The sequence below is a fragment of the Sciurus vulgaris genome (assembly GCF_902686455.1).
Source record: "Sciurus vulgaris genome assembly, chromosome: X".
NCBI classification, from domain to species: domain Eukaryota; kingdom Metazoa; phylum Chordata; class Mammalia; order Rodentia; family Sciuridae; genus Sciurus; species Sciurus vulgaris.
Window position 1 is genome coordinate 95,478,427 of NC_136471.1, and position 50,770 is coordinate 95,529,196.

At 44.5% G+C, this 50,770-nt stretch overlaps 2 protein-coding genes, 1 long non-coding RNA gene and 1 pseudogene across 13 annotated transcripts; 1 reads left to right on the forward strand and 3 right to left on the reverse strand.

Annotated features, from left to right (window-relative positions):
- Positions 1–219: 219 nt before the first annotated feature.
- On the reverse strand, positions 220–15,719 carry LOC306651375. Its single transcript, XR_013761140.1, has 3 exons — positions 8,840–15,719; positions 8,483–8,657; positions 220–913 (listed from the first exon to the last, which is right to left on the reverse strand). It is a non-coding gene; the product is annotated as an uncharacterized lncRNA (long non-coding RNA).
- Positions 15,720–17,411: 1,692 nt separating this feature from the next.
- On the reverse strand, positions 17,412–25,561 carry WDR13 (WD repeat domain 13). 7 transcript variants are annotated; one of them, XM_079124364.1, is made up of 11 exons: positions 25,423–25,561; positions 24,998–25,077; positions 24,446–24,550; positions 24,062–24,302; positions 23,066–23,175; positions 22,586–22,716; positions 21,676–21,983; positions 20,748–20,928; positions 20,505–20,646; positions 18,090–18,208; positions 17,412–17,682 (listed from the first exon to the last, which is right to left on the reverse strand). In XM_079124364.1, exons 2-11 carry the CDS (start codon positions 25,036–25,038, stop codon positions 17,498–17,500), a joined length of 1,563 nt encoding a protein of 520 aa, XP_078980490.1. In that variant the 5' UTR covers positions 25,039–25,077; positions 25,423–25,561; the 3' UTR covers positions 17,412–17,497. The 7 variants fall into 7 exon arrangements, with proteins under 7 accessions (XP_078980490.1, XP_078980493.1, XP_078980491.1 ...); XM_079124367.1 differs by lacking the exon at positions 24,446–24,550; XM_079124365.1 differs by lacking the exon at positions 25,423–25,561 and having other exon boundaries at positions 24,998–25,305.
- Positions 25,562–26,634: 1,073 nt separating this feature from the next.
- On the forward strand, positions 26,635–31,618 carry LOC306651676 (integral membrane protein DGCR2/IDD-like; annotated as a pseudogene). Its single transcript has one exon. The product of its transcript is annotated as an integral membrane protein DGCR2/IDD-like (transcript).
- A 13,904-nt stretch (positions 31,619–45,522) lies between these two features.
- Positions 45,523–49,131, reverse strand: RBM3 (RNA binding motif protein 3). 4 transcript variants are annotated; one of them, XM_079124441.1, is made up of 7 exons: positions 49,000–49,131; positions 48,296–48,415; positions 47,940–48,046; positions 47,186–47,291; positions 46,989–47,082; positions 46,404–46,482; positions 45,523–46,098 (listed from the first exon to the last, which is right to left on the reverse strand). In XM_079124441.1, the coding sequence occupies exons 2-6, from the start codon at positions 48,396–48,398 to the stop codon at positions 46,425–46,427; spliced, it is 468 nt and encodes a 155-aa protein (XP_078980567.1). In that variant the 5' UTR covers positions 48,399–48,415; positions 49,000–49,131; the 3' UTR covers positions 45,523–46,098; positions 46,404–46,424. The 4 variants fall into 4 exon arrangements, with proteins under 4 accessions (XP_078980567.1, XP_078980566.1, XP_078980565.1 ...); XM_079124440.1 differs by having other exon boundaries at positions 46,400–46,482; XM_079124439.1 differs by having other exon boundaries at positions 46,404–46,485.
- Positions 49,132–50,770: the final 1,639 nt, after the last annotated feature.

The window sequence follows — 50,770 nt, forward strand, 5'->3', positions numbered from 1 at the left end:
AGATCAGCCTCAAAAATTAGGCGAGGCCTTAAGCAATTCAGTGAGAGCCTGTCTCAAAATTAAAAAAGTAAAAAGGACTGAAGAGTATGTGGCTCAGGGGTAAAATGCCTCTGGGTTCAATCCCCAGTATATACAAAAAAAAAAAGATACCCTTGTGATTAGCAAATTTAGAATGTACAGTTGTCCCCTTTATTTGCATTTTCACTTTTTGTGGTTCCAGTTACCCATGATCAACCATGGTCTGAAAATATTAAGTGGAAAATTCCAACAATAAATAATTCATAAGTTTTAAACAACTACCACATATTGAATTGTTTTATTATTCATTATTGTTCATCTCTTACTAACCTAATTCCTAAGTTGAACTTTATCGCAAGTACATACACATAGTCAAAAGAATAGTATCTACAGAGTTCTCACTATTGAGGTTTTAGGCATCCAGTGGGGATCTTGGAACATATTCTCCATATATAAGGGGGACTACTGTACAAATAATGGCTGTTCACAAACTTAAATGTTAAGATCTTTCCACTGCAGAAAACCAAATATATCCCCCTCTCTACTGGCTGTTTTATGGCACCTGAATTTATAAAGTTTTATTGAATGATTTTAACCACTAGTGTCTGTGAATCATACAACAAATGATTCCCAAACTCAGTGACTGAAAATCTCTGGCACATTTTCTGAGGGCCATGAGTGCCTTATCTGGCTGTTTCTGGTGCTGGTTCTTCAAGAGGTTGGCAGTCAGGATGTGGCTGGGACTGTGGACTCATCTGAAGGCTTATTCCGGCAGGAGGATCTGCCAACATGACTGTTGACAGGAAGCTTGGGTTCATCACCACCTGGACCCATCCATAGGGCTGCCTGAAGTATCCTCAAAACACTACATCTGGCATCTCCCAGGGTGGGTGATCTGAGAAGGAGCAAGAAAGAAACAACAATGCTTTTTATCAAGTAGTTGCATAAGTTTGCACATTGTTTCTTTGTGAAATTCTAGTTGTTAGAATTGAGTTACTAAGTCTAGCTCACTCTCAAGGGGAGAGAAATGAAGCATCATCTTATGAATGAAGGATACTGTAGTTTGCATCTGGAAGGTCCCCCAAAGTTTCATGTGTTAAAACTTGGTCCTTAGCTTGGTGCTTTTGGAAGGTGGTAGAAACTTGAAGGGTGGGTGGGGTGGGTGGAACCTAATCTAGCACCATGGCACACACCTATAATCCAAGGCAGGAGAATCACAAGTTCAAGGTCAGCCTAAGTAACTTTGCAAGCCCCTCAGCAACTTAGTGAGACCTGGTCCCAAATAAAAAATAAAAAAGGGCTGGGGAATGTAGCTCAGTGATAGAGTATCCCTGGGTTTAACCCCCAGTACCCAAAAAAGAGGGGTGTCTACGGGGAGGTCTTTGGTTATTAGAGGCATGCCCTTGAAGGGACCCTGCAATTTCCTTCTCTTTTCTGTCTCTCTCTCTCTCTCTCTCTCTCTCTCTTTCTCTGTGTGTGTGTGTGTGTGTGTGTGTCTCGTGTCTCCCTGGTCCCAGCCATGAGGTGAATGGTTTTGCCACAGACTGCTGCCACAGGCCCAGAAGGAACAGAACCAATCAATCATAGACTAAAATCGCTAAACTGTGGGTCAGAATAAACCTTTTCAGTTGAAAAGCTAATTACCTCAAGTATTTTGTTGTAGTTATGGAAAGTTGACTAACATAAAGGAATATCAAAGAATTTGTAAGTGTATTATAAAAGCATCACACTAATACATTACAGGTTAACTTTCATGAACGATGATAGGGAACTGAATATGTTGGGTTTTTATTTTTTAGTGTTGTGATGGAACCCAGGGTATGTTTTTTTTTTTTTTGCGGTGCTGGGGATTGAACCCAGGGCCTTGTACTTGCAAGGTAAGCACTCTACCAACTGAGTTATATCTCCAGCCTCCCAGTATGTTTTATACATAAGGCATGGCAGTTAAAATTGAACCTCTGCTCTAGGTCCTAAACCTCAGAAGAACACATACTTTGGAGTATTTTTCTCAAAATGGTCTAAAACCCCCTTTGGTAACTGACTGACTGGAGCTACAAGTGCCACTTGAGTAAGATGCCCTGAATCTGAACTGGGACCCATTTGTCCCTGAGCCCCATTTATTCTTTCTGGAGGTGGTCTTGCCCTTTACCCTATGTGTAGGGTCAGATGCAAGCCTTGGGATCTCTGTTATTTATACTTATTAGGTTTTCCCAAGCTCCATGGCCAGTAGTGGGTGAGTGACCTGGCAAGTGGATCATTCCCACTGGCTGGTGTGGCATTTCTTTCACACATCCCATGAGATTGGACCTCATAATGGTGCTGACATGCTGATTTTGGGTGGCTCTTATTTAAGTCATTTACAGGACAAGTTCAAGACTCTAGGCTACCAACAATCACTGCAAACACTTGAACTTGAGTTGCATGTATAGGCCCATGTATCAGCTATCACCCATCAGCATTCCAACTGAGGAGCCAGCTCCAGTGTAGAGCATCCCAAGGTGTTAGGGATATTGGCAGATGCCTTTTTTCTCTGTCACTGGCATCCAGGACAGTCATTTCCTCCAGAGGTTCCACACATGATGTCAGGCAGTCCTCTGGGCCACACTTACGTTCTTCAACAACTTTCAAAACTATTGTTCCATAACTACTTAGAACAATGTCCTCTCAGCTCCCATCAGTGTAATGATATTGGGATTACCCAGGTCAGGCTGAAGTCATGCCAGATGAGAAATGAATATTCTTTGTACAGAGTGGGGATGGGCTCCGTGCCGATCCTTCCAATTGGTGGTGCTGTGTGTAAGGCAGGGGAATGGTCAGTCTTGAAAGAGATTTCATTCTAGGAATGCAGCAATTACTGTTTAAAGAGTTCAAGAGAAGCCATGGTTAGAAGATGTGTTGTTCAACCATTTTGTTATAAAATTTCAGATGGTAAATTTAACACAACCAGAGAATGAATTACTGTTCATATTTTTCTCCATACTCTGAAGCTTCCGTGGTCTTTATTAATGAAGCACAGTAACACATTATGAGTCACCAGTGGCCAACCCAATGGATGATGAGTCATGCATAATAATGTAATGAGCAGGAAATAATCTGAGGGGGTTGGGGATGTAGCTCAGTGGTAAAGTGCTTGCTTACCATGTACAAGGCTCTGGGTTCAATTTCCAGTACCTCAAAAAAAGTAAAACTAATTTGAACAAATCATATTTGAATCTACAGAGACAAGATTTATATTTCTCCAATACAAACATTGTGAGAAGCAACAGTGTTACTACCTTCTTGTGATAGGAGACATGAAGTTAGCCAGGAATAGCATATTTGACAATAAAGAACATAAATAAAGAACATGGAGTAGAACTTAGTGATTCACACCTGTAATCCCAACTATGTGAAGACTGAGGGGAGAGGTTCACACATTTGATGCCATCCTGGGCAACTCAGTAAGACCCTGTCTCAAAATTAAAAATAATAAAAAGGGCTGGGATATAAAGCTCAGTGGTAGAGCACTTGCCTAGTATGTGTGAGTCCCTGGGTTCCCTGTACCACACACACACAAAGAAGGAGAAGGAGAAGGAAAAGTGTGATGGGCTGACAGATCTGACTCCATGAGAATATTATAGGCCAGACTCTAAGGGAAATGACTAAACAGACTCCATTTTGCTCTGAGACCCCATGTTATGTAGGAAATAAGCTTCTCCCATGGGAACACCCCGCCTCTGTGCCCATCATCAGTTACTTAGTGTGACATGTTTAATATACAATGGCAACTCCTATGTAGTGAAGAATTGCTCTCTTTTGATTCCTATTGCTCCTAAACAATGTACCATGTGAACAGTGATTGTGTGGATGTTAGCAACCATTCTTTAGTTTGTACCTAGGTAAGGGTCATTCTGACCCACTTCCCCCTCTGTCGATGATCTCATGATGTTAATGTGTAATTTCGAATCATAGCAACAGACACTTATGATTAATGTGATTTTTGGTTTAAGAACCCCTACAACCCTATAGTCGGGGCTGTTCTCCCAATAGCCATTTTTTGGGGCATTGTGAGAGACAGTCAGCCAGCCGGCTTAATAAAGACTCTCAAATTTGGACTTCTCCGTGGTGATCGGTCTGTTCTTAAGTTGCACCCCATAACAAAAGGAGGAGAAGGAAGGAAGAAAAGAAAAAAAGGACACGGAAAATGGTTTTCCTAGACCTGAACAGGGAGAGATGGAGCCTGGAGACTGTGCAGGTTCCTCATGTGGATGGAGTGGATGATAAACATAAATACTTCTTCTCTATACATTCATCTAAATTGTCATCAATAAATCTTAATATCTAACATGAACCTATGATATTATAGTGTATTTTTATTCTAATTACTTATGTGGATGGAGGCCCTGCAAGAAATATTTGTCTGGGGCCCCGCACACTTTACAGGCAGCGTGGTATGCAGCTTCTAAGATGGTCCCTGTTGATCCCCATCTCCTGGTATGTGTACCCTTGCATAATCCCCTTCTTCTGAGTGTGGACTGGATTTAATGACTTGTTTCTAACAAACAGACTACGGCAGAAATAATGGGATATTGTATGGATTCAGTTTGACCTGACTCTAGTCATCTTTAGTCATAAACACCATGATGGCTTCTGAATAACCCTACTCGGTTGTCCCTAGAGGCTGAGAGCCACATGGAGAACTGAAGAGTTCCTGCCAACAACTAACACCAACCACATGTCATGTGAGTAGGCCTTCTTGGAGGCAGAACCCTCCAGCTCCAGTCAAGCCTTCAATGGACTACAGCCCCGGATGCAACCTGGTGAGAGACCCTGAGCCAAAGCTGCACCTAGTTTCCAGATCAAAAGAAAGAGTAAGATAATGATGTTTCTGGATTTAAGTGATTAAAAAAAATTTTTTAAGACAAAATGTCTCAAAGGATAATGATCAAGTTTATTTTCAAAGAAGTCAGTGAATGCCACCTCTAATTTATAAAAATGGATAAATGAAACTTTTATGTTGGAAAAATCCTGATATATAATATATAATAACTCTGAGACATAGTACACAAAATATGCCAAAAATATCAATTGGGCTGGGGTGTAGGTCAGTGGCAGAACACTTGTCTAGCATGATTTTCTAGGTGTCCTGGTGAAATCTCAAAGAGAGTTCTAGGTACAGAAAGAGATCATTAAACTTCAATCTAATTTAATTTTTCTCTATATTTATGTGTGATTTGGGTAAGGCAGAAATCAAAAACTTCATCCCAGGAGATTTGGACACTTCATTAAAACAGGTATCTGAGAGCTGGGAATATAGCTCAGTTGATAGAGAGCATGCCTTGCATGCAAAACGCCCTGGGTTCAATCCCCAGCACCACAAAAACCAAACAAAACAGGTACAATATCAGTAACTATTTAATCAAATGTCAATAAAACATATCAAAATAAACATAGAGGGGCTGGGGTTGTGGCTCAGTGGTAGAGCGCTTGCCTAGCATGTATGAGGCACTGGTTTCAATTCTTAGCACCACATATGAATAAATGAATAAAAATAAAGGTCCATCGACAACTAAAGTATATATAAATAATTTTAAAAATAAAAAAATAAACATAGAAAGTAACATGATTGGGACTGGGGGTGTGGCTGTAGAGTACTTGCCTAGCATGTGCAAAGCCTTGGGTTTCATCCATAGCATGCATGCATGTGTGGATGCACACATACACACACACACATCTCAAACACACACACACACACACACACACACATACACACACACAAAGAAAACAAAAGAAAAAGCAACAATTCTAAAAAAACTTAATTGAGCAAATTGTGTTCTTCCTATTTTTTCTCCAAAATTAAGGGCATTATAAAGCACAAAATGGGGGCTGAGGTATAGCTAAATGGTAGGGTACATGCTTAGCATGTATAAGGCCCTGGGTTTCATCCACAACACCAAAAATAATGACAACAAAGCACAAAAAAACTAACCCAGTAAGACACAGAGCCTTTGCTGTCTAGGCAGAGTAAACAGAAAGTAAGTAATAACCATTCATGTTTTTATTCTTTTTATGTGGGTGGGGTACTGGGGATTGAACCCGGGGTGGTTTGCCATGGATCTACATCCTCAGCCCTTTTAAAATTTTTAATTTAATTTAATTTAATTTTTGGTACTGGGGATTTAACCTAGGGGTGCCTTACCACTGAGCTACGTATCCTTTTTTATTTTTTATTTTGAGACAGGGTATCACTAAGTTGCTGAGTGCCTTGTTAAGTTAATGAGGCTGACCTTGAACTTGTGATCCTCCTGCCTCAGCTTCCCAAGCTGCTGGTTTACAGGCATACACCACTGTGTCCAACTAACCATTCATGATTTAAGCAAAGACAATAACAGTAAACCAAGAAGATAAGCAAATAGGTCCATTAAAAATCAGTAAACCTCTCTAAGATGTGAACACATTGTATAAGCTCCTCCAAGCCTTGGGTATCATAAACCAAGGCAAATAAAATTCACTTCTCAAAGCTTTATCCTTCATTGTTCTTTTTCATATTCTAGAATGGATTGACACTTTCCTTAAGAACAGATGTTAGGGGCACATACAATCAGCTAATTTCATAGGAATTCCCAACTAAGCCAGGTGTGGTAGCATGCACCTGTAGTCCTATTATTTGCAAGGTATTTTTGGGGGCAAGGTATTGGAGATTGAATTCAGGGGGCTCTACCACTGAGCTACATCCTCAACCTTTTTTATTTATTTATATATTTATTTATTTATTTATTTCTGCGGTGCTGGGGATTGAACCCAAGGCCCTGTGCTTGCAAGGCAGGCACTCTACCAACTGAGCTATGTCCCCAGTTCAACCTTTTTTATTTTATTTTGAGACATGGTCTCTATGTTGCCCAGGCTGACCCTAAGATTGCAATTCTCCTGCCTTAGCCTCCTGAGTAGCTGGGATTATAGGACTGTACCACCATACCCCACAGTGCTTATTAATCTTTATTAGTAATCATAAAGAGATCCTTTCATTTGATAATCATTACAAAATAATTTGTAGACACCCTCCAAAGATAGAAAAATGACTGGGCGTGGTGGTGCACACCTATAATCGGAGCAGCTTGGGAGGCTGAGACAGGAGGGTCAAGAGTTCAAAGCCAGCCTCAACAACAGCGAGGCCCTAAGCAACTCAGTGAGAACTCGTCTCTAAATAAAATATGAAAGAAGTCTGGGGATGTGGCTCAGTGGTTAAGCATCCCAGATTTAATCCCCAGTCCAAAAAAAAAAACTTGCCTATAATCACAACAAAAATAAAAATATTACAGAGGGGTAGACAGATAGAATAGCCGGGCCTTAGCTGTTTATTTGATCTTGTTTGACCTATGTGAGGAGCAGGGAGATATCCAGTACAAATTTCTTTTTCTTTTGACTGCCACTAGTATAGCCCTTCTAAATCTCCACATTCATTTCTGTACTCCTGTTCAAGAACCCACAGTGGCTCCCGCGTTTGTATCATGTGGATCCCAGTGATTATTCAGTTTCACTACCAAGTTGTCATCTATCTGCATATGTATTGAGGACAAGGTGTTCACTATGTGTCACATTCACGACAAGCAAGGCCAGGAGTAAATGCTACTCTCAGTCTGTGTCACTAGGTAGATTTTAGAAGGTCATTGGGAATGTTGACTCCCTGCCAGCAGTAGTCTTATCTATTTTGCCCATTCTTATACCTGGCACACGTAGCAACTCATTCAATATATATCAGAAAAATGAATGAATTTATTTCCCAGCCCTCAAAATGGTCTCAAGGACACTGAGGTATAGAGTAGTAAAGTGACTAATCTAGGAACATGTGGTGTAGTAATGGGAAAACTGAGATTTTACCTGGGTCCCCATTAAGTACCCAGTGGCTACCTATTTCTTTTCACATCCCCTCTCCCCAAGCCTTTCTTGGCAGTGATAGGGAAGGACATACACTACCCAGACCTCCTTTCAAGGAGGGAATATAACAGGCAGGCAGCCTCCAGCTGTCAGTGCCATCAAGGCCTTCCTCAGCTGCAGAGAGCCAAGTCCCCCACCCCTCCATGACTGTGCCCTTCCTGGGGATATAGTCTCCTTCAAATAGGGGGCATTCTGCTGGGTCATTCCTGCTCCAGAGATCTCTACTCGGTTGGCCAAGTCTTTGTGTGGCCCATACAGACCTTGAGCTTTCCCTCTATCCAATCCTGCCTCCTTTTGTTTCCCTTTGTAGGAATTGATCCCTAATAAATATGTTGTATTCCAAACTCCATCTTGAATTCTGCTTCCAGAAAATCAATCCAATGACATTGGCTGTCCAGCAAAGTCCCCATAAAATGCCCCAGTAAAAGATTGGACCTAACATTGCATTCACCAAGAACGACACCAGTTTGGGGGAAGCAGAGTAGTGGAATGGCCACCTTGCTTCTCAGCTGAATGTATATATAAAAGTAGTTGAATCAATAAAGCTTACCTGAGAAAATTGGAGGGATGTAGCGTGAAATAAAAGGTGCAGGAATTGACCATAGGGAATGTCTCTGGCACTGTGTGCTATAAAGCTGAGCCCAAATCTCTTTCTCTGCTTCCTGGTGCCATGTTCCCAGCTGCTTTCCTCTGCCACAGTCTTGCAACATGATGTTCAGCCTCACCTTGGGTCCCAAAGAATGGAGTCAGTTGTCTATGGACTAAGACCTTTGAAACCATGAGCCACAGAATAAACTTTTCCTTCTCTAAAGCTGAGCCCAGCACAATCAGGCAAGTAAGATAGAACAAGAAAACCCAGGACTGGCTTTTCTTCCGAATACTTCTGGGCCAGGGCAGTGGCACGCACCTGTAATCCTAGCTCCTTGGGAGGCTGAGGCAGGAGGATTGTAAGTAAGAGGCCAGCCTTGGTAACTCAGTAAGATCCTGTTTCAAAATAAAAATAAAATAAAATGGGCTGGGGATGTAGCTTAGTGGTAAATCACCGAGTATCCAGTACCAAACACACACACAAAAATTATTGTCAGGATTTAAATTATGTCTTGTTTGATGTTTTCAATATTTTAAATACTTCCTTGATGCTTCCTTAGTATTTCACCTTTTGTTATGGAATTATTTCTCATTCTTTTTCAAGTGATTTGGAAGTTCTGCCCCTGTTTGTGTGTGTGTCTGTTTTTCATGGTACTGAGGAGTAAACCCAGAGCCACAGATATCCTAGGCAAGTACTCTACCACTGAGCTACGTTCCAAGCCCTTTTTATTTTATTTTGAGACAGATCTTGCTAAGTGGCCTAGGCTAGCCTCAAGTTTCCTCCTGCCTCAGCCTTCCAAGTAGCTGAGATTGCAGGTGTGAGCCACCAACTTCCAGCTTCTATCTTTGCTTTTAATTCAATGTATGGTTACCTTTACGGTTTTGTTTTGTTTTTGAAGTACTGAAGATTAAACTAAGGGCTTTGTACATGCTAGGTAAGTGCTCTTCCACTGAGTTACATTCCCAGCCTACCTTTAGGCCTTTTTGTTCTATAGTGCTAGATATCAAATCTGGGGCTTCACTCATGCTAAAAGTACTCTACAGTTGAGCTTTGCCCCAGCCCTCACCTTAAGGTTTAAAAAACAACATTTGAACCTACTTACATTTATGCAATTATCAGCAACAGAAATTAAAGAATATCTATCCATTTCTTCTTTCCTTTGGGAATTGAGTGTGAGTTCCCCTGGGTTACACAGATGGATTTCCATGCTATGAAACACACACTGGCTGTGGTATAGGTATATTTGAAGTAACAGACTGGGAAATGGAACCCCATGAGTCACACAACCTGCAGATTGGAAATACAGGGATCAGACAGACAGGATCTAGATACTCCTGATGTCATACTGACTGAGATATGAACGCTTCTGGCGTACCACCGTCTGAAGCATGGAAACTTATGGAACCACACAGAGTAGGGAGTCAGCAGTCCTCTGGTAACCAAGACTAGAATGTGGACACTCCTGGTTACATATGCACTGGGGTACGAAACTTTCTGGGTCATACATGGGGTACGATCACTTCTGGGGTCACACAGACCAGGATGTGGAGACTCCTGGGTTCACCTAGAGTCAGGTATAGATCATAGGGGTATCCATATCCACATCCTAGTCTGTGTCTCCACTAGAATCCACATTTGTTTCTGAGAACACCCCATTAAATCAGGACTGTAGTATATTTCCCCAGGAGTAGCCATTTTGAAGTCCTGATTCAGAACAGAATGCTACTAATGCTGGAATCTTTACCATAAATTCCGGCTTGAAATTTTATCAAAGAGGCATGGATATTGAAAGGCTTAACAATGGCCCACATTTATGATGAGAAAATAGACATTGGTGGAAAAAGAAAATGTGGTACATATGCACAATGAAATATTACTCAGACATAAAGAAGGATGAAGTAATGGCATTTGCCAGTAAACGGATGGAACTGGAGACTATCATGTTAAGTGAAATAAGCCCATTCAAAAAAACCAAAGGCTAAATGTTCTCTCTGACATGCAGATGCTAACACACAATAAGGGTTGGAGGGAGGGAAGAAAAGAAGCTCATTGGATTAGAAAAAGGGGAATGAAGGGAGGGGAGGTGGGATGGGAATGGGAAAGACAGTAGAATGAATTGGACATAACTTCCCTATGTTCATATATGAATACGTGACCAGTGTAACTCCATATCATGTTCAACCACAAGAATGGGAAGTTATACTCCACGTATGTATGGTATGTCAAAATATACTCTACTGTCACGTATATCTAAAAAGAACAACAACAAAAAAGAAATAGGGCATGGATGATGAACCAATTAACCTATGCCAGGGTGAGTGGGTGAGTACTCTAAAACCAGAGGGTATTGATGGCAACCTCACTAACCAAAGCCCTTGTTTAAGCTCAGGTCAGAGAAGCATTAACAGTGGTGTCCTCATCAGAGGCCTAGGTTGAGGTGACACTATCAGGGGAGAATTGATAGTGAAAAAATGAACAGAGATCATGGTTACAATTCAGATAAGAGGGGCATTAGTGAAAGAAGAGTTAATACACACAGTTCAATAAGATACCAAGAATAAAGAGGGCCAGATTTAAGGACAGTAAGAGGAGCCAATATTTTTAATTAGTTAACAATTATTCTGTTTGGATATCTAGATGGAGGTGTGAGTATTGATAGAATAGTCAACAAATGCTTGAATTCAGACTAGAGGGTTATTCATGGTATAGTAGTTAACAGAGGCCCTAGTTTAGGATGAGACCAGAGAAAAAGAGATGGGGACAACTAAATGAATATCTGGGTGAGGTCAGTTGAGAGGGGAACAGATTCTGGAATATTTGACAAAACCTGGGGAAATTCAGACTCTAGGTGCACTGATGTTGGAAGCAATAACAACTGTACAAGTTCAACAATAGATCCTCAGGGTACCAGTGATGGAGCATCAGAGGATTCAGTTCAAGGCTAAACCAGAGGGAAATGATGGTGGTATATTTAACAAAGGACTGGGTTTGAACCCAGGCCTGAGGTGAAAAGATTTTGCAAGAGTTAATTGGCTGTGTTGGGTAACTAGACAAGAATATCTTTGATTATGGAAGAGTAAGCATTTAAGTCCTGGCTAAAAATCAGACTAAACCAGGTGTGATGGCTCATGCCTGTAATCCCAGCAACTCAGGAGGCTGAAGTAGGAGAATTCCAAGTTAGAGGCCAGTCTAAGCAACCTAGTGAGATCCTATCTCAAAATTTAAAAAGAAAATTAAAAAGGGCTGGTGATGTTGTTTAGTGGCAGAGAAACCCTGAATTCAATCCCTAGGACCACAAAAATTTTTTAATGTAGAAAAAGAATCAGATCAGAGAGTAAGGATAGTGGAAGAGCTTCTATTAAGAATTGGGATAACATTAAAGGTGAAATAACTTTGAAAGGGAACTTCAGTTTGAGAACAGGCCAGATGGTCATTGATGCTGTAGTGGTTAACAGTGAACCAGACTTAAGGTCAGACCAATGGAGCACTGATAGTTTAACGGTTAAAATGGCCTGTTCAAATTAAGACTAGAGGGGACTAGAGGTTGCATAGTTAAAAAGAAGCCCAGGTGTGATCAGCGTGGCATTCTTGGATCAAGAATTAATAGAGGTCTGGATTTGATTTGAGACCAGAAGGACCTTTAAGCTGGATTATCAAATGAAGGCCTGATTTCAAGGCCATGCCAGAAGAGCAGGGATGGTTTGATGGTGAACAGAGACATTTGTTTTTTAAGGTAGACTAGGATACTGATGGTGGACTTGGTAACAGAAAAGGTCAATCAGAGAGGTAAGGATAGTTCAAAATCAAAACAGAGACTTGATTTTAGAAATTAAGAGAAGTGTCAGTCAGTTCAGGGTCAGACCAGAGGACCAATAATGGTGGAAAAGTTTAGTGAGGCCCAGGTTTGAGGTTGGGCAGAGGATACCAAGGGTGGAATAGTCAACCAAAGCTCTCGGTTTTGATTGGATGAGGGGTCTGTCATGCTTATTTAGTTAAGAGATGTCCACGTGAATATTCAGATCAAAGTGGGTCTTGATAGAGACAAAGCTAATAGAGTCTGGGTTCAAGGTCAGACCAGATATGCCTTCATGGTTTTAGAGTTCAGAAAGGTCCAGCTAGAGCAGAGAGCCAGTGATGATAGGATATTAACAAGAGACCCAGACTGAAGGTCAAAAAAAGAATTTTCAGCCAGAATTTCAGTTTCAAATGAGATCAGAGGGGTTCTGATGGTGGAATAGTTTGCAGAAGTTCAGGTTCAAGGACAGAACAGGGGGAAACAACCATGGAATAGTAAATAAGCACACAGGCCTGAGGCCTGCCCTGGAAAGAATTGATACTGCAGGTGTGACCAGGGCCCAAGGTTCAAGATCAGATCAAAGCAGCAGTTACTGAGAAATAGTAAATAAAGGCCAGGGTTTGAAGCAATATCAGAGGGTATAAATAGTGGACTAGTTTACTGAGGTCAAGGCCAGAAGAGCACTGAGTGTGGAAAAATTTTCTTTATTTTTTCTGCAGTGTTGGGGATTGAATTCAGGACTTGGCACCTGCTGGGCAAGCCCTTGACCACTAACCTACATTCCAAGCCTGAGTGTGGAAAAGTTAATAGAGGTTCAAATTCAGATATCAGATCTGAGGAGCACTGACCATGAATTCACTGAGGCCTGGATTCAAGGGCCTGGCAAATAGCCCCCCACCATACTGGGGATGGAAGCCAGGAGTTCTCTACCACTGGGCTACACCCTAGCCCTGTGTATTTTGAGACAGGATCTTGTTAAGTTGCCAGGCTAACCCTGAATTTGCGATCTTTCTGTCTCAGTCTCCTGAGTAGCTGAGATTGCAAGCATGCATCGTCATGCTTGGATGGCAAAGAGTTACTGATGGTGGGATCATAGAGTCCCAAACTGGAGTTTAGAGCACCATAACACTGACAGGAGAGAGGAAAAAACTCAGGTTCAAAGTAAAATTAGGGGTCTTGATGCTGGAAGCATTGCCGGGCATGGTGGCATAGGCCTGTAAACTTGGAAGGCTGAGGCAGGAGGATCACAAGTTCAAGGCCATTCACAGTAATTTAGTGAGACCTTCACAAAATAAAAGATAAAAAAGGCAGGGGAGGACTGGGGAGATAGGTGTCGGTAGAGTGCTTGCGTTGCAAGCACAAGTCCCTGAGTTCAATCTCCAGCACCGCAAAAAAAAAAAAAAAAAAAAAAAGGCAGGGGAAGTCACTCAGTGATAAAGGATCCCTGGGTTCAACTACCAGTGCCAAAATAAATAAATAAACAAAAGATGGTGGGAGCATTAACAGAGGCCCAGGTTTAAGCATATGCCAGATGGATACTTATGGTGGTAGTCTTTAAAATACATGGGTTTGAGGTCATACTAGACAAGCATCAGTTAAGGAACCATTAAGAAATGCCCAGCGGCCAGGCATGTTGGTACACACCTGTAACACCAGCAGCTCTGGAGACTGAGGCAGGAGGATTGAAAGTTCAAAGCTAGCCTCAGTAACTGAATAAGGCTCTAAGAAACTTAGTGAGACCATCTCAAAATAAAAAATAAAGGGTATGTGGCTCAGTGGCTAAGTGCCCCTGGGTTCAATTCCTGGTACAAAATAAAGAAAAAAGAAAGAAATGCCCAGAGGCTGAGGATGTAACTCAGTAGTAGAGAGCTTGCTTAGCATGTGATGTGCAATGTTCAGGGTTTGATTCTCCAGCACCACAAACAAACAAAAGCCCAGATTTTAGGTCAAAGAGTGATGTTAGAATAGTTAAGAGGCCTGGGCTTAATTATGGACTACACAGGTATTAATGGTCCAACTGCTAATATAGAGGTGTTGACTGGAATTGACACCATTAGAGAACTGACAGTGAAATAACAAATAGAGGCTCAGATTCAAGGTCAGGATTGAGGATCCTCAGAGCAAAAGGACACTGCTCACAGAGTAACTAACAGAAGCTTAAGTTCAAGGACAGTTTAGAGGATGGTTGCTGGTGGAATATCTTACAGAAGCCCTGGTTTGAGACTTGACCAGTGGTAACTGACTGGTGGGGTAATAATTAATAAATGCCCACTTCTAGGCTCCTGCCAGAGAGGCTCTTGATGGTCAAGTAGTTAAACATAACAGTTCAAAGTCAGACAAGGGGCATGGACAAGTTAATGGAGGCCCAGCTATAAGGGAATAGGAGAGTGGCATTGATGGTGGAATGGTTAACAGAGCTCCAGATCTAATGTCAAATCAGAGGCACAGTGATGATGGACAAGTTAACAGAGGCCCACGTTTGACCAAAATGTTATTTTTTATTCTTTATTATTTGTCCAGTTTTTATTTCCTCTTAGATTTTCAGCCAAAGAAAAGTATCAACAAGAAGAATTTAAAATAGAAATGTTAACTCTGCCACCTCAAAAATTTCACAAGGAGGAAACCCCCCAGAATCATGCACAACAATCATGACCAATCATCCTGAATCCAGACTCAATAAACCATGAAGAGTGTAAAGAAAAGAAGTTAAGAAAACTGAGTGCTCCATAATTATCTTGCCATCTAGAGGCCTTGGCTGAAAGTGAGCATCTATTTAGTGTGGCATATGGTACAGAAAAGAGTTAACATGGCAGATCTGAACTGCTTTCCTTGGAAAGGCCTGCTTCAAGGTTGGTTCTGACTGCTGTCTGGGAACTTATATTTCAGAAGTGTTCCCACGTCTCCCTAAAAGGTAAGGATGGCTCACTGTGCCTCAATTATTTGCACAAGGAATGTGGTTCATGCCAAACACCTGCTTTCCTTCTGGGAGTCTGGAATTTGGATAAGGGCCAGTGTGCTGGGAAGGGGGTGTCTCTGTGACTAGCCCTCAATAAAACCCTAGTCCTGTGTCTCTGATGAGCTTCCCTGGTTGGCAACATTTCACATACTGTCACAACCCCATTACCAGGAGAACTGAGCACATCCTATGAGTTAACTGGGAGAGGACCCTTGGAAACTTGTGCCTGGTCTCCCCACAACGTGGCTCCAGGCACCATTTCCCTTTGCTAATGGTGTTCTGTATTTTTGGTGTAATAAACAGTATTCATGAATACAACTATATGCTGGGTCTTATGAGTCCTCCTAGCATATTACTGAACCTGCAGTTGATATGGGGACAATGATACACAATATGTGTGAATGACCCAGCTCCCTATGGCTTATCACCATTTGCCTAAGTTCTGTCAGAGGTATCAAGTATCAGAATTGCCAAATATCAGAATTGCCAAATATCAGGAAACTGAACAAATTATTTTCCTGCCCCAAGAAGATTGGTGGTGTTAGTTCTGGAGCTCAACAATGTTGGGACACCAGGTTGGAGTCTGACTTTGTTGACTGACCCTGAGGTCCTAAGATATTAGTCACAGTTCAAATTGACATATTCATGGCAGCATACAGAGCCAGAGGGAAGGACATTTCTTGGTCATTCTGATTATTAACAAGGGACTTAGGTTATTTATCCCTGTCAAAATCCAAATGATCTCTCCTTACTCAGGGTACCTTACTGAACATCACTTTTTGGTTTCTGAGCTCTTGAAGCGCTTGATGTGGGCCCTGGGTGGGCACAGGAGGAGAAAGGAGTGGTCTGGGAGATTTGCCATTGCCTCCATCCCACAGCAGAAGCCCCAAGCTGTCTCAGGGTCCACGGATATCTGCACCAGCTGGGTGCTCCAAGAAATCAGCATCTCTACTCCCTGCTTGTGGAAAACAGTCCAATATAAAAGTAGGGGCCCACTCAGGCAGGAACTATCATTTGGAAGATCTGCAGAGTCACAGCCTCCTGGAGGACCTGGCAGAGTTCTACAGCCTAATATGATGAATCCCCTGGGACAGAACCCAGCATCATTTACCCAACTCCTCCACTGTCACCAGATCATGTTCCTCTGCTTACAACCGGTGACTTCTCCTTCACTCAAGAAAAAGGCTGACGTCCTCACGATGGCCCATGAACCCCTAACAGCACCTGGCCTGTTTGAACTCACCTATTACCACACTCAGGCCTACAGTGATCCTTCAGGCACCCTCTATAGCCTCCAGTGCATTTGTTCGGGCTTTTTTTCTTTGTCGAGAATGTTCTCTCCCACACACAATGGCTCCCTCTCATTTCATTCTGGACTTCTGTCTAAATGATACCGTCAAGAATGTCTTCCCTAATGACATCACCAAAAGGACTGCAACCCCCACTTCCACACTATCTCCCTTCCTTGCCTTATTTTTCTTCACACCACTTATCTTTAGCTGACTTATTACATATAGATGCTTCCTGATTTGCAACGGGGTTAGATCCTGATAAATACATCATAGGTTGAAAATACATTTAACACACCTACCACATATCCTACCTTAGCCTAACCTACCTTATAGGTACTCAGAACACTTATATTAGCCTACAGTTGGGCAAACTCATCAAACACGAAGCCCATGTTATAATAAAGTACTGACTACTCATGTAACTTACTGAACACTGTACTGAAAGTGAAAAAACAGACTAGTTGTATGGGTATGCCTTCATACCATCAAAGAGTTTAGAAGTAAGAAAGTGGATAGATCATAAGTGGAATCATCATAAGTGGGGGACTGGCCATGCTTTTGTCTATTGTGTGCTTGCCTCCACTAGGATACAAGCTCATGAGGACAGAGATTTCTGTCATATTAGGCCACGGCTGTATCCTCAGGGCCTAGAACAGTTCCTGGCACACAGCTGGTGCTCAACACTGTTGAATGCATGACTGTAAAAGGCTGATACAGCAGACATTCAGTAAGTGCTTGTTGAATGAATGAACACAACACTGCATGAATAAGTGGACCCCCTTCCATCATGGGTCCCAGAGCTGCCCACTCCCCCATGCCACCCCCTGGCAGACCTGGGATCTGGCCCTCAGCACAACCACAGAAACTTTATTTACAACACAAGGCCAGGGTAGGAGGTGGGGGGCGGTGGACAGCACAGGGCTTGCAGGACCCTACTTTTGCTCACGCCTCCAGACGATGACCATGCCGCTGGCGTCACTGGAGGCCAGCAGGCTCTCGTCGCAGTTGAAGCTGACGTCAAGCACAGGTGCACTGTGGCCCTGCAGCTTGTTGACGGCAGCCTTGGCTGCCCGCTCCACATCAAAGAAGTGCACGCACATGTCCTCACTGCCTGTCACTGTCCGGGTGAGAGGGAGAGGCCATCAGGACAACTGGGTGCTGCGGGTGTAAAGGCCCTGAGGTATCTGAGGTGTGAAGATCCAGCATGGCTTGCAGAGGTTTGAAAAGGGTGACCATCCCTATATGGAAGGTCATCTGATGATTTTGGTTCTATGTGTACAATGTGGGATCTCTGGGCTGTTTGGGAGCCTGTGTCTCAGGCTGTGAAGTTTCTGGGATATTTGGGGGTCTGTGTTCAAAGGTTTTGGAGCCATGAGTTCCTGTGTGAGGCTGTCTGGGCATAAGAGGACATGAATCCCAGGAAGTCATGGCATTAGGGTGTTGTGATGTCTGAGTCAGGACAGTAGCAGACCTGGTGTCTGTTCCTTCCCAGTCACCCAGGCACCCTGCCCTTCCGGGACTCACCCACACAGGCCCCCTGGCGGAAGGACATGAGGGGACAGAAGATGCTGCGCACAGGGTGTGAGCTCTGCTCAATGGGAAAGCTTCTCTTCAGCTGCAGGGTCCCCTCGTTGTCCACCACCCTGAGAAGACAATGACAGAGCGAGTCAGAGCATAGCCTCTGCTCCAGGAGAGGGCTAGCAGGGGGGCCAATCTTGTGTCCCCACCTCTGTGCCTGAGATCTTTTCAAGGTTCATGAAACCTTTTTTTTTTTTTTTTTTTTTTTTTTATAAGAATGAGTCACTATGTTGCCCAGGTTGGCCCTGGACTCCCAGGCTCAAGCTCTTGCCTCAGTCTCCTAAACAGCTGGAATGACAGGCATGTGCCACTCTGCCTGGCATTAAATCCAGTGTTGAGAGGCTAGCATATACCTGTAAGTACAGGCTGCTGTGTGTGTTCATGAGGGTTCAGAAACTGTATCAGTAGACATGAATGAGAGCCTCTAGAGTTTTGTTAACTAGTTTTTCATTTTAAGGAGCTCTTTCTAAAAGATCTGGTGTCAAGACAGGCACAGAGAGGAAGTGACTGTACAAATCATGGTCTGTCCACCCAATGGAGAACTGAAGTTACTAAAGAAAATGAGGTACAGCTACTATGGATAACCTGGTGGGGGGGTTCCATAAGACATCTCCCAGGGATAAACTTGAGATGTGGACAAGATGCAGGAGGGGGCCATTTCTGTAAAACAATGAGTCTCCCTCAGCATGTGGGTGTGTGTACACACCAAGGACTTGAGGGCGAGAGAAAACACATGTGGAAAGATGCCTATTATCACCATCCTTGCTGTGGCAATGGGAAGGCAGAGGTGGCAGGAGGAGGGAAGGCAGAGGGTGGGAGAAGTGGGCAAAAACCTAAGAGTATACTAGAAGTAAAAAAAAAGTAAATGTGTATATCTATATAGAAAATTTCTTGAAGATTAATAGTACAATTAAAAATCATTCTGTTGTTGGGCATGGTGGCAGACATCTATGATCTACTCAGAAGGCTGGGACAGGAAGAATTGCCAAGTTAAAGGCCAGCCTGGGCAACTTAGCAAGACCCTGTCTCAAAATTTAAACAAAATTAAACAGGTCTAGGGATAAACTCGGTGGTAGTGCTTGCTTATCATCTATAAGGTCCTTGGTTCAATCTCCAAAACTGACATCTTATTGGGCTGTGGTTTTCAGGCCAGGCCAGGCCAGAACAGGTCAGACATTGCTTGGAGACTTTTTCAATATACCAAACCCAGACACACCCAGTACTTCTGAAATTGTTGAACTGGAGTAGGGCCTGGACACGTCTTTTGTGTGGTTTTGTGTGTGTGTGTGTGTGTGTGTGTGTGTGTGGTCCTGGGGAGTGAACTCATGGGTGCTCTAACACTTAGCTACACCCCAGCCCTTTTTATTTTTTATTTTGAGACAGGGTTTCACTAAGTTGCTTCAGCTAGCCTCCAACTTCCAATCCTCCTGCCTTAGCCTCCCAAGTTGCTGGGATTACAGGTATGTGCCACTGTGTCCAGCCAGCCTAAGTGGTTTAGGTCATTCCAGTGCACAATTCAGAGATTGTGAGCCCCAACTGGGTAACATGACAGACGTGAGTGAGGAAAGGGAATTTTCCCCCACAGAAATGCCAAACAACGATAGTGCTGGGGGTGTAGCTCAGTGATAGTACATAGACTTAGCATGTGCGAGGCCCTGGATTCCATCCCCAGCACCAGAAAATAAGTAAATACAATAAGTGAAAGGAAGGAAGGGAAGCAGGTCTCAGCTCTAAGGCACTCTGGTCTTTCTTCTTTATTTCTTTTTCCTTTTTCCCCCCTTTGTTTTTGCAGTGCTAGGGATGGTGCCCAGGGCCTGATGCTAGGCAAGCATCTACCACTGAGCTACTTCCCCAGCCCATGACCCTGATCTGTTATGCCTCAATGTGCTCAATTATAAAATGGAGATAATAACAGTACCTATTTCACAGGTTAGTGTGAGAATCAAATTGATACACAGAAAGCGGTTTGAATGGGCCTGGCCACAGCAGTTGACATACAGAGGCACACTACTGCTATTATTATTTCCCCTGTTACTCACATTATTGTTATTATCATCATAATTGAGTTAATTTTTAAAAATATTCTTAAAATTACTTTAGTTGTAGATGGACATAATACCTTTATTTTATTTATTTTTTTAATGTGATGCTGAGGATCAAACCCAGTGCCTCACACATGTTGGGCAAGTGCTCTACCACTGAGCTACACTGCCAGACCTGTCATCATATTATGAAGCCAGACCTCCACCCTCAGTGAAATTAATCTGATGAGGGAGATAGGCTCCTCTCCCAGTTTGACGGAGGAGGAAGGCCTTCTTACCCTGTCCCTGCCAAAGTGAACCTGATGGGGTAGGGACCCACCTGTATAGCAGCAGCTTGTTGAGGCAAGCATTGATGAGCAGCGAGGGGTCCCGGGCCTCACGGCTGACCCAAGAACGGGCAGAGATGCTGGTCACAGGGCTACCCTCATGCACCACCAGCCGCTTGGCTTTGGTCAGCTTTCCTATAGCAGTGGAGGCAGGGGAGGCAAAGGTGAAGGTGAAGGCTGATTTCCTGGAAGGACAAGAGGGAGAGCACCCAGATGCAGGTCTATGGCCTGCCTACCTGTGGCCATGTCAAAGAGGAAGGAGAAGACACTGCCACGGTCATCACCCGCCCAGAGCAGCCTGCCAGGGGCATCGAAGGACAGGGCAAGGACACGGCCTGTCAGCTTGCTGGAGCCACCTTTCACTTTCTTGCCAGTGGAGATGTTCATGACATGCACATTGTGCTTGGCATTCCCCACCTGTGGGTAGAATGCACACATTGTCCTGTGCCCCAACAGTCTCTTCTTGAGTCTGACCAGAGTGGGACTGCAGTGGGTAGAGCAGAAGGTGACTCAGTCATGTTCCCTTGCAGTTTGCCCAGAGTAGAATAGCTGCTCATGGGACTAAAGGGGTCACAGCCATAATACTGACCCTTGGCCAGTCTGAAAACCAAAGGGCTTTCCCAGGCCTATAATAAAATAATAGCTTTCCCCTGTGCCCTGACCACTCCTTCCTGGAGACTGAGAGGCTGCTCCCGCTGAAACAAGAAAGATCCCTGAACCCCAGCTCACTCTTGGACAGTTCCCTGTACCTTACGCCCCCACCCCCAAGCCATACCAAATTTTTCTTATACTACCCCTATGCCCTGACTGATCTGTTCTGGAGTCTGACCACAGTGATAGACTAGATGAAGTTTCAGCCTCATCGCCCTGTTCTCCAGAGCCCCATGCAGGTGAAAAACTAGGACTTTGACCAATGGGACTGAAGGGGTCCCGGAGCCATGATCACATCTCCAGCCTCACCCCCTGGAGTCTACCACAGCAAGGCCATCTCAGACCAGAACTGTGTTTCCCATTCTCTGGCAGGTTTCCCTTTGAGTCTGACCATAGTAGCAATGCTGTGTGGCAGGGCTAGGGAGGGCTCCTAGACCTTATATTCTGATGCCCACAGACAGCCCTCGGACCCGGCATGCCCGCCCTTTGTGAGCAGATGCCCTGGAGCCTGACCACAGTGAGGTTGTTGTTGACAGGCTGGAAGGTGCAGCAGAGCAGTTCGGCGCCATCAGGGTCAGGGATCTCCCGAATGCAGCGGCCGTCCTCGGAGGCCCAGATGCGCATGGTGGCATCGAGCGAGGTGGACACGAGGATGTCATTGGAGAGGGACCAGGCGAAGTCGGAGACACCACGGGTGTGGCCCCGCAGCACGCGGAGCACGGTAGGTGGGGCAGGCACCAGCTGGCACAGGGAGATGCTGCCGTCGAGGGAGCAGCAGGCCAGGCGGTGCCGGTCGTCATTGGCGAAGCGCACCCTTGGGACTGCAATGCCAAGGAGCCATTTGTGGGAGTCAGCACACTTGCTGGGCACTTTTGTTTATAAAAGGCTCTGACATGTGTACAGGGGGCTGGGACCCCATTGCACAAGGAATGGTGGCCTCAGCAAAGGGCATTCCTTGGCTGACAAAGGCAGTTGTAACCTCTGCCAAAATGCTCCCTAAATTTCAGTAGGTACTTTGCAGATTTCAAAAGCCTTCTGCAATGTGAAAAAGTTCCTACTGTCTTAGCGAGCACTTTACAGTCATCCATGTGTCAGCAGTTTAAAAAACCTGACACTGTGTAGCCCTCTCTGCTCTCTACAAGGGAATTTATCATCAGCAAAGGCTTTGAACTCTTCCCAGTGACTCATGAACCCAGGCAGCCTGCTGCAAAGTACTCTATTGAGTTTCTGAGGTCCTTTATAGTATATAAAGTACCAAGACTTTGCACACCACTTTGGAGAGGACTTTTGAGTTTGTCAAAGGCTTTATGGATGGTAATTCCTCCTTGAGAGGCATGTCAGAGGCCCTGCATTCTGGAAAAGGATACCTTGGGTAGTTGACTGGACAAAAATTGGTGATGGGACCCGTCATACACTGGCTCACCTGCCTCGTCCACATGCTGGTCAAAAACATGGTACATGCCAGCAAAGGCATAGTTCTCGCTCAGCGATGTGTCCCCAGCCATGGCCCGACTTGCCTCTGCTGCTGATGTGGGCACCACGCTGCCAGGAGGCCTTAGCCCCAAAAGGAAATGGGGAGGAGGGTGACAGGAGGTAGGTGTGGGTGTTCAACCTGCCATACCCTGGTGCCCCTCTCTTCCTCAAGAATGCCCATCCCAGGCAGGCACAGTGGCACATGCCTGTAATCCCAGCAACATGGGAGGCTGAGGCACGAGGATCACAAGTTCAAAGTCAGTCTCAGCAACTTAGCAAGGCCCAAAGCAACTCAGTGAGACCCTATCTCAAAGGAAAAATATAAAAAAGGCCTAGGGATGTGGCTCAGTAGTTAAGCACCCCTGGTACCAAAAAAAAAAAAAAAAAAAAAAAAAAGGATGCCCATCCCTCAGTTGCCCCTGGTGCGTACCTGTCCTCATAGACTGCGCGGTTCATCTGTGCCTGCAGCTGGTAGGAGCCACGGCTAACAGAACGGCGGTGCCCTCGGGCCCCCAGGGCTCGAGGATCATCTTCAAAGTCCTGCAGGCAGAGAGGGTCAGGGTGGATATATCTTAAAAATACCCCTTGAGAACTTCTGAGGCCTGGAGCCTTCAAAATATATCCAGAATCTGATCCCTTCTCATCGCACACATGCCCCCCCACCATCACAGCTCATCTGCATGGCTTCTTCACTCGTTCCTGTTTCTGCCCCACTGTCCCGCACATACTCAATACATGTCCTCTGCACAAAGAATGAGTACCCTTTCCCAAGATAACCAGTTGGCTCAATCTCTCACTTCATTCAGGTCTCATTTGTCATCTTCTTGAAGCAAAGCAGGCTTCCCTGATCACCCCTATCAAACATAGCTTCCTTCTGTTCCCTATTCAAGTCCCTCCCCCTTTCTTTTGGTGCTGGGGAGTGAACCCAGGGCTTCACGAATGTGCTCTACCACTGAGCTATATCCCACCCCTACACCAGTCCTTTTTTAATCCCTTAAGAATGTTTTATTTTTCCATCTTAGCACTTTTTACTCTCACCATGGTAATTATTGATATATTTATCTGGCTTGCTATATGTTTGCTAACATGTTTATTTTGTGTATTGCCTGTTTACCAGGTTTATTGTCTTTTTAAATGTGTATTTAGTTGTATGTGACACAGTACCTGTATTTTATTTTTATGTGGTGCTGAGGATCAAACCCAGGGCCTCACTCGTGCTAGGCAAGAGCTCTACCACTGAGCCACAACCCCAGTCCCAGGTTTATTGTCTTTTTATTGGCTTATTTGGTATATTATCTCTTTTTATCCTCTGCTGACCCTAAGATTCTGGAAGAGTGCCTTGCACATATCACTGCTTGACAAATGTCTGTGGTGAATATAGTGAAGGTAAGCAAGATGCATGACAGGTGGTATGACCAGGCCTCACCTCCATGCGGTCAAGGGTTGTGCGGCTGCTGCGGACGATGCTGTTGCTATAGGCACGTGCACTGCCTGGCTCAGAGAGGGGCCCGTATCGCTGGCCCAACAGTTGGCCCCGCAGCCTCAGGTACTGCCGACGCAGTGCTGGGGGGTGCCCAGCCTTGGCATTCTCCCGCAGCAGCTGGCTGCGCCGACGGATATATTGGGTCCGAAACTGTGGAAACGTTGGTGTGCGGTACGCGTTGTACCTGCGGGGTCAGGAGGCAGGCAGGCAGCAGGCACGGGACAAAGGGAATCAATCAGCTTGGGGCATAGGGCCGGCGAATGAGATGTGTGGCAGTGATTAAGATCAGGATGGCAAGAGTGATCAATGATGGTGATGAGAGGGTACCTCCTGGTCTGTGATAGTGGTGATTCTGCAGTAATGACTGGCATGGTGATGAGCTCAGAGTGCGGACAACACATTCTGCAGCTCCGTTGGGGTGGTATGGGATGACTGAGTCAGGCAAACAATAAAAGGGATCAGTCTATCATGATGATAGAAGCCAGGCTGGCACGACAATGGTTAGTGTGAGGCAATGGTACAGGTTAGTGTGGTGTGGTGATGGGGTCACATTCAGTGATCATGGAGAAGTCGACGGGGTGGAGAGCGCAATGGTAGTGCCTAGGAAGTCATCAACCTGAGCTCCACCGCCCCCATGCCCAGTAGCCTCTTTGCGCATGCCCATATCTGGCCACATTTTCCCCTGCACGCTCTTTAGAACCCTCTCCGGCCAGTTCGTCTCACTTGCGGGAGTGCCCCCATACCCTGCTACTGCGCATGCTCACCTCCGGCATGCCCACGCAGCCGCATAAGGCAAGTTCTCCGCCCAGCCTCACTTATCGCCATTGCGCATGCACCACAGTAAGTTCCGCTCCCATGGGCTCCGACCCCACGCCTCACCTCGCGTCCACGGCTAAGACTTGCTGCCACACCGCGGCCATTCCCCGGCCTCCTCCTCTGGCTTGTCCGCCCGCGGGAGCCTGCAGGATAAGGGCTTGGAATGTCAGCGTCCCAAGCAAAGGGATCTAGTTCCGCCCCTTCCTCCAGGTGGCCGTTGCCATAGACACCGATTCCCTCCACGCCGGGGACGTCGCGAAATCCCACTGGGCTGTTACCATGGTCATCACCCCAGCCCTGCCCTTCCTGGGCAGCGCCGGGGTGACTCACATCAGCAATTCAGACCTGACCCCGCCCTCCCCGGTCGCCATAGCAACGCCCCTCCCCCGCCTAGCAATCCTTGCTTGACATTCCCCACCCATCTTGACCCCGCCGCCCTCCGCCTTCCCTTCTCGGGTCCAAGAGCATAGCCCAGGATCGAGGACCACCTCCGGGGCTGCCTCCGGCTCTTGAGGCCCCCGGGGCGGCCCTGAGACCACTGTCACCCGTTCCTTCTGTCTCTCTTCTCCCTTTCTCAGGCTCTAGGCAAGATGGCCGCCTGCTAACAGAAAGAGCTGCTGAGCACAGAGCGAATCGATAGGAACACTTCACAGGGCGTGGGAGTCTCGCAGGCGCATTGAGGGACAGTAGTTTCCGGTACAAGGAAGGAGGCTCCACCCTTTGAGTTCTAACCACTCCTTTTGAGCACCTTTATTATACACAGGGATAATGTCCAGGGGTCCCAAGGATGGCGGGATGAGAAGTATGCGAATCAATCACTGGAACTCAGTGCAACTTTTTGTGAGGGTGGTGGAGGCTGCTTTTTAGCAGCACAATCTTAGCTGAGCAAATCTTGAATAGTAGAATAAAATATAATCATACATGCAGAAACCTTTAGTACGTTCTTTAGTTTTTTGTTTTTTTTTTTTAACTTTGTACCGAGGATTGAACGCAGAGATGCTTAACCACCGCGCCACATCCACGGCCGCTTTTTATACCTCATTTAGACACCAGGTCTTGCTGAATTGCTTAGGGTTTTGCTAAGTTGCTGAGGATGACTGTTTTTTAAATATTTTACTTGTAGATGAACAGCATGCCTTTATTTTTTTTATGCGGTGCTGAGGCTAGAACCCAGTGCCTCATGCATGCTAGGCAAGCGCACCATCAGAGTTACAACCCCAGCCCGAGGATGACTTTGAACTCCCAATCTTCCTGCCTCCTGAGCCACTGCAATGATAGGAATGCATCACCGTGCCCAGTTCTTAGGAGTGACTCAGGAGGATGGCAAGTTCCAGGGCAGCCTCAGAAACTTAGTGAGACCCTGTCTCAAAACTAAATAGCTGGGTGTGGTGGTGCACGCCTATAACCCCAGCTGCTCGGGAGGCTGAGGCAAGAGGATTGCGAGTTCAAAGCCAGCCTCAGCAAAAGCGAGGCACTAAGCAACTCAGTGAGACCCTGTCTCTAAATGAAAAGAAAAAACAAATAGGGCTGGGGATGTGACTCAGTGATCGAGTGCCCCTGAGTTTAATCCCCAGTACCAAAATAAATAAATAAATAAATAAAAATAAAATAAATAAATGATGGACTGGGTTTGTGGCTCAGTGGTAGAGCCCTTGCCTAGCAACATGAGGCACTGGGTTCGTTTCCCAGCACCACATAAAAAAACTAAACAAAAACAATAAAGGTATTGTGTCCATCTGCAACTTAAAATATTTTAAATAAATAAGTGAAGAGCTGGGGATATGGCTCAGTGGTTAAGCACCCTTGAGTTCAATCCCTGGTAACCCCCCAAAAGGGAGGGTGCTCTGGACACCTCTGTGATAATAGTCCATGTGTGCACGGACTGGGAGTGGTTGGATTTGGATGCCCCCCAGGAAGCTTGAGGCTTGAATTTAAGTGTAGATGACACAATTATGCAAAAGAGGCTTTGGAGTTTGGATCCAAGGTCATCCAAATCATCTTTAATTTCAATTGGAAGCTGCGTCTCAACGTGTTCATCAGGAAAAACAGAATTTACAAGGTTGAAATTCAAGGTGTAGTTCCTATTATATCTTAACATCAACTGACACTATTTTCATAACATTCTTCACATGATTTTTATCAACTAAACAAGTTATTTTTTCAGTATTCAGGATTGAACCCAGAGGCAACTTACCACTGATCTATATCTGCAGCCTTTTCTGAAACAGGAGCTCACTAATTTACCCAGGCTGGCCTTGAATTTACAATCCTGCTTGTCTCCAAAGTTGCTGGGATTACAGGTGTGCATCACTGTACCAAGCCCAAGAATATTTTTTAAGCCACCTTAAATGAAGAGACATATGGAAGATTACCCTTTTTTATTCTAACAAAAATAGATCATATTGAATTATATTGGTTTAGCAGCTCTCTTATTCATTTAGGTAAGCTATCAGGGTGTTTTCATTTTAAATACCCTGTAACATGATTGAATAAACTGTTTCACTGCACAAACATGTAACTTCAACAATTGGACAAAGTGCTGGGTACTGTTGAAGGTGATTTACATGTATGAATCAATTTAATCAATAGGAATGTTGTGGGTTCTAGTATCATCCCCATTTTAATGAGAAAATCTAAAGGCCAGGGAATTCAAGGGCAACATTTGATTTGAATGGTCCCCTATTTTTGACCAGCATTGAGTATACTTTCACATGTTTTCCTTTTTCAGCATGTGTGCTGTGAGCAATGCTTTTCCCACTCATGTCTATCCTCCCTGGACACAGCCCCAACCCTTCTTTTTAAAAAATAATTTTATTAGTTGTTGATGGACCTTTACTTATTTGTACACAGTGCTGAAAATCAAATCCAGTGCCTCACACATGGTAGGCAAGCGCTCTACCACTGAACCAGAACCCCAGCCTGCCAACCCTTCTGCATCTCACCACTCTGTTCAAAGAAAAATTATGTGAGCTGGGCACAGTGGCACATGCCTTCAACCCCATATCTGGGAGGCTGAGGCAGAAGAATCACCAGTTCAGAGCCAGCCTTGGCAACTTATTAAAATATAAAAAGGGCTGGAGATGTGGTTCCATACTTAAGCACCCCTGGGTTCAATCCCCAGTACGAGAAAAAATTAAAAAATAAAAAGGACAGGGGATGTAGTTTAGAGGTGGTGATAGAGAACTTGTCTTACAAGTGCAAGGCCTGAGTTCAATCCCCAGCATGGGGAAAAAAAGGAAAAGAAAACAAATAACAAAAAATTTGAATTTGAATTGCCCAGATTGTCAGACTTTTGTTTTTACAATATTCATATACAATACTCATATTCACAAAATATTTTTAAAGATATTAGATAACACAACCTAATGATAGGGTTGTTTAAAGTATGAATCATTAATGTACATAAAGTGTACAACCTGTTGTGTGAACATCTGCTGTTTCTGTGAGAAGTAGTACAATTCACTTCAGAGGACAGAGTTACATGGCCACTGGCAGAGGCTCTGCCAGCTAAGAGCTACATGGTCTCAGGCAAGTCACGTAACCTGTCTGTGACTCAAGTCTCTTCACCTGTCTTACAGTTATTATGAGATCTAGATTAATGCTTACAAAGCTTTGACTAGCATCTAGAACTGAGAAAATACCCACTAAATGTAGAATTGTTTTAAAAACTTTTACCAATAAGAATCTACTTGCCAGAGATAGCTCCTATAAATTAAAATGACCATAGTCACCTCTTATATGTTAGGTATTCTGCAGTTTTCAATTTTAAACCATGTAAATGTTGTTATTAGATTAAAAAATGAATTCTGAAGGCAGGCCCTGTGGTAAACACCCATAATATCAGCACCTGGGGAGGCTGAGGCAGGAGGATCACAAGTTCAAGGCCAGCCTCCATAAGAGACCCTATCTCAAAATTAAAAAAAAAATAAAAAGCTGAGGTTGTACCTCAGTGGTAAAGTGCCTCTGGGTTCAATCCCCAGTACAAAGGGAAAAAAGAAAAAGAAAACTGAATTCTGAACAAGCCGATGAAAGAAGCCTTTTGTTGGGAGCCTAGAGAGGAAGGGGCAGATTGAGCTGCAAGAAAGGAAGGTAAGTGAATGGAGGAAAAGAGGCTCATGGAGCTTTTGAGTAACTTTGGTTACAATCATGATTGAGAAAAGGTCAAACCCATGGAAGACCACAGGTCCCATTCACTCTTAACAGGATCTAGGGCAATTTTACTTCTAGAATGTAGTTGAAGGTCCCAGCCAAACAAAAAAATCGATATAGATAGAAAAGACAGGTAAGCCAGAGCTCTTTGAAGATAATACTCATGACAGTAGTGATTCCAATGGTGGAAGAGGTCAGATCTTATCCAGATTCATCCTTAATTTGTGTGCCTATTTGGGTTTCAAAGAATACAAAGAAAAGCACTGAACCACACTGGTCATCTTTTCATGACTATCCCAGGTTGAAATGAAATCCGAAGTTGGCCCCCCAACTTCAGGGGACAAATTGGAACATAATTTGAGGGGGAGCCTAGGTGGCTTGGGGTGACAAGGGGTATACTGAGAATCAAGACCAGATAGTGAAATGAAGAAGCCATGATGCTGCAGTAAACTGGAGTGCAGACACTGAATTTGTTTATCTCATCCCTGAAGTTTCTTCCTAAATGGAGCAAAAGGGGGTTGGGGTGTGAGGTCATAACTCAATGAAATTTCACTATTTCCTGATAGGAAAACATCTGCCTCTCAAGTCAAAGTTCTCACAATCCCTAATGTCTTCATGGTTGACAATGCTCCATGGCCTGAATCAGAAACAAGATTTCTCCAGTTGGGAAAAGCCTTAAAAAACCACTCAAGCATCACCCAGCAAACAAATATCAAGCCAGCCTTCCAGAAAGGATTTCTTCAGGTCCTTCTAGGTGCCAGGTACTGGGGAAACAGCAATAACTCATATAAAATGGTCCCTGCTTTCACAGAGCTGCTGTTCTAGCTGTCAAGATAAAACAACAAGGAAATAATTTCTGGAGGAGGCAAGGTGGCGTGGGTTCAAACAGGGTGGCCGCCATCTTGCACGGAGCTTGAGTCAGTGCCTGAGGTTGTGGCCTAGATTGAGTGCAAGTCTGCAGCCCTGCCTCATCACCACTTAATCCCAACACTGCCCCACCGGAGTCCTGGCCTGCCACATCTCAGTGCCTAGCCCGGGTTCAGCCTTTCTAACCTCACCCTGGCTGGTTCAGCCTCCCTGTGGGGTCACGCATCTGCCCTGGGGATGATGAACAGAGGACAAATGGACAAATGGTGCCCAAAGCAGACAGCAGTGCTTTCCTGCTACTCTTCCTACTTGTGCTCACTGTCACTGAACTGCTGTGACCAGAGCTGCGGTTCAACCCTGGGCAGTTTGCCTGTTGCAGCAGTGCCATCCATTGCATCCCCATTCCATGCCAGTGTGACGGATGGGCAACTTGTGAAGATGACAGTGATGAAGCTGACTGTCCAGAAGTAACTGGGGAGACAGGTCCTTACCATGGGAAGGAGGCTGTGGATCCATGGCTGGGGCAGGCCAGAAGAGGCAACCCCACACCCTTCCATGCAGTCAATGTGGCACAGCCTGTCCATTTCAGCAGTTTCCTAGGGAAGTGCCCAACAGGGTGGCACTACAGTGAAGGCACAGCCAGTTGCTACCGTGTCTACCTGACTGGGGAGAACTATTGGGATGTTGTGCAGACTTGCCAGCGTGCAAACGGCTCACTTGTCGCCTTCTCCAATGACCAGGAACCGCGCTTCATCCTGGCCCAGGAATGGGACCAGCCCGAGTGGAGCTTTGGTTGGAGGGACCAGCGCAAGCTGCGAGTTGGCTATCAGTATGTCTTCACCAGCCAGAATCGCTCCTTAGAAGGTCACTGGGAGGTAGCATTCAAAGGCTCCTCAGAGGTGTTCCTGTCCCCAGATCCTGTTTTCACCTTGGCCATGTCTGAGAATGACAATGTGTTCTGCGTCCAGCTCCAGTGTTTCCACTTCCCCACACTGCGGCACCATGACCTCCACAGCTGGCACGCTGAGAGCTGCTATGAGAAGTCTTCATTTCTGTGTAAAAGAAGTCAAACTTGCGTCAACATCAAGGACGACGTGGTTGATGAAGGATTCTACCTCACCCCCAAGGGGGATGACCCATGCTTGAGCTGTACCTGCCACGGAGGGGAGCCTCAGTTGTGTGTGGTCACCCTCTGTGAGGGGCCTCAGGGATGTCAGCAGTATCAAAAAGACCCCAGGGAATGCTGCAAGTTCATGTGTCTGGACCCAGATGATGCCTTTGAGCCTGTGGAAGCTGGCCCACTGCCCCCAGGAGATGGTGACACTGAAATTGCATTGCCTCTCCACACTTCGAGCAGCCTCCCTGGCAGACATGAAAGACACTGCTCATAGCAGCAGTGCCCTGCTTGTGCCCCAAACACTCCCCAGAGTGGGAGCACCCCAACTGCAGATGTGCCACAGCCGCGGGTCCCTCAATACCATGGTGACAGCTAAGCCAATGGGAACTGCAATGGAGCGCCTGTTTGCTGTCGAGGAGACACTGACCTCTGTGGGAGGCTTGTGGGTGAAGACAGGCAGTTAGCATAAAAATAGGGAATTGAGTCAAATGGAAGAAACAGAAGCCATGAAAGCCATCTGCATCTGGAAATTGGAGACTGCCCTTGGGAGATTGGAATATGTCTCCAGAGTCTTTTTTTTTTTGGTGCTGGGGATTGAACCCAGGGCCTTCTGCTTGCAAGGCAAGCACTCTATCAACTGAGCTATATCCCCAGCTCTTCCAGAGCCTTTTTGATCACTAAGGTTACCTGCCTAACTTCCCCTCCCAAAAAGCTACAGGCAGGGAGTTGCTAATGCCCCCTGGGTCCCTACCTGTCTGAATCCTCCCTGTGGCCCTTCCCCCTGCCATCCACTTCTCACTTTCTTTGCTATGTCAACTGGCATCTCCTGGGCCTAGTCACGTAGGCAGGAAGGAGAGAGATAAGGGGTGGGGGAAGAACAAGAGAACAAAGGAGACCCTGATCTATAAAATACGTAAGATGTGCTCACTTCTGGGGGACTCTAGAACATCAGCCATGGCCCCTTTCTTCCTCCTGGGAGAAGTCTGATTATAATCTTTAAATAAAACCTGCATAATATTCTTGCCTTGGCGTGCTTCAACATCTGAGGAAGCAGAACTCATCACAGGCAAACGGCAGTATTGTGAGGCCCTGCCACAGTCTGGACCCCGTTCCACTCCCACATACCCACTGGCAAGCATGCGTGTACACAGAATGCAGTCAGCCTCCCTCCGAGAGGAGCAAGCATCTGCACTGAGTTTCTTTGAGGGCTTCACAAACATGGCATAGCTTTTGGTCACTGTTCCTTTTTAAATGGGAGGAGACAAAATGTTCAAACTGTGCATTTTGGGGGTAGGGAACAAAAGTACTGAGCTATGCTCAAACCAAACACATCTTAGATGGGCTTGCTCACTGTAGTGGCACACAGAGAAGCCTGCTGGCCAGTCATCAACCAGTCACTGAGCCCCAGGGCAGATGGAGCATGGGACTGCCATGCGTGCCCAGGAGGCAGTAGGGGATTTTTGTGGACTGTCATTTAGGTAGTGGGTGTGCTCTGCTACATTGGCTACTCTGGAGATAACCCTTCCCAGTCCAGCTATGAACATCAAGATAACTAAAGCCCTAAGAAGGGGGGATAGAAGGAAATTGAACTTACTGTCCACTTTCCACCTGGGTTCTGTGAAGCCCAACTCTGTGGCAGGAGGACGCAGTCCACTCCTCCCATCTCTAAGGCATTGCTATGCATGACTCCCCCAGGAGGCGGCACTGGGTCTACACAGGTTTGGGAGCTAAGCAGGCTTCTACCTGCCACATGCTGGAACCCTAGGCACTACCTTCTGTTGAATGACCTTTGGGTCTGGTATGCCTTAACCTCACCTTGTTTGTGCCATAAACGGCCATTTCTTTGGGATGAGAGGTGGCTAAAGGAACATACTGGGCTGTGTCCCTATCCTGTAATCCCACTTCTTGCACCATCGACACCAGTGGAGGCCAGTGTCTGATGGCTGCATGCACACCTTCCCACTCCTCAGCGGCACTGGGTGCTGGGGGCCTTTTGTCCAAGGGGCAATGTTCTTGTCTCATGACACAGGCCTTTAGCACTTCAGGTTTGGAGATTAAGCTGGCTCTGTGTGATTTTAAGCACATTCATCTTTTCTACTTCGAATGTCTGGATCTTTTGTGTGTCTCCTTGTGTTTCTATGTGGTCAAATGTTTGCAAATGGTAGTTCACAGGAACTTGGGATCAGTTGGGGTTCTACTCTCCCAAGTTGGCCATTTCATCTTGGGTTTCTAGATGGAGCCATGTTTAAGCCTTTGCCTTTGCTCATGGATCTGGGCACCTTGTACCACTGAGGAAAATTAGAAGGAAGAAGTGACTAAGGCATATGGTTCAGTGGTACTTTGTGATGACCAGCCTTTATACACAGCTCAGTTCTAGGCACATTCTCTTACTGGTTGGAAACGAGTTTTCTTTCTGTGCAGAATTTTAAATTGCCTAGACCTGACATGTGTTCCAGAGCTGACTGGAGGTATAAATTTTGTCATTAAAGAAGCTGTCCCTGGGCTTGACCCATAGGAGCCAGATCTAGAAGCCACACTTTGCTTGTCAAGGGCTTCCTTGGAATCACATCATAGCCACAAGGGACCAACGCCCACCACTGAGAACAAAGCAGGAAGCATGTTGTATCTCCAGTATGTGCAGTAAGACTCCACAGTAGTAGTCAAGTCTTATTGCCAGGACTAAAAGGGTCCTGAGGAACACCCAGCAGAGCCCCCACACAGGCACCAGCAGTCCAGTGGGTCCCTGCTAGACTGCAGAACCACATATATAGGCCACCTAGCATGAAGTGTGTGGAACTGGAAAGCTTCCTCTGGGGACTATAGGGACATAGAGGAGGAATTGAGGAAGGGGGTGACCTGAAGTAGACTGTGGGGGCTGCAGAGTGTGGGCTTGCTTTGGGACTGGCCAGGTGTCTGTTCAGGGTGCTCTTTCAGTGTTGCCCAGTGGCTCCTTTCCCCTGGGAAGCATCAGGCCTCCCCCAGGATATTCAGGCCTGTCGCTGGGGTAGAGCCCACTGATGTCCTGAGGCTGGTCAGAAGGCCTGTGTTGCAGGACTGCCCAGACACTGTCTACTACAGCTCCACGTATTGTGCTAGGGGCAGTTTTTATAAAGGGAGCAAGGAGAGCTAGGATCTGCCCATATGTTGTCACTTCCATTGGCCATCCTCTGCAAGGTCTGGTTGCATTCATGGGCTGATTGATAAACAATCCCAAGGCCAGCCTTGCTGAGACTTGTGTTTTTGTGAGATACTCTCCACCTACTCCATAATAGGGCCGGAGGGACTGACCAAGCTCCTGGGAGGGGCCCCCTCCTCTAGGAATGCCTTGCCACTGTTTGAGATTTGGGCCCCCTGACCTGCCTTGTAGAGGTGGAATTTGATACTGTACATAGTCTCAATGCCTGTTTTTACATTTTCCTTTCACTAAGGGTTTTAGTTTGAGTGTATTTTTGGTCCAGTTGACACTAATCCTTTTCTTAAGATGCTATGAGAACCATTTCATTCAAATGCTAAATAAACTTGTGTTCTGGGGGGAAAAATTTCTGAAACTAGTACTTACTATAAATACAACAATAGTTTGGCTAGTGTTACCCTGAGGGCGGTATGAGAAATAAATTTGAGCTAGAACTAGAATGAAAAGAAATCAGGGGGCTGGAGTTGTGGCTTAGTGGTAGAGCACTTGCCTAGCCTGCGTGAGGCACTGGGTTCAATTCTCAGCACCACATACAAATAAAGGTCCACTGACAACTAAAAAGTATTTAAAAAAAAAAAGAAATCAGAGGGTTTAGGGATATAGATCAGTGGTAGAGTGCTTGCCTAGCATGTACAAGGGCCTGGGTTCCATCTCTAGCACTGAAAAAAAGAAAGAAAGAAAAAAGAAAGGAAGGAGCCAGATACACAGCGCTCTTGACTTCTAATTGTGAAAAAAATAAGGTGGATAGTTAAGGCCTGTCAGCAACTGATTCAGAGTAGAGAAATCCCTTCATAGGGATAGGACTCAATTCAATTGCCCACTGAGGGATTCACACCCAGCCTGAGAGTCTGGAAAAACTTGGGCCTTGGTTTTCAATTGTAGTCATTGGCAATGGTAGCCAAAATGGGTGCAGCCTTCGAGTCGTCTTCTTTTTTTTTTTCTACTAATATACTGAATTACATCTTGTACTTTTTAACTGTTAAGCTTTTAAAAAAATTTTTTTTAGTTGTGGATGGACACAACACCTTTATTTTATTTGTTTTTATATGGTGTTGAGGATCAAACCCAGTGCTTCACACAGGCTTGGCAAGTGCTCTATCACTGAACTATAACCCTAGCACCTGTTAAGCTCTTTAAATTTTAAGCCATCCTGGATTTTCCCTGATTGTCACAACAGCGTGCATTTACTGAGCACTTACTACAATGATCTTATGTAACTGTCACCTTAGAGGGCTTTACTGCTCATGGCCACTGATGTAGAAAATATTATATCTAGTATTTGGACTTAGGCAGGAAGTTGAACTTAAATTCCTTATCCCAGACACCAAAACCATCAACACACCCCGCCCATGTAACCAGGCAACAAGTGTTGACAACAGTGTTCTCTCTCTCTCTCTCCTCTGTACATCACCAGATTTAAGACCCAAATCAATTTCCATTCCTGTGTCTGGTCTCACCTCTGAAGTCCAAAATGGCTTCGAGTTTCCATGAGAAGCCAATCTCCTAGGCTTCCTCTCTACCTGCATCCCTTAGCACTCTTATCAGTCTGGGCTCCAGCCACACTGACTTCCTATTATATCCTTTGAAAACTATACAAACAGTTTTTGGTATCTGGAATGCTCTTTTCTAGGCACTTGATTCATCATACAGTAATGTTACTAATAATAAGTACTTTACATAATTCAAAATAATATTTCATCCTTAGTCCTATGAGGTTAGTACTTTGACCAACCCATGTCACAGATGGTGAAATGAAGACAGAGATAAAGTGACCTGCCTGAAGTTACACTGCCATTGCTCCAGAATCCTTCCTCTTAACCTCTATGCTAACACCAAGTGCCAAGTGGCTCTGGGTGAGTGCATCTAGCTTGGATTCCTAACTAGTACTACTCACCCCACCCTGCTTCATTTGATCTGTCAGCAAATCCTGTTGGTTTCTCCTTTAAACTATACCAGAATCTGACCTCTCCTCTCTAACTGCACTGCTGCCACCATTGCCTTTGAGGGCCTGTACTGATGCAGTGGCCTTCTCACTGCTGCTGTTCTTCCTGTCCCCTCTGTCTCTCCTCACAGCAGCTAGATTCTGTTACAATCCAAGTCACCCATCACCTTCCCCTGCATGGTGCCCCACCCTAAGTGACTCCCATCTCTCAGAGAAAAAGCCAAAGTTCTCCCCACAAGGCCCTACACTTCCTAACCTCATGTCCTACCACTGGCCCCCTTGTTTGCTCTGTACCTGCCCTAATGACATGCTTGCAATTCCTCACACACACCAAGCACGCTTCCACCTCAGAGCCTTTGCACTTGCTTTTCCTTCTGCCTATAATTCTCCTAAGATGTCAAGGCAAGGCTGATGGATTTGGCTGGTAAAACAAAGAGCCTTTGTTACATTCCAAGGTCACTTACATAGAAATTGAAAGCAAGAATAACCATAGAGCATGGTGGTACATGCCTGTAATCCCAGTGACTCAGGGCTGAAGGAGGAGGATAACAAGTTCTGGTTCAGGCTCAACAACTTAGAAAGAACCTGTCAATTTTGAAAAACTGGCGATGTAGCTCTGTGGTAAATTGCCTCTGGGTTTTACCATCAGTATCAAAACAAAATTGTCAAGAGTTTAGTTCATATCCCTTGTACCAGGCAACAGAAAAGCTATTCCATGGCTGACAGGACACTATGTTGCTAAGGAGCTAGTTTCAAGGTGAAGCTATATTTCTAGAGCCCTGAGTCAAGAGAAAGGTTGAAGGTCTTTTACCTGCAGAACTTGGTAAGGCCAGTACAGCCACTCTGGGAGACAAGGAGTGAGTGGGAAATGGCCTCACAGCACCCCATCTTGAGCTTCCCATGCTGTGTTTCAAGTGTCACAGGAAGTTCTGCAAAGATGGATCAGCTTACCTATGTGGCCTATGTGAAGATGCAGAGCACCAGACAGCCTCCTTGCTTACTAAGTTTAAGTCCTTGTTAAAGGTAACCGCCTCATTGTTGCCTTCCCTGTGCAAAATGGCATGTACCATCACTCTGCAACTTATACTGATTATTTACCTTCTTAAGGATTGTCACTCACTAAAGTTACATCATAAAGCAATTTTTTAGTTACTGTGCATAGACTCTACCAATATGTGATGCCTGAGGGAAAGCTACATCATATTCGTTGCTGTGTACCCAACAGTATGACATGGCACACGCAACAAATGCTAACATTTGGGGCTGGGGAGATAGCTCAGTCAGTAGAGTGCTTGCCTTGTAAGCGCAAGGCCCTGGGTTCAATCCCCAGCACCACAAAAAAAAAAAAAATGCTAACATTTATCGACTCCATGTCAAGTACCAGATACTGTTCTAGGTGTTTCCTATGTCTCAATTAATTTAGTGGACTACCTTTATTATTACGTTTTCAGAGGCAAGGAGATTGAGGTTTTTAAAACAGTCTAGGGTTTTAGAGGAAGGAAGGTAGGACTTCTGATGCTGGGCAAAGGGATGGTACTTCTGTCTGAGGAAGTCAGAGGAATAATGAAAGCTTGACTGGGGAAGGGGTACTAGGGCTGGTATGTGCCAAAGATCAACTTAATAAATGTCAGATGGCAAGAAATGCAAACTGGCATTTATCAAACAGGATTTCTTGAGGCCCTTCAATAGGAATGCCTGTAACTATGATAAGGGCTATGGGGAACAGAGCAGGCCAGTAGAAAAACACCCGACAGCTCCCATACCAATTTGCAAGTTATACAAACCACACTCCTGATAGTATTTTTTAACCTTTCAATATAGAAAATTTCTAACTTACAAACCAAAGATAATATTGGTATAGTGAACTTTCACATACTCATCATCCAGATTCAACAATTACAAACATACACCATTTTTTTCTTTTGTACTGGGGATTGAAATCAGCCTGACACAAGCTAGGGAAAGCACTCTACCACTGAGCCACATTCCCAGCTCTTTTTAAATTTTTTGAGACAGGGTCTTGTTAAGTTGTCGGGCTGGAACATTTTTTCAAATTGCAGATTCCATAATCACTTTAGTATGACTATCTTTGTTAAAATACATTAAACCAGGAAACATCACATTGCTTCACAAGAAAAGACCTATGCCCACATTAAGTTTTTCTTCCACTTACCTGGTCAAATGGGTAGAATGGATCCCAATGAAGAAAAATGTACTTGGGGCTGGAGTTGTAGCTCAGTGGTAGAGCACTTGGCCAAGTACCAAAAAAGAAAGGATAGCAAAAAGCCACTTAACTTTATACCTCAAGAAACTAGAAGAGGAAAAAAAAAAAAGAAACTAGAACTAAACACAAAGTAGAAGAATGGAAATGCCAAAATCAGAGCAGAAATAGTTGAGAAAAATAGAAAAAACCAATGAAATTTTTTCTTTTCAAAAGATGAACAAACTTCAGATGCTTTATTTAGCTAAACTAAGAAAAAAGACTCAATCAGAAATGAGAGACTAGACATTGTGCCAGGTACATTGTTGCATACCTGTAATCCCAGCAGCTCTGGAGTCTAAGGAAGGAGGATTCTAAGTTCAAAGCTAGCTCCAGCAACTCAGCAAGGCCCTAAGCTATTTAACAATGCCCTGTCTCTAAATAAAATATAAAAGGGGATAGGGATGTGGCTCAGTGGTTGAGCACCCCTGGGTTTAATCCCTGGTACAAAAACAAACAAACAAAAAAACCATATTACAACTGATACCACAGAAACGCACAAGATCATAAAAGACCACTATGAACAATTAATATACAAACTGGATAACCTAAAAGAAATGGATCAATTCCTTGGAACACTCAAATAACTAAGGTTAAATCACAAATAGAAAACCAAAATAATCAATAAAAAGGAATACTGAATTACTAAAGAATCTCCTAACAGCTGTGCATGGTGGCACAGGACTGTAGTCCAAGGAATCAGGATTCTGAGGTAGGAAGATCATTTGAACCCAGGAATTCAAGGCCAGCCTGAGTAATGTAGGAAGACTCCATATTAAAAAAGCCCAGAAACCTCCCTACAATGACTGGGCACAGTGGTGCATGCCTGTAATCACACCAATTCCAGAGGCTGAGGCAAGAGGATCACCACTGGGCAACTTATCAAGATCCTGTCTCAAAATACCTTCTTTTCGGTACTGGGGAATCAAACCTAGGGCCTCATGTATGCTAGGCAAACACTCCAGCACTGAGTTATATCCCCACCAGTCTCAAAATTTTAAAAAAGCTGGAATACATCTTTTTTTAGTAGTGTGCCCCTAGGTTCTATTCCCAGTACCGCCCCTGAACTGCCCCCCAAAGGCAGGTGTGGTACTGCACTCCTGTAGTCCCAGCTACTGAGGCCAAGACAAGAGGATCACTTGAGCCTAGGGGTTCTGAAACTGACCTGGGCAACACAGAAAGAACTCATCTCAAACAAAATCAAAAAACTTCAAAATTCCTAAACAGAACACTGACAAACCAAATTCAGTGGTATATGTTAAGGATCATATACCACAATCAGGTGGGATTTTATCTCTGGGATACAAGAGTAGTTTAATATACCTAAATTAATACAATTGATGTACCACATTAACAGGATGAAGGACAAACACTATATGGTCAATCCCAGAGACTTTGGGAAGCTGAGGTAGGAGGATCCCAAGTTCAAAGCTACCTTCAGCAACTTGGCAAGAACCTGGTCACAAAATAAATAAAAAAGGGCCAGTGATGTATCTCAGTGGTAAAGCACCCCTGGGTTCAATCCCCAGTACAAAAAAATTAAAAAAAATTATAAAAGCTTTGTTTCTGCACTAACAAAAAATTATCTGGAAATTAAGAAAACAACTCCAGGGCTGGGGGTGTAACTCAGTTGCAGAGTGGGTACTAGGCATGTGCAAGGCCCTGGGTTCTAACCCTAGCACCAAAAACAAAATGACAAAACAAAAACACCTTTACAATAGCATTAAAAAGAACTCTATCAAGGAATAAAATACTTGTATACAAAACTATGTACTGCTGCTGAATTACGGAAGATAGAAATGAAAGACATTCCATATCCACGTATTGAAAGATTTTATATATATATATATAAATATGTGTGTGTATGTGTAGTGCTGGGGATTGAACCCAGGGCCTTGTGCTCGCAAGGTAAGTACTCTACCAACTGAGCTATATCCCCAATCCGATTTTATATTTTTCAAGGGTCCATAAGCACCCAAGGCAATCTGTAACAAAAATCCAATGGCAGCTGAGTGTGGTGGTACAGGCCTGTAATCCCAGCAACTCTGGAGGCTAAGGCAGGTCAAATGTTAAACTCTAGGCAAGCCACAGGAAATTTAGTGAAGACTGTCTCAAAATTTAGCCAGGAGCTATGGTGTACTCCTGTAATCCCAGTGCTCAGGAGGTTCATGCAGGAGGATCACAAGTTCATGGCCAGCCTCAGCAATTTAACGGGACCCTATGCAACTTACTGAGACCCTGTCTCAAAATAAAAATAAAAAAGAGCTGGGGATGTAGTTCAGTGATAGAGCACTTGTCTAGGATGTGTGAGGCCTGGGTTCAATCTCTAGTACTATAAAAGAAAGGGGTTGGGGATGTAGCTCAGCAGTATAGTACTTGCTGGGCATGTGCGAAGCCCTTGGTTCAATTTGCAGCACTGCAAAAAAAAAAAAAAAAAAAATCCAACAGCATTTTTTACAGAAATGGTAAACAACCTGAAATAAAACAGCCAAAATGATCTTGAGACTGAACAAAGTTAGAGGCCTAGTAATCAAATATATACCATAGTGGCATAAAAACAAAGACTACCCAGGTGCAGTGGTGTATGAAGTAATCCCAGACTTGGGAGGCTGAGGCAACAGGAGTTTGAGGCCAGCCTTAGTAATTTAGAGACCCTAACTCAAAATAAGGAATGAAAATAAAGGGCTGGGCATATAGTGCAATGGTAGAGCATTTACCTAGCATGTGTCCCTGTTTAAAAAAGTGCAAAGATCACGAGTATTCTCATCAGACACACACAGACCCACGTGGGATGATGGATGTAGTACTAATCACAGGTACTCTGAAGACTCAGTCTGATGACAGACTGGGCAATTTGGCAATATCTTGTCTCAAAATTTAGAGTTGGCAGTGTAGCTCAGTGGTAGAACACTGGATGAGCATGTGCAAGGCCCTGGATTCCACCCCCAGTACTGCCAAAAAAAAAAAAAAAAAAACCAACAAAAACCTTTTGTGAATAATAAAAAAGCCAACTCATGCCAGGTGTGGTAGCACACACCTGAAATCCCAATGGATCAGGAGGTTGAGGCAGGAGGATGGAATTCAAAGCCACCTCAGCAAAAATAAGGTGCTAAGCAACTCTTTGAGACCCTGTCTCTAAATAAAATACAAAATAGAGCTGGGGATGTGGTTCAGTGGTTGAATGCCCGAGTTCAATTCCCGGTACAAAAAACAAAAAACCAACTTATACGAACATTAAGTTTGAGATGTTTACTGGTTTTACAATGTGAATATTGACAGATTCAATGTTTCCCTCTATTACTACCCAAGAAAAAGGGAGAGTTCTTGGGTGATGAGTAGGTGAACTTACTTTCTCAAGCTGTTAAACCTCATAAGAGACAAACTAGGGGGAAAAACACTACATGAATTGGTCTTAAGTGGCAAATTCCTACATTTTTTGTCACCAGAAATCAAACTCAGATGTGTTTAACCACTGAGCCACATCCTCAACCCTTTATTTTATGTAGAGCAGGGTCTCACTAAGTTGCTCAGGGCCTCGCTAAATTGATGGGGCTGGCTTCGAAAAAGTGTGATCCTCCTGTCTCAGCCTCCTAAGCCAATGGGATTATAGGCTTGTGCCACAGCACCTGGCACAAACTCCTACTTTTATCCATGTAGACAAGTATCCAAGGCAATCAGGTCCCATGAACTTTGAGATTTCATCACACCTTTAACACTGCATCTGAAAACTGCTATTTCACTTAAATTATCAAATGGTTTCTCAAGGTAGCACATGCCTGCTTAAGTTTATTTATCATAATGTAACACTTATGCTTATTTTCCAGTCTTCAGTATGAACAAAAGGACTGAAGTATTTTAAAAACTGGGGGCTTTAGGGTGTAGCTCTGTAGTAGTAGTCTCCTGCTTAGTATGCACCAAGGTCTTGGGCTCAATTTTCAACATTAAAACAAAAACAAATCATACGAAAAACCTCAACAGCATAATAGAAATATTTATTCAGAATGTCCTAAGTTGTTTAACACAGAAGCCTTAACTTTGTGCATACACCATATAGTAAGAACCATCCCTCATAGGATACAGGCTAGTTTATCATAACCACACACTAGTATTTCTTCAGTAATCCTCACACAGCTATTTTTTTTTTTTTTTTTTTGGTACTGGGGACTGAACCCAGGGGGCACTTAACCACCAAGCCACATCCCCAGCCCTTTTTGTATTTTCTTTAGAAACAGGGTCTTGCTGAGTTGCTTTTAAACTTGGTGGCAAGAAAAAACATGAAGCTTTCCAGAATTTATTTTACCTGCTTAGAATAGCTACATTTGTGCTAGGAATAGTGGCACAGTCCTATCTCAGTGGCTTGAAGGCTGAGGTAGGTTCAAGTTCAAAGCTAGCCTCAGGGGCTGGGGATATAGCTCAGCTGGTTAGAGTGCCTGCCTTGCAAGCACAAGACCCTGAATTCAATCCCCAGCACTGCAAAAACAAAACAAAAAAACTAGCCTCAGCAACTTAGTGAGACCCCCGCAGTAGGGAGAGTAGGGATGTAGGTTCAATTGTAAAGGCAACCCTGTACTAAATCCCCTTTTAAGTTTTTCAGATCTTTGTGCCCTATGAATTACTATATAAGTGAGGGTGGCTGTGTGTTAGCTTAGGAAGGAAAGAGGAATCAGCTGGGCCAGGACTGGCAGGTTATCTTGATAAGGAATGAATGGTAACACTGGTTACAACTGTTTATACATAACCTTAACTATTCACCAAAACTTCTATAGACAGTTGTTTGAAACATAATTGCTTTCTGTATCACCTAAGCTCAGAAGGTGAACCAAGGATATAGGTAGGGGCAATATCAGAGACCTGGCCCATTATAAACATTTTACATTTACCAGGTAACTCATTTACGAAACAGGCACTAATATTTTCATTTTGTGGATGTTCAAACTGAAGCAGAGAAATTAAGGTACAAAGTAGGGTCAGGAAACAATGATTTCTACTTAAGCTGGGTAGGAGGCAGAGCTTTGAATTTGAAAGCCATTGTGATTATTCTGGATCTTCAAAAGGTCTTACAGGAAGGCAAAATGTTTAAAAAATGATGACACTTTAGTGGTAGTCAGCAGTGAAGTACCCACGTTCAATCCCCAGTACAAAAACAAAAAAGGCATTTGTACCAATTTTTTAAAACTTTATGTTGTGCTCATATGTGCTAGGCAAGTGCTCTACCAGAGTTAGAACCCCAGCCCTGCACCGAGGTTTGTTTTTATTTATTTATTTTTTGTGGTACTGGGGATAGAACGCAGGGCCTCGTGCTTGCAAGGCAAGCACTCTACCGACTGAGCTATCTCCCCAGCCCTACCAAAGTTTTTAAGAGACAGAGAGTCAGGGATTGAAGTCTTTGCAAGCCTTGATACATGTTTTCAAGGTACCCTTGAGTAGGCATTTTTAGTTTCTGTGGGTTCCTGGCCAAATCAAAATAGGAGACTAACAAGGGTAGGGGCCCTAGGACATTTGCTATCTGAGGACAGGCGTGTCAGTGGTAAGGGTACATGCTTGCCATGTACAAAGAACTGGCTTCAATTCCAAAAACCAAAAGAGGGTGGTCCTTTGAACTTCAGATCTGGAATTTTATTAGGGACTGTGGTAACAGAAAACTGCTGTGGGTCTTGAGCCTCCCACAGCTGAATTACAATAACCTCCTGATATCCAGAAAGAAGAGGTCGACAGCTCTTAATTCAGATCTATGAGGCTATTTGTGGTCTTCTTGATTCCACAGAGGAAATCATTTTGTTGCAGGAATATTGTGACTGATTATAGGTTCCTACCTCAGGTGACAATGGGTTAAGAGGTAAAATTTTCCCTCCTGAGCTAGGGAAAAAAAAGTCTCCCCAACCCTGACCTATAAGGAAGTTTAGAGTTGTCTTCCTGTCAGCTCCCACCACATTAGCTCCCCACAAATAGCCATCATAGAATACCTCTTAGACCAAGTACCCACCTGGTGGGGTTAGCCACAATGCCCCTAAGCTGGGCCTGGCTCAGTAGGTGAGGCAGAAGTCTGAGAAGTTTCTGAGTTTCCATTCACCTGCCAAAGCAAATTCATGACCATTTGGTTGGGAGGGAAAGGGTTCTTGGGTCTGTCCCTACTAGTTGGGAAACCCAGAAAGCAGGCCTCTAAAGACTAATACAAGTCTCCACATTCTATTAACAAGGAAGCTTAGTGTAACGTCTTGGAGAGCGTAACCTGATGGTATCTGGCTCAATACTGGTCACATGTAAGCATGGGCATTACTGACTTTTCTGTTCTAAACATGAACCAATGGAGAAATAGCATCCATGGGGCCTTAATATAGTCACTAGAACCACAACTCAAGGGAGGGAGAGAAGCAAAGACTGAGGCCAGCTAGATACAAAATCAGACTAAAAGGGCCACTACCACCTTACCATCCAGACACAACAGACAGAATCCCTGCAACAGTGCTTCCACTGTTGTCTTTATAAGCTATTTAATTCACTTAACCCCCCACAGTAAATGTAAAATGCCCACAAGGCAAAGGCACCCAAGTTACATGACTCTCCAAAGGTCAAATTACCTGGGGGAGTAGAAGAGTCTATATTTTAATCGTGATATATGAATACAGTCAAAGCTTAGACTGTTTTCAAACCAGATTTCTCTCACAATAGGTTCAATATACCTCCCCCAACCCCCATCATTTCACAGGAAGTAACTGGCATCCTTAGAGTTCATGTCCTGAGATTTCATATATAGATCCTCCTCAGAAGTCAAGAGTCAAATCCAAAAAAAAAAAAAAAAAAAAAAGACCCCTGATGTTGGGACCAAAATCCATCTAATTCCAATCAGAAGGGCATTTTACCTATATCCACCATATACTTCATGCCTCAATGCACACCAAAATAATTCCAAACTTCACTAAACTTTGCTACTTTCTACGCTTTTGGCATTCCCTACCCGTGTCACTCCCAACCGTTTTCTCCAAGCCCCCTCCTCCTGACCTGCCTCCATTGTTTAACTTCCAAACCGGGTTGAGCAAGAAATAAGCATTTTCAATATCAATTTGTGTACAGGTTTCATATTTTAATCAGTTCTGTGAAGGATATCCTAAACACTACAAGAGACACAACAGAATATTTTTCTTCCAGCATTAAAAAAATGACATTCACAAACATTTTTAAGAAGCTTGTCTGTATAATCAGGGTGGTGATCTTGAATTTTAAGAAAAAGTATCATGTTATTGACACAGATTGCTTACAGGTACATTTGGAAATTACTCTCTAATCATGATAAACATTGTGTACAGGTTTTAAAAATGTCCCCAACTTTAGCTTTAAAAAAATTAAGTCTGGCCAAACTTTTCTTTTGCCAGAAGCAATAATCCTGAGAGCCCAAACTAAAAACCTGGTAAAAGGAAAAATACCTGGGCTCAACAAATGTCCCAGAATTTGTCTTTAAATGAGAAAAAAATTTACATGGAGCTTTTTAATAGGTCTTTTAACAAGCTGCCTTGGGAGCTCAATTCAAAAATAGAAGTTGATGTACTAAAACAGGTGTTTCAGCGCAGCTCCAAAAATCTTTATAAATACAGCGATTTGGAAGGACGATCCTGGATCAGAAGTGTTATTCCTTGTGTATCTGAGAACAGTAAGAAGGGGCAGAATTGTGATGGCAGGAAGAAAATGAGCTGACAATATTCTCACCTCTATTTCCTCCATCCCTCAAAGAGTAGGATTACAGGAAATTCCTTTTCAGTCCCCCATGCCCTGACATGCACCTAAGAGCAAGGGAAGTCTAAGAATGGTGTTTAGTGGGCTGGTTCAGTGAGATATATGAGGGCAGCAGAAATGCTGAGCAGTCTGGCCAGAAGAAAAGATGAGAGGAACACAACAGGGTCTGATGGGCATAAGTCTGCTTAGTGCCAATATTCAGGCCTCACCTACTTTAAGTGTGCATGCCTCAAATCAGTTGTCATAATTGTCTCGGTAATTTCCTCCTGAGTAGCGGTCATAGCCACCCTGGCTTCTGGGAAAAAACACATAATTGTTATATAGGAATGTATTCTACACTGCAGGCAATATTTAAAAAGTCACATAATATGTACCATCATGTAAACTTAAAGTGCACAAAGAAGAATATATGAAGCACATGAACATCAATTTGATGGCATTAATTTATATACAGTACATAAATTCACATTACATGTTAATGCAATGGTTACACAATCAACATTTTTGTATTACTACTACTGACCATGTTACAGTTACATGACCATAAAATCAATGCATCATACATAATACAAGTTAAGCATCAGGAATGTTTTTAAAATATTTTTTGGTTGTAGACAGACACAGTATCTTTATTTATTTTTACATGGTGTTGAGGATCGAATCTAGTGCCTCACATGGGCTAGGCAAGCATTCTACCACTGAGCTACAACCCCAGCCCTCATTCTTTTTATTACCCAGGCTGCTGAATGCTTCATGAGAGAAGCCGTAGCAGTGAATTCCAATCTCCTGGATACCCACCTGCCACTATAGTCTCGGGACCTTCCATATCCATATCCATATCCTCCAGGTCGACTGTCATACCGGCCACTCCCATAGCCCTGGTCCCCACCACCTAAAGCAGACAGAAAATATTTAAATGCCAATTGTCCAGACATAGGTCACTTAACATGTGGCTCTCCCCCTCACCTTATAATCAAACTCATTACTGCACTTACCTCTAGAGTAGCTGCGACCACGCCCATGGGCCCCAAAGGCACCCCCTCTGGTGCCCCGGGCAGACTTGCCTGCATGGTCCACACGGATCTGCCGACCATCCAGGGACTAGGTGTGGGAGGGAAGACACAAGGAGGATGGGTTGGCAGTCAGTCAGGGCAATGGTGAGGGAAGAATGGGCATGGGCAGGTGGGCAAAAGAGCCCAGAAATTCCTGTTAGGCACCAGATTCTGGGTGCCATGTTCCAGAACAAGCTCCTCTGACCAGAATGGCTTCATCAGGAGCTACAAAATCCCACAAAATGACCTGAATCCACCGTGTTCCCCCTGCTACTACTTACATCTTGACTGAACTCAGGCTGAGTTCTCCTCCCCACTCCTCTAAGCTGCCCCACTATTAGGGCTAGATAGACACCTCTCTTGGTTTGAGGCTTCAGAGTCCATCCCAGAAGACTCACGAGGTCCTCTCCGGGCCAGGCCCACAGGTCTGCAGACTCTACTACCTAAGCCCAGGGCAGGTCAACCATCCACAGGTGGCTTCTCGGCCTCATGCAGGACCAGTCGTCGCCTCCCAGGCAGCCCGGCTCTGTCTGCCGCTGCCCTCCACCCCCTAGAACAGAAGGCAGTCACGCTCCTGTGAGTGGGCACTGCGGGGCTTCATAGCCGCGCTGCCCCTAGCAGACACAGAGGGAAAAATAGAAAGAATGGAGAAAGTGGCAGATGGGGACAGGGCCCCTCTGCAGGTAGGAGGCCTCACCTCTCCATTCATGGCTTTCATGGCATCTGAGGCATGTTCTGGGTTGGTGAAGGTGATGAAGCCAAAACCCCGGGATCGTTGAGTCTCCCGGTCCTTGACAACAACCACTAGAAAAGGGAAAGGAAACATAGATCAGTCAGTATGTGAAAGGGTTAAGTTCCAAGCACTGGCCTGAAAAAGGAGATAAAGAGAATGGCCTCCCCCACCAATCCTCTATGTTCTTGGCCTAAGTCTACACCTCAGACCTAGAGAAACAAAGTTAGGAGAAGTCTTGACATTTCTTTTAAGTTTCAATGAAATACAAGGGTGCCAGAGATACTTTTAGCAAACCCTTGTGGACCCAGCCCACATCTCACCCTCAGAAATAGGCCCAAAGCTGCTGAAGTGGTCTTCCAGTGCCTGCTCATCAGTATTGAAGTTGAGCCCTCCCACGAAGAGCTTCCCTTCTTCAGAAGACATGGCAGTGAATTTAAATCCTGCGGGTAGAGTTTGGGGTAGAAAAAATAGTGAAGGTGAGAGAAGCAAAAGACATTGGAGAAATGAGAAAAAGTGAAAAGCAGAACAGAACATAGACAAGAGAAACAAAGACTAAGCGAGAATACTCAGGAGGATGGCTAAAAAGGCGGGAAATCTACAGGTGCAGTTGAGCGCAGTAGTCATTTGGTGCCGCCAGAGCGCATGCCCCTTACATGCTATACCGCCACGCCCGTCATTTTGTGCTGCCGCGCAGGCCCAGAACACCCTTGCATTCCCTCTGCGCCCACAGAAGATGGCGGCGGTCACGTGGGAAAACGGGGACAGCAAGTCGGCTGTCGCGCAGCCACTGCCGACGCTGAAGCTGCCAGTTCCTCCCGGCATCCCTGGCACTCAAGACACTGCGAATCAACCTCCCACCAACCAAGAGGTTGAACCTCTGAGCATTGGACCCCTCTACCCCAGGGAAAAACAAGCCTACGTGTCAGCAGCCACTAATCTCCCCACTCGGGTACTCCGTTAAAGCGGGCATGGCGCACGTGAGTGGGGCGAGGCGCATCCTCTCCTCAGGACCTACGCTACTTACCTGGAAATCAAAAAGTAGAGAGACAGGAGGCTCTGAAGAGCAGGGAGAATAGGGAGGCTGCCGCGCGGGAAGACGCTTGATAAAGCATACGTATGCGGACACGTCACGGAACGCCCTCCCAGCACGCGCTGGCGTGCGTGCTCATTGGCTGAGGCCACCGCGGGGGCGCGGGGAGAGGCAAGGACGGCAGAGCGAAGGGAGCATTCGCCCTGTGCGCTTCCGCGAGTGAAGGGGACCTTTGTGCAGTTGTTAGACCCTGACGTCAGCACCCCGCCCCCACCAATTGAACAGTCTTCATGCCGTAAACGCATGAAATTTCTCCCTCTCAATCCCTTTCCGTGTCTGATGTCATCCTCACCACTCTGATGTCATTTCCCCCTTTGGATCTGAGGTTCCCCATGCTAACGCACTAGATCCCTCCAACATAATTAACGTCTAATGATGTCATATTTACTTTCTAAACCTTTGACCACATACCCATCAAGAACTTGATGTACTGTCCTTGAAGCATCATACTTTATGGTCCGTGATGTCGGACTCTTCATCTTCTGGGTGCCTGACCCTGACCCCTTTATTTTCTCCTCTGTGGCTAACATCTAGCTGCCTGTCAGGGACTCCTCCCGCTGTTGTGATCCTTTTCAACTCTGACTTCAGCTCTCCTCCTTATCTTATTGACCACTTATGCCAGATTTGATTTTCCCATCAGTAGATTCCCTGAGATGCCCTCTGCAAAACATGCTTTTTCCTAACTTCAGGGGGTGTAAATCCCAATTCACTGAAGGAATTTTAGGGACACTCAGGGTACTGAGCACCTGCCCCCATAGAATGGACTTTCACAAGATGCAATGAAATGTAAAGCAAATATTGTCTCAGACTGCTGCCCACAATTTGGTCTTGTCTAGCCTTCAGTGTCTAAGCTACCTTTACAAAGGAATGAATTTAACAGTCTTCATTTCTGAGTTTCCTATCAATGGGGAATGAATTAGTTTTCCTACAGATACTCTAAATCTTTATCCATGCAACGAATGTGTCCATCCTTCTAAAGGCCTGCCCCTGACATAGCCTAGATTTCTTAAACTTCAGAACACATCATGCTACTTATCCATATTCCTATTAGGCCCATTCCTATATCTCTCTTATTGATTTCTGGAATCCTTATATATTCTAATTATTAATTCTTTTAGGTGTGGAAATTGTAAACTCACACTCCCCCTATGGCATTTGTGTTATTCAGTGGTATCTTTAGTTGAATTAAAGATCTTTAATGTTGATATAATCAATTTTCCCTGTTTGGTGATTGCTTCCCTCCCCCCATCCCAATTCCCCACCCAGGGTCTTATGCTTGTGAGCTAAGTGCTCTACCATTGAGCTACATCACCAGCTCTGAACTGCAGTTTTAAAAAAATCCTTCACTTCATCCAGGACACAAAGATGTTCTAGTTTCTTCTATTAACTTTATAGCTTTATACTTAAGGTCTATATCCTTGTATGTGATATAAGACAAGAGATCCTGTTTTAGGGCTGGGAATATGACATAGTAGTAGAGCACTCACTTAGTATAGGTAAGGCCTTAGATTCAATCCCCAACACTACAAAGAGATAGAGAGATGAGAGATACCTATTTTTATTTTTCTTCATGTCATTGAACCAGATGTCCTGTCACTATTGACTAAGCAATCTATCAATCTTCTGAGTAGGTGTGTGTGTGTGTGTGTGTGTGTGTGTCCATCTGTATCATATATTAAGTTGTGTAAATATATAACTGTTGCTG

Coding starts and splice junctions, on each gene's coding strand:
- WDR13 (XM_079124364.1), bottom strand. CDS start 25,038: ATGGCCGCGGTGTGGCAGCAAGTCTTAGCCGTGGACGCGAG. Junction 23,176..24,061: donor CAACCCTTGACCGCATGGAG/GTGAGGCCTGGT, acceptor CTCTGCCTGCAG/GACTTTGAAGATGATCCTCG. Junction 17,683..18,089: donor CCGCCAGGGGGCCTGTGTGG/GTGAGTCCCGGA, acceptor TCACCCGGACAG/TGACAGGCAGTGAGGACATG.
- RBM3 (XM_079124439.1), bottom strand. CDS start 48,398: ATGTCTTCTGAAGAAGGGAAGCTCTTCGTGGGAGGGCTCAACTTCAAT. Junction 48,047..48,295: donor CTTTGGGCCTATTTCTGAGG/GTGAGATGTGGG, acceptor TCCCTTTTCTAG/TGGTTGTTGTCAAGGACCGG. Junction 47,292..47,939: donor TGAAAGCCATGAATGGAGAG/GTGAGGCCTCCT, acceptor TCCCACACCTAG/TCCCTGGATGGTCGGCAGAT.